This window comes from Arachis hypogaea, chromosome 19 (assembly GCF_003086295.3).
Source record: "Arachis hypogaea cultivar Tifrunner chromosome 19, arahy.Tifrunner.gnm2.J5K5, whole genome shotgun sequence".
In the NCBI taxonomy this organism is placed as follows: Eukaryota; Viridiplantae; Streptophyta; class Magnoliopsida; order Fabales; family Fabaceae; genus Arachis; species Arachis hypogaea.
In genome coordinates, this window is record NC_092054.1 from 105,857,932 (window position 1) to 105,930,020 (window position 72,089).

At 38.5% G+C, this 72,089-nt stretch overlaps 3 non-coding genes across 3 annotated transcripts; 2 read left to right on the forward strand and 1 right to left on the reverse strand.

The window, feature by feature from the left end:
- Positions 1–10,975: 10,975 nt before the first annotated feature.
- On the reverse strand, positions 10,976–11,083 carry LOC112781355 (small nucleolar RNA R71). Its single transcript, XR_003192136.1, has one exon. It is a non-coding gene; the product is annotated as a small nucleolar RNA R71 (small nucleolar RNA).
- A 22,809-nt stretch (positions 11,084–33,892) lies between these two features.
- LOC112780736 (small nucleolar RNA R71) lies at positions 33,893–34,000 on the forward strand. The gene has a single exon (XR_003191552.1). It is a non-coding gene; the product is annotated as a small nucleolar RNA R71 (small nucleolar RNA).
- Positions 34,001–40,222: 6,222 nt separating this feature from the next.
- On the forward strand, positions 40,223–40,330 carry LOC112780562 (small nucleolar RNA R71). The gene has a single exon (XR_003191389.1). It is a non-coding gene; the product is annotated as a small nucleolar RNA R71 (small nucleolar RNA).
- The last annotated feature ends 31,759 nt before the right edge of the window (positions 40,331–72,089 follow it).

Below are 72,089 nucleotides of genomic sequence, written 5' to 3' on the forward strand. Positions count from 1 at the left end.
CACAGGGAGCAATATTTGAAGGATAGAGAGCAAAATAAATCTTGACAGCACCGAATGGAGGAAACACAACCAAGCTGGCATCAACAAATGATGGCTCAACAACAAGAGTTTCAAGCAAGGATTCTTGGAGGACAAAAGGAACGATCGACAGAATTCCAAGAATCATATGATAAATTGTACCTAAGCCAGGCCAAATATGGGGAATATACTCACAACTTGTATCAGTGGAAGAATGTTCATCATACCATTGGAGAGACTAGACAAGTACAGTGAATAGAGCATTATGAAAATACACAAGCAAAATTGGATTATTTGACCCACTGTATGCCAGGACTAAATTCACAAATCAAACCATTTGAGTTGTGCCAAGACTTAAGAGACCGAAAGAAAGAAAAGACCCAGCATTATACAAAAATGATGTATCAAATATTGGAGGCAGCTAGGCTTTCAGGTCTCATAGATCCTATCTGGGATAGAAGGTGCCCTAGTGAAGAAGTTTGAGACTATTCCAAGCTCGGGAAAAGAAAGAAGAAGAAGGGAGAATCAAGTAAAAGCCAGGAGCACAACAACTAAAAGGTGATGAAGTTCTTTCATAATTTCAAATTAAATAAGGAAGATGTATATCTGAAACATGATATGCCTCCAAGTGCTTTTTGTTCTGCATAATTTTTGCTAGAATAAGCTGTCTGCATAATCTTGTCATCCTTCATTATCTTGAATTTTGCTTTGTTTCCTTGATGACTGAATAAAAGAAAAAAATGTTTGATTTAGAAAAGTAATTGTTCAATGTTGCAAAAGTTAGAATGAAAGTTTGTGGTGGTATATGTTTGATTCAATTGTTAGCTCACAAAATAAATGCTGCATAATGACATGTTCTTTGAAGCCTAAGCTAGTTTGCTGCTATGAAGCCTTGTATTATTGAAAATCCTTTGAAAATGAATCAAAGTATAAAGAAAAAGAAAGAGAAAAGCCAAAAAGTGGCAAAGAAATAAACAATAAGGCTAGACACCAATAGCTTGGATCCTAGGACACATGCCTGTGGTATTTTTGTAACAACCCTGATTTTCGAGTACGCGAGATCTTTTCTAAAGGCACGGATTCCTCTGAAAGATCAGTAAAGGGAATACCTCTTCTATATCAACAAGTATCTCGATCCTCATTGTCATTATGTCATCCTTAAGCTAGATCCTCTTCTGAGGCAAGCTCGATAACGCAATCACGAAGAACCTAGTTTTTGAACCATACCGGTTAGCAGTTTTAATTCTGATTTTCGTAAGTAGTCTCAGTTTAACGAACCGGACTTGATTCATGAGAGAATAGATATAATAGTATAATATTAGTATTATATTAGTATTAGAAGATGCTTGAATGATATTATAAGGTTACCTGGTCTGTTTTAGTTAAAAACAGGAAATCGGTTTAACCGGGTTCACAGTTTACTCGTGCAGCGTAGCACCAACACTCTCTGATGACTTTAGCAATGCTAACGCCTAATTATTCATGTTTTATTCTCATAATAAATATGTTACTAGTGTCATTTATGCTAGTAGCTCAGAAAATAATTTTTAGAGATGTTTTTGCAAGTGTTCCAATACATTTAGTTTTAGTAGTTATACCCCTGAGATATTTTAATATTATTTTAATCCACCTCCAAGCCAACCAATCACAACTCATCCTACACCCCCAAAACCCTCAGGGCTGGCTCATTTTCACTTTGTGGCCGAAAATAGGTAGAGAGAAAAAGAGAGAAAAGTTCTTAGTTCCAAATCTTCAAAGCTTGATTTTTGCTGAACTAAAACTCAAATCAAAATTCCAATCCGACCAAAATGATCCTCTCTTCTTTCTCTACATGATCATATGACTTATCAAGGCTGGAATCAAGGTGAGTTGGTTGCACCATCTCTCTTTTGATTCGGTTTCAAGGAAACATGGTTAAATATGTGTTTTCTTGATGTGATTTAGGAGGAAAAAGTGCTTAAGGACCACCTGAAAGTTTAATTGAATTAGGAGCAGCAAAACCAGGTAGGGTGTCACGAAATTAATCTTGATTATTTGTGTTTGAGTTGTGTGAATGTTGTATAAATTGGCTGTGCTAAAAATTGGTTGCATATATGATTGATTCTTGGTGAAAATTTGGTGAAATTTTGATGAAATTTGATGAAATTCAAGCTTTAAAGTTCATGTTCTTGGGCAGCTGGAAAAACGAAACCCTAAGCTTAAATTGAGGTTCAATTTTTATCATGTAGAAAAGATGGGGTTTTAGTGGCTGCTAATTTATTATCAATTATAGTAAAAATCGGTTGCTGAAAAGACTGAAAAACGAGTAAAAACAGAGAAGGAATCTGAAGAATTTATGAAGAACATGAAGAACACTTTGAGTGTGATGAAGAACAATGAAGAACACCTTTTTGATCCATAAAAGGGCAAGGAAGTAAATATTTTGGTGTTTGGGGGGTTATTTTGTAATTTCTGAAAGTTAGGGTGGTAAAAGTAGAAATATTAAAAGTTACGGGTGGTAAAAAGTGAATTTAAAGGTTAAAAGTAAAAGTAAGTTAATTTTCGAAAATTTAATAATAAAATAATAAAAATAATAAAATATTAAATAATAATATTTAATTAAAAATAATATTTTAATAAAAATAATAAAATAATGCAGAAAAGGCAGTTTTCTGTAAAAGCTTTAGAAAGACAACTTTAAGCACAGAATCTCATAATTACTTTCATAAAACACTTAGGGAGTGGTAAAAACATATTAGTGAGGCAAAGATAAATAAAAGATAAAAAATTGAAGAAAAGATAAAAATCGAAGAAAAATTCTGTAAAGTTTTAATGACAAAAAAACAGACAGAGACTAGTGAACGAACTAGGGCAACATAGTTAGTCCTGGAATTGCGAATAGGATTAGGTATAATATGAAAAGTTAAACTGTTTCAGTATAGACTTAATGAACCTATACTTGGGACATACTAACTATTCATACCGAAATTTACATAAGCTTTAAATACATACGTTAAACAGAGAAATCAAAGCAGAGTAAGGAAACACAGAGAACAGAGTAACCAGAGCAGAATAAAGGGATACAGAGAAAAGAGTAATCAGAGCAAAGTAAAAAGACAAAGAGAAAAGAGTAATGTGATAAAGAGAAATGGTTTGAATTAAGATGTTGTAAAAGTAAAAGCTGTAGAGTTTGTATAGCATGATTTAACAGAGAAAGAAAGAAGTACTGCATAAGAATATGAAAGTGATGATGAATAATGAGAATGTTAATGAATGATGATAATGAGAATGATTATGTAAGAATCTGCTACAGAGAGGCAGTCAGATAGATGGTGGTACGACCATTGAGAACGCTTTCCTGGGATACCTTGCTATAATGCTTTGTTGTAAGACAGAGGTTGCTTACAGAGGTATCGAGATGAGTGTGCTCCTGTAAGACAGAGGTTGCTTACAGTGAGTGTGTTGTTGCTCCTGTAAGATAGAGGTTGCTTACAGTGAGTATGTTGTTGCTCCTATAAGACAGAGGTTGCTTATAGTGAGTCTGTTGGGCGTATATCGGCTAATAAGTGCCGCCCTGCAAGACAAAGGTTGCTTGCAGTGGATATTGCCAACAGGAAAGCCTTATCCAGACAGAGGTTGCTGGGTAACGTCGGGAGTGGGTTTGTAACCGACAAATGAGCTCATTACCTGCACTAGGGCTAGATATGCATCATACTTGGTTGTGCATTTTCCTCTGTTATGATTGTTGTATGAATGTATGCTTTCCTTGTTTGTATTATATTCTCTGTGTCTGTGTTGTATTTTTTTGTATTTTTCTGTTTGTGTTCTGTTTTCTATTTTCTCTATTTCCTCTATTTATATGTATCTTCTATTTACTGCTTCTTGTATTCTGCTATTTGTCTGCTAAACTACACGGAATTAATGAACTTAACTAATAACCCCGACCTACTAAGAACTCCCAAGTTCTTACCCCTTCTCTCTCCCTTCCCCCTTCAGATAGAAGTATGAGTACCCTTCCGTAGTTCGTTGATGATGGTTCTGCAAAGAGGATTCCGCTCTAGATAGTCTTCTGAGTCTAGGGTGAATCTCGTTCTCTGTTTACGTGTATATACTGTGAGACCAGCTAATGTCTACACCCCATTTGTACGTGAACTTTAACTTAAATCATGTGTACAAGACTCCTGTTGTGTGGCTACTTGATGAGGTACCAGAGAGACGTCCTATGGCAATGTCTGATCGTGTAGAGGAGTAGCAGATGATGTTCTACCTTTTGATGACGTTCCACCTGACTTGAGTTTTGAAGACCTAGAACGTACTTTCCCTCGCTTTAGTAGTTTAGAGGGACTAGGTGAGTATAGAGTCTAGGTTAGCCTGGGTGCCAGCTTAGGGACTTCTTGAACAGGTCAGGACCTGGGATGTTGTATGTATGTATGTATATATATATATATATATATATGTCTATATTATTTAGCTATATCTAGGGGTGTTCTAACTAAAAGGCTATACTCTAATAAAGCTGGATCACGGAATGTTTCAACTGCTTGAGATGTATTTATGTGTGGTTGTTTATAACCGTTTTATCTATTATTATTTGTGAATTGCTTATGAATGATTCTATTTATTAATCCAAACATTTTAAAAAAAAAGTACCTCGCAAATTAACTACGTTTTTAACAACGAATCAGGCTCATATGATAAATAATAGATAATAATTAGGAAGACAAATTGGTAGCTCTCAGTTTCTAGTAAGATCATGACGTACCAGAAATTGGGTCGTTACAATTTTTGTACTAGGATATGCTTGGACAAGTATGTTCTAAGGAGTATTTCAAAACATGGTCACTTAAATCAACTGATTTGGGATTGCTAACTGAAAGTCCACAATAAAGAGCAACCTAGCTACAAAACATTTAGTAGTCCAAAGAGATGCAAGGCATCAATGATCCTAGGAAGAAAATGTGAGCCATGTGTCTGTGGTGAAGGAATGTTGAGCAAAACTAAGCCAAAGGCTACTGCAACATTTACCACCAAGCCTTCAATGAACAATAAGCTCTAAGCAAAAATAAAGAAGGAAAAGCTAGCAAGGGATTAAGCAAAAAGTAAAGCATTATAGCAGCAACCTTAGTGAATCTTTGAGGAAACATATCTTATGTAACAGCAAATAATAAATGAGCTACCATTGTCTGCATAAAACCCCATGAACCAAGTTTAACTATCTCCTAAATAAGAACACGCATACTTCTCTGTTTCATTTCATTTTACCTTATGATTAGTGCTTACTTGGGGACAAGCAAGTTTTAAGTTTGGTGTTGTGATGACAAGTCATCTTATGCTAGCTTTTCAAGAAATTTCCATTTGTTTCATAAGGTTTTATGCACTTTCTTGCATTATAAGTGAGTAATTTGGAGTGGAATTGCATGCTTTGTTGAATCAATCAATCACCCTTTAATTAACACAAAATCATGAGGTTTAAGCTAAAATTAATTGAATTATGAATGAACTTTAAACCTTGTGAATTTGGTGATACTTTGATTGGTTGTTTTGATTACTTGTAGGTGAAGAAAAGAAAAAAATAAGAAAAGCGTGGCCTAAGGAGCGTGCCCAAAGAAAACAAGAAGCGTAGCCAAAGGAGAAGAAAAAGCGTGGCATCATTGAGGAAGAAGGAAAGCTAGGTTAGGAGAGTGAACCGAGCTTCACAAGGAATAAAAGGAGGAAGCAAGGCACAAAGCTCAGTTCACTTAGTTAACTGAGCATCAAAGAAAGTAAGGCAAGGACATAAAGCTCAGTTCACTAAGTGAGCTTTATCGGGCTTATTCCAAAATAAATTCAAAGCAAAATTCCAAGGAATGAAGCCACCAAGTTTCGAACTCATGACCCAAGGGAAGCAAGGAACGCTCCTTGCAAGGAAAACAAGCAAAATTGGCCAAAAAGCCTTCCCCAAGGTTCGAACAAGGGACCTCAAGCTACCAAGCTTGCAAGGAAAATAAGCCAAAATGATTTGGCAAGGATTCGAACCTGGGAGCTCCATGGAGAACAAGGGAGGAGCACTACTCTTTGTGCAAAGAAAATGAGCCAAAATGGCTCCCCCAAGGTTCCAACTAGGGAGCCTCATGAAAGGCTAGGAAGGAGCACTCCACTCTTCCAAGGAAATCAACACCAATTTGCTTCCACCAAGGATCGAACTTGGAAGCATGAAGCCCACAACTGAGCGCTACTCCCCCTCACTCCCCACACATTGGCACGCTAGGAAGCATACCAAGGAGGAAATCAACAGCACAAGATGACACGGCCAGGGAGTTAGAACGCGTGCTGGACACACCCAAGGCAAGACATAGAGCTCAGTTCATTTTTACAACTGAGCTCTATTGAAGTGCAACATTAACAAGGCTGGGACGCGCACCAAAATGGGCAAGGAAAAGCAAGTTTGGGCACTCAGTTTGGTTTTTCAACTGAGTCGTGCCCTGGGAGTGCACCATGACTAAATTTTAAGTCTAAAAATAAAATAAAATCTAATTCTCACAAAATTAAAAGACCACTCTAAATTCTAAAATCTGAAAATAGGAAGTGTATAAATAGAAGCTAGTTTGAGTTAGAGAGGACCTTCTTTTTTATTTTTAGAACTTTTTGCTTACTTTTGAATTCTCAATTTTATTTTCTAGCTTTGGGAGTTTGGGAATTGGGAAGGAGAATTGATCTCTCTTCTTCTTTGTTCTTGCTTCTGCATTTTCTATTCTTTGTTTGGAGTCTTGGGTGAAGAATTGATGAAATTCTGTTTCATTCTCACCTTGAGATCTCTTTCTGTTTATTTCACTCCATAATTGAAGGAATTGTGATTTAGATCTAAATTTCTCTACTGTTTTCATCTCTACTTCTTCTGCAATTGTTGAGCGGATAATTTAGTAGGATCTAGTTAGGGATCTAGTTACTTTTAGGGATGTTTTTATTAGTTTTTATGTTAAATTCACATTTCTGGACTTTACTATGAGTTTGTGTGTTTTTCTGTGATTTCAGGTATTTTCTGGCTGAAATTGAGGGACTTGAGCAAAAATCAGATTCAGAGGTCGAAGAAGGACTGCTGATGCTGTTGGATTCTGTCCTCCCTGCACTCAAAGTTGATTTTCTAGAGCTACAGAACTTTAAATGGCGCACTCTCAACGGCGTTGGAAAGTATACATCCAGGGCTTTCCAGCAATATATAATAGTCCATACTTTGCCCGAGTTTAGATGACGCAAAAGGGCGTTGAACGCTAGTTCTACGCTGCAGTCTGGAGTTAAACGCCAGAAACACGTCACGAACAAGAGTTGAACGCCAGAAACACGTTACAAACTGGCGTTCAACTCCAAGAATGACTTCTCCACGTGTAAACTTCAAGCTCAGCCCAAGCATACACCAAGTGGGCCCCGGAAGTGGATTTCTACATCATTTACTTACTTCTGTAAACCCTAGTAACTAGTTTAGTATAAATAGGACTTTTCACTATTGTATTTACATAATCTTTAGTTTCATCTTTAGATCACGTTTGGGGGGCTAGCCATTTGGCCATGCCTGAACTTTATCACTTATGTATTTTCAACGGTAGAGTTTCTACACACCATAGATTAAGGTGTGGAGCTCTGCTGTTCCTCATGAATTAATACAAAGTACTACTATTTTTCTATTCAATTCAACTTCTTCCGCTTCTAAGATATCCATTCGCACTTCAACATGAATATGATGATCGTGACAGTCATCATCATCCCCTATGAACACGTGCCTGACAACCACTTCCGTTCTACCTTAGATTGAATGAGTATCTCTTGGATTCCTTAATCAGAATCTTCGTGGTATAAGTTAGAACCCATGGATGGCCATTCCTGAGATCCAGAAAGTCTAAACCTTGTCTGTGGTATTCCGAGTAGGATCTGGGAAGGGATGGCTGTGATGAGCTTCAAACTCGCGAGTGCTGGGCGTAGTGACAGACGCAAAAGGATCAATGGATCCTATTCCAGTATGATCGAGAACCGACAGATGATTAGCCATGCAATGACAGCGCATTGGACCATTTTCATTGAGAGGACAGGATGTAGCCATTGACAATGGTGATGCCTAACATACAGCTTGCCATGGAAAGGAGTAGGATTGGTTGGATGAAGACAGCAGGAAAGCAGAGGTTCAGAGGAACGAAAGCATCTCTATACGTTTATCTGAAATTCTCACCAATGAATTACATAAGTATCTCTATCCTATTTTATGTTTTATTTACTATTATTATTCAAAAACTCCATAACCATTTAATATCCGCCTGACTGAGATTTACAAGATGACCATAGCTTGCTTCATACCAACAATCTCCGTGGGATCGACCCTTACTCACGTAAGGTTTTATTACTTGGACGACCCAGTGCACTTGCTGGTTAGTTGTATCGAAGTTGTGGCAAATTATGAATTAAGATTAGAGCACCAAGTTTTTGGAGCCATTATCAGGGATCACAATTTTGTGCACCAAGTTTTTGGCGCCGTTGCTGGGGATTGTTCGAGTTTTTGGCAAGTTTTGGTCCGGTAACATCAGTGCCAAGTTGGTCCGACAACAACACCAAGTTTTTGGCGCCGTTGCCGGGGATTGTTCGAGTTTGGACAATTGACAATTCATCTTGTTGCTCAGATCAGGTAATTTTCTTTTTCGTTTTATTTTCAAAAAAAAATTTCCAAAAATCTTTCAAAAAAAATTTTCCTTTTGTTTTCGAAAATTATTTCGGAATTTTTAAGAATGAATTCTAGAGTTTTATGAAGCATGTAGAAGCATGGCTGGCTGTAGAGCCATGTCTAAATTCATTTGGACTGAGGCTTCCAAGTCATCATTACAAGAGCAAGCTAGTTGTTGCTAATCAAATTTGTTATTGTATGACTTACTTGTATCTTCTAAAGCTTGGCTGGCTATTAAGCCATGTCTAACCCTTGTATCTTATAAAAAATTTTTGAATTTCTTATTTCTTTTTCCTATATGTTTTTCAAAAAAAATATACAAAAATCAAAAAAAAAAATTAATAAAATCATAAAAATCAAAAATATTTTATGTTGTTTGTTTGAGTCTTGAGTCAATTTTTAAGTTTGGTGTCAATTACATTTTTTCTAAAAATTTATGCATTTTTCGAAAATTCATGCATTCATAGTGTTCTTCATGATCTTCAAGTTGTTCTTGATAAGTCTTTTTGTTTGATCTTGATGTTTTCTTATTTTGTGTCTTTTGTTGTTTTTCATGTGCATCTTTGCATTCATAGTGTCTAAGCATTAAAGATTTCTAAGTTTAGTATCTTGCATGTTTTCTTTGCATCAAAAATTTTTCAAAAATATGTTCTTGGTGTTCATCTTGACATTCAAAGTGTTCTTGGTGTTCATCTTGACATTCATAGTGTTCTTGGATGCATTCATTGTTTTGATCTAAAAATTCTCATGCATTGAGTCTTTTTCATGTTTTTCTCTCTCATAATTAAAAATTCAAAAATAAAAAAAAATATCTTTCCCTTTTTTCACTCATAAATTTTCGAAAATTTGAGTTGACTTTTTCAAAACTTTTTAAAATTTAGTTGTTTCTTATGAGTCAAATCAAATTTTCAATTTAAAAATCTTATCTTTTTCAAAATCTTTTTCAAAAATCATATCTTTTTCATTTTTCATATTTATTTTTGAAAATTTTAAAAATATTTTTTAAAAAAATCTTTTTCTTAACTTTACATCATATTTTCGAAAATATCATCAACAATTAATGTTTTGATTCAAAAATTTCAAGTTTGTTACTTACTTGTTAAGAAAGATTCAAACTTTAAGTTCTAAAATCATATCTTGTGATTTCTTGTGAATCAAGCCATTAATTGTGATTTTAAAAAAATCAAATCTTTTTCAAAACTAATTTCAATCATATCTTTTCAAAAATATCTTTTTATCTTATCTTTTTCAAAATCATATCTTTTTAATCATACCTTTTCATATCATATTTTTTTCAAATATCTTTTCTAACTTCTTATCTTCTTATCTTTTAAAAATTGATTTTCAAAATTTGTTTCAACTAACTAATTAACTTTTTGTTTGTTTCTTATCTCTTTCAAAACTACCTAACTAACTATCCCTCTCTAATTTTAGAAAATACCTCCCTCTTTTTCAAAAATTCTTTTTAATTAATTAATTGTTTTAAATTTTAATTTTAATTTTATTTCCCCTTTAATTTTCGAAAATCATCAACTCCTTTTCAAAAATTATTTTCGAAAATTCTCTTCTCTCTCATCCTCTTCTATTTATTTAATTATCTACTAACACTTCTCTTCACCCAAAATTCGAACTCCCTCCTCTCCTCTGAGTTTGAATTCTTCTCTTCTACATTCTTATTCTTCTTTTCTTCTACTCACACAAGAGAACCTCTATACTGTGGTAAAGAGGATCCCCGGTATCTTTAGTCCTCTTCTTTTTCACATGAGCAGGAGCAAGGACAAGAACATTCTTGTTGAAGCAGACCCTGAACCTGAAAGGACTCTGAAAAGGAAACTAAGAGAAGCTAAAATACAACAATCCAGAGACAACCTTATAGGAATTTTCGAACAGAAAGAGGATATGGCAGCCGAAAATAATAACAATGCAAGGAAGATGCTTGGTGACTTTACTGCACTAAATTCCAATTTACATGGAAGAAGCATCTCCATCCCTACCATTGGAGCAAACAATTTTGAGCTGAAACCTCAATTAGTTTTTCTGATGCAACAGAACTGCAAGTTTCATGGACTTCCATCTGAAGATCCTTTTCAGTTCTTAACTGAATTCTTGCAGATATGTGATACTGTTAAGACTAATGGAGTAGATCCTGAAGTCTACAGGCTCATGCTTTTCCCTTTTGCTGTAAGAGACAGAGCTAGAATATGGTTGGACTCTCAACCCAAAGATAGCCTGAACTCCTGGGATAAGCTGGTCACGGCTTTCTTAGCCAAGTTTTTTCCTCCTCAAAAGCTGAGTAAGCTTAGAGTGGATGTTCAAACCTTCAGACAAAAAGAAGGTGAATCCCTCTATGAAGCTTGGGAGAGATATAAGCAACTGACCAAAAAGTGTCCTTCTGACATGCTTTCAGAATGGACCATCCTGGATATATTCTATGATGGTCTGTCTGAATTAGCTAAGATGTCATTGGATACTTCTGCAGGTGGATCGATTCACCTAAAGAAAACGCCTGCAGAAGCTCAAGAACTCATTGACATGGTTGCTAATAACCAGTTCATGTACACTTCTGAGAGGAATCCTGTGAGTAATGGGACGCCTCAGAAGAAGGGAGTTCTTAAAATTGATACTCTGAATGCCATATTGGCTCAGAATAAAATATTGACTCAGCAAGTCAATATGATTTCTCAGAGTCTGAATGGAATGCAAGCTGCATCCAACAATACTCAAGAGGCATCTTCTGAAGAAGAAGCTTATGATCCTGAGAACCCTGCAATAGTAGAGGTGAATTACATGGGTGAACCCTATGGAAACACCTATAATCCCTCATGGAGAAATCATCCAAATCTCTCAAGGAAGGATCAAAAGCCTCAACAAGGCTTTAATAATGGTGGAAGAAACAGGTTTAACAGTAGTAAACCTTTTTCATCATCTACTCAGCAACAGACAGAGAATTCTGAGCAGAATCCATCTAGCTTAGCAAATTTAGTCTCTGATCTATCTAAGGCCACTCTGAGTTTCATGAATAAAACAAGGTCATCCATTAGAAATTTGGAGGCACAAGTGGGTCAGCTGAGTAAGAAGATCACTAAAACTCCTCTTAGTACTCTCCCAAGCAATACAGAAGAGAATCCAAAGAGAGAGTGCAAGGCCATTGATATAACAATCATGGCCGAATCCAAGGAGGAAGGGGAGGTCATGAATCCCAAGGAGGAAGACCTCCTAGGACGTCCAGAGATCAATAAGGAGTTTCCCTCTGAGGAACCAAAGGACTCTGAGGCTTATCTAGAGAACATAGAGATTCCATTAAACCTCCTTACGCCCTTCATGAGCTCTGATGAGTATTCCTCTTCAGAAGAGAATGAGGATGTTACTGAAGAGAAAGTTGCCAAGTTCCTTGGTGCAATCATGAAGCTGAATGCCAATTTATTTGGTAATGAGACATGGGGAGATGAACCTCCCCTATTCACCAATGAACTAAATGCATTGGATCAACTGAGATTGCCTCAGAAGAAACAGGATCCTGGAAAGTTCCTAATACCTTGTACCATAGGCACCATGACCTTTGAGAAGGCTCTATGTGACCTTGGGTCAGGAATAAACCTCATGCCACTCTTTGTAATGGAGAAACTTGGAATCTTTGAGGTGCAATCTGCTAGAATCTCATTAGAGATGGCAGACAATTCAAGAGAAGAGGCTTATGAACAAGTAGAGGACATGTTAGTAAAGGTTGAAGGCCTTTACATCCCTGCTGATTTCATAATCCTAGATACTGGAAAGGATGAGGATGAATACATCATCCTTGGAAGACCTTTCCTAGTCACAGTAGGAGCTGTGATAGATGTTAACAGAGGTGAATTAGTCCTTCAATTGAATGGGGACTCCCTTGTGTTTAAAGCATAAGGTTATCATCCTGTAAACATGGAAAAGAGGCACGATAAGCTTCTCTCAGTACAGTGTCAAATAAAGCCCTCACAATCAAACTTTAAGTTTCGTGTTGGGAGGCCTCAGCCAAACTCTAAGTTTGGTGTTGAATCCCCACATCCAAACTCTAAGTTTGGTGTTGGGAGTCTATAAAATTGACCTGATCACCTGTGTGGCTCCATGAGAGCCCACTGTCAAGCTATTGACATTAAAGAAGCACTTGTTGGGAGGCAACCCAATTTTTATTTATCTAATTTTATTTTTATTTTATTGTTCTTTCATGTTTTATTAGGTTCATGATCATGTGGAGTCTCAAAATAAATACAAAAATTAAAAACAGAATAAAAAACAACAGAAGAAAAATCACACCCTGGAGGAAGGACTTACTGGCATTTAAACACCAGTAAAGAGCATCTGGCTGGCGTTCAACGCCAGAACAGAGCATGGATCTGGCGTTCAGACGCTAGAAATACACACTGAGGAAAGCTGGCGCTGAACGCCAGAAACAAGCATAGAACTGGTGTTCAACGCCAGAAACATACTACATCTGGGCGTTAAACGCCTAGAACAAGCATCAACTCGGCGTTTAAACGCCAGAATTGCATGCAAAGGCATTTTACATGCCTAATTGGTGTAGGGATGTAAATCCTTGACACCTCAGGATCTGTGGACCCCACAGGATCATCTCAGCATCTGTGGACCCCACAGGATCCCCACCTACCTCCACTCATACTCTTCCCTCTTCTCATTCATCCTCTCTTCCCAATAAACACCCTTCCCCAAAACCCTTCACCAATCACCTCAAGCTCTCTTCCCTATTACCTATTCACCACCCACATCCATCCATTCTTCCCCATAAACCTACCTCATAAACCCCACCTACCTTCAAAATTCAAAATCACTTTCCCACCCAAACCCACCCCATATGGCCGAACCTTAACCCCTCTCCCTCCACTATATAAACCTCTCCATTCTTCTTCATTTTCACACAACACATCCCTCTCTTCCCCTTCTTGGCCGAAACACAACTCTCTCTCCCTCTCCTCCATTTCTTCTTCTTCATCTATTCTTTCTTCTCTTGCTCGAGGGTGAGCAATATTCTAAGTTTGGTGTGGTAAAAGCATAAGCTTTTTGTTTTTCCATTACCATTGATGGCACCTAAGACCGGAGAATCTTCTAGAAAAGGGAAAGGGAAGACAAAAGCTTCCACCTCCGAGTCATGGGAGATGGAAAGATTTATCTCCAAAGCCCACCAAGACCACTTCTACGATGTTGTGGCCAAGAAGAAGGTGATCCCCGAGGTCCCTTTCAAACTCAAGAAAAATGAGTATCCGGAGATCCAACATGAGATCCATAGAAGAGGTTGGGAAGTTCTAACAAACCCCATCCAACAAGTCAGAATTCTAATGGTTCAAGAGTTCTATGCTAATGCATGGATCACTAGGAACCATGATCAAAGTAAGAACCCGAACCCAAAGAATTATCTTACCATGGTTCAGAGGAATTACTTAGATTTTAGTCCGGAAAATATGAGGTTGACGTTCAACTTACCAATTATGGAAGAAAATGCGTGCCCCTACACAAGAAGAGTAAACTTTGATCAAAGGTTGGACCAAGTTCTTATGGACATATGTGTAGAAGGAGCTCAATGGAAGATTGACTCAAAAGGCAAACCGGTTCAACTGAGAAGAGTGGACCTTAAGCCTGTAGCTAGAGGATGGTTGGAGTTCATTCAATGCTCAATCATTCCCACTAGCAACCGGTCTGAAGTTACTATAGACCGGGCCATCATGATCCATAGCATCATGATTGGGGAGGAAGTGGAGGTTCATGAGATTATACCTCAAGAACTCTACAAGGTGGCTGACAAGTCCTCCACTATGGCAAGGTTAGCTTTCCCTCACCTCATTTGCCATCTATGCAATTCGGCTGGGATTGACATAGAGGGAGATATCCTCATTGATGAGGACAAGCCCATCACTAAGAAAAGGATGGAGAAAACAAGAGAGCCTATTCATGGATCTCAAGAGACGCATGAAGAAGCTCATCACCAAGAAATCCCTAAGATGCCTCAAGGGATGTACTTTCCTCCATAGAACTTTTGGGAGCAAATCAACACCTCCCTAGGAGAACTGAGTTCCAACATGGGACAACTAAGGGTAGAACATCAAGAGCACTCAATCATCCTCCATGAAATTAGAGAAGATCAAAGAGCTATGAGGGAGGAGCAACAAAGACAAGGAAGAGACATAGAAGAGCTCAAGGACATCATTGGTTCCTCAAGAAGAAAACGCCACCATCACTAAAGTTAGTGTCTTATCTATGTTAGTGTCTTATTACATGATGATTAGTGTTTAGTAACTTTGTCTTAAAGTTATGAATGTCCTATGAATCCATCACCTCTCTTAAATGAAAAATGTTTTTAATTCAAAAGAACAAGAAGTACATGAGTTTTGAATTTATCCTTGAACTTAGTTTAATTATTTTGATGTGGTGACAATGCTTTTTATTTTCTGAATGAATGCTTGAACAGTGCATATGTCTTTTGAAGTTGTTGTTTAAGAATGTTAAATATGTTGCCTCTTGAAAGAATGATGATAAGGAGAAATGTTATTTGATAATCTAAAAAATCATAAAATTGATTCTTGAAGCAAGAAAAAGCAGTGAATACAAAAGCTTGCAGAAAAAAAAGAGAGAAAAGAAAAAAAATGGCGAAAAAAATAGAAAAAGAAAAAGCAAGCAGAAAAAGCCAAAAGCTCTTAAAACCAAAAGGCAAGAGCAAAAAACCAATAACCCTAAAAACCAAAAGGCAAGGGTAAATAAAAAGGATCCCAAGGCTTTGAGCATCAGTGGATAGGAGGGTCTAAAGGAATAAAATCCTGGCCTAAGCGGCTAAACCAAGCTGTCCCTAACCATGTGCTTGTGGCGTGAAGGTGTTAAGTGAAAACTTGAGACTGAGCGGTTAAAGTCAAGGTCCAAAGCAAAAGAAGAGTGTGCTTAAGAACCCTGGACACCTCTAATTGGGGACTTTAGCAAAGCTAAGTCACAATCTGAAAAGGTTCACCCAATTATGTGTCTGTGGCATTTATGTATCCGGTGGTAATACTGGAAAACAAAGTGCTTAGGGCCACGACCAAGACTCATAAAGTAGCTGTGTACAAGAATCAACATACTGAACTAGGAAAATCAATAACACTATCTGAACTCTGAGTTCCTATAGATGCCAATCATTCTGAACCTTAATGGATAAAGTGAGATGCCAAAACTATTCAAGAGGCAAAAAGCTACAAGTCCCGCTCATCTGATTGGAGCTATGTTTCATTGATAGTTTGGAATTTATAGTATATTCTCTTCTTTTTATCCTATTTGATTTTTAGTTGCTTGGGGACAAGCAACAATTTAAGTTTGGTGTTGTGATGAGCGGATAATTTATACGCTTTTTGGCATTGTTTTTAGTATGTTTTTAGTAGGATCTAGTTACTTTTAGGGATGTTTTTATTATTTTTTATGTTAAATTCACATTTCTGGACTTTACTATGAGTTTTTGTGTTTTTCTATGATTTCAGGTATTTTCTGGCTGAAATTGAGGGACTTGAGCAAAAATCAGATTCAGAGGTTGAAGAAGGACTGCTGATGCTGTTGGATTCTGACCTCCCTGCACTCAAAGTGGATTTTCTGGAGCTATAGAACTCCAAATATCGCGCTCTCAATGGCGTTGGAAAGTACACATCCAGGGCTTTCCAGCAATATATAATAGTCCATACTTTTACCGGGTTTAGACGATGCAAAAGGGCGTTGAACTCCAGTTCTACGCTGCAGTCTAGAGTTAAACGCCAGAAACACATCACGAACCAGAGTTGAACGCCAGAAACACGTTACAAACTGGCGTTCAACTCCAAGAATGACCTCTCCACGTGTAAACTTCAAGCTCAGCCCAAGCATACACCAAGTGGGCCCCGGAAGTGGATTTCTACATCATTTACTTACTTCTGTAAACCCTAGTAACTAGTTTAGTATAAATAGGACTTTTCACTATTGTATTTACATAATCTTTAGTTTCATCTTTAGATCACGTTTGGGGGGCTGGCCATTCGGCCATGCCTGAACTTTATCACTTATGTATTTTCAACGGTAGAGTTTCTACACACCATAGATTAAGGTGTGGAGCTCTGCTGTTCCTCATGAATTAATACAAAGTACTACTGTTTTTCTATTCAATTCAACTTCTTCCGCTTCTAAGATATCCATTCGCACTTCAACATGAATGTGATGATCGTGACAGTCATTATCATCCCCTATGAACACGTGCCTGACAACCACTTCCGTTCTACCTTAGATTGAATGAGTATCTCTTGGATTCCTTAATCAGAATCTTCGTGGTATAAGTTAGAACCCATGGATGGCCATTCCTGAGATCCGGAAAGTCTAAACCTTGTCTGTGGTATTCCAAGTAGGATCTAGGAAGGGATGGCTGTAACGAGCTTCAAACTCGCGAGTGCTGGGCGTAGTGACAGACGCAAAAGGATCAATGGATCCTATTCCAGTATGATCGAGAACCGACAGATGATTAGCCATGCAGTGACAGTGCATTGGACCATTTTCACTGAGAGGACAGGATGTAGCCATTGACAATGGTGATGCCTAACATACAGCTCGCCATGGAAAGGAGTAGGATTGGTTGGATGAAGACAGCAGGAAAGCAGAGGTTCAGAGGAACGAAAGCATCCCTATACGCTTATATGAAATTCTCACCAATGAATTACATAAGTATCTCTATCCTATTTTATGTTTTATTTACTATTATTATTCGAAAACTCCATAACCATTTAATATCCGCCTGACTGAGATTTACAAGATGACCATAGTCTGCTTCATACCAACAATCTCCGTGGGATCGACCCTTACTCACATAAGGTTTTATTACTTGGGCGACCCAGTGCACTTGCTGGTTAGTTGTATCGAAGTTGTGACAAATTATGAATTAAGATTAGAGCACCAAGTTTTTGGAGCCAGTATCAGGAATCACAATTTCGTGCACCAGCAATCTGTCTTTTACTTTTCTGCAATTATTCTCTTGTTGGATCAAGGAAGGATTTGAGATCTAGACTTTTTTTCTAGTCTTCTCCACCCCTGAGATCTTAAATTTTCCTTTTGCTATTGCAATTAAGATGCATTTTGCTTTCTGTTTGGTTGCTCAAAAAATTTTTCCTTTCTTGTTTAGATCTGCTGCATCTAAATTCACCTTCTACTGCTTTATTAATTGTCATTTACTTTTGCTTGTTTAACTTCTGCAATCCCAGTGCCCAAGACCTTTTATGCTTTAAGCCATTTACATTTCTTACATTTTAAGTTTCAGTTATTTACATTTCTTGCAATCTAAGTTTCTGTAATTTACATTACTTGCACCTTAAGATTCAGCTCTTTTAATTCTTCTGCACTTTAAATTCTTGTCAATTATCCCTCTTCCTTTAAATTTCATGCAATTTAGCTTGTGTTGGATACAAATCACTCAAATCAACACTTGTTCGCTTGACTAAATCAACCACCTAACTAAAATTGCTCAATCCTTCAATCCTTGTGGGATCGACCTCACTCATGTGAGTTATTATTACTTGATGCGACCCGGTACACTTGCCGATGAGTTTTGTGTTGGATCGTTTTCCACACATCAATGGCTAATCATCTGTCGGTTCCCGCTAGCATCGAAATAGAATCCATTGATCCTTTTGCACACTGTCACTGCGCCCAACATTTGCAGGTTTGAAGCTCGTCACAGTCATCCCTTTCCGGATCCTGCTCGGAATACCACAGACAAGGTTTAGACTTTCCGGATCACAAAAATGCTGCCAATGATTCTAGCCTATACCATGAAGATACTAATCTCATGCTATCGGTCCGTGTATTAGATATCCAAGAGAATTGATGGGATATTTTCGTGGAAAAATGAATTTCTCCAAAACACCCAAACTTAACCGGCAAGTGCACCGGGTCGCATCAAGTAATAATAACTCACGGGAGTGAGGTCGATCCCACAGGGATTGAAGGATTTGAGCAATTTTAGTTTAGTGGTTGATTTAGTCAAGCGAATCAAGATTTGGTTGAGAGATTTGTGATTTGCAGAATTTAAATTTCATAGAAAGTAAAGGGAATGGGTAATTGGCATGAAATTAAAGAGAACAGGAATTAAAGTGCTGAATCTTAAAGAACAAGAAATTAAATGGCAGAAACTTAGAACGCAAGAAATGTAAATTGCAAAATCTTAAAGTGCAGGAAATGTAAATGGCTTGAATTGTAAAGGGAATGGGGAGTTGGATTTGCAGAAATTAAACAAGGAAATGTAAAATTGCAACAAGCAGAGAGATAGAAGAAGACTTGGATTGAATCGGATCTAAAACAAAAAAGTAAAATGAGCATGAAAACAGTAAACAGGGAATGAGAGATGGAAATTCTGGATCTCAGGACCCAAGAGACTAGAAAACCAAGTCTAGATCTCAATGCCTTCCTAGATCCAACAAGAACAATTGCAAAGGAAATGTAGATTGCAAAGAAAGTAGATGAAAAGCAATTAACCGAAACTGAATTCAATTGTGCAGTAAAATAAAGCAAGATCCTAAGGTGAGATTGAAACAGAATTTCTTCAATTCTCCACCCAAAATCCAAGACAAGAAAAGTAAAGAGTGCTGGGCAAGAACAAGGAAGAAGAGAGATCAATTCTCCTGTCAAATTCTCTTCAATTAAACAACAATGCTAAGAAAAATAAAAGTGAGCTCTAAGCAAAACTCAAAAGAAAGCTATTCTGAAAAACTAAAAGGGAAGCTCCCTGTATGAAAACTAAAAGGAAAAAAAACTCCCCTTAAAAACTTAAATCCTATGCTATTTATACACTTTCTTCAAATGGTCTTCAAGCCTTCAATTGGGCCTTTGCTCTTGATGGAATTGGGTTGAGAGAGGCCTTGGTTGATTGCTCTTGGAGTTTGGGGAAGAACCGAATTGAACCGGGTTGGAATTATGAAAGCTTGAGTAAAAGTTGGAGTAAAAGTTAGGGGCTAACTTTTGCTCCAACTTTTCACATCAGCACCCTTGTTTTGCTGATACCAACGTTGGGGCAAAAGTTAGGGGTCTAACTTTTGCTCCAACATTGGCCTCCCCTTGCTTATTCATGGTGCCAACGTTAGCCAGAAAGTTAGGGGCTAACGTTGGCGCAAACTTTTGCTAGCCCAGGGAGATTTTTTCATGTGCCAACGTTAGCCAAAAAGTTAGGGGCTAACGTTGGTGCAAACTTTTGGTGCATCCAGGGAGTGTTTTTTCATGCCAAAAGTTAGCCAAAAAGTTAGGGGCTAACTTTTGCTCCAGCTTTTGCCCAAAAGTTAGCCAAAAAGTTAGGGGCTAACTTTTGCTCCAGCTTTTTCTTCCTGGTTCATAATTAATCCAAAAGTTTGAGCTAAAGTTTGAGGCAAACTTTTGCTCAAACTTTTTGTTCTCTCTTCCTCCTAACCCTTCCTTCTTGCATCAACCTTTCTCCAAGCTTTCTTCACCTATCATTAATCAACCAAACACATCAAAGCTATGCTCAAAATCATGAGATATTCATTCTTTCATAATATGTGACAATTATAGCATAAAACCTCATGAAATAGCATGAATTCATACATGGTTGATTAAATCAAAGGAAACATGAAAATCTACCCAATTGGCTTGCTTATGGCTCAAGAAAGTGCATAATTCAGTTGAAAACAAAAGAAAAAGGCTAGTGAAACTAGGCTAAGATGACTTGTCATCAAGAATATACTCTGGATGTCGTCCAATGACTACATTGAACATCATGTAGACCGCTTTGTGGTTATCAGGCACGTGATCTTGGCTAAGCGAGTAACAAAGATTGGGTGATTGTCACGGGTCACCCCTTCATTCTGACTTAACTAAATTAAGTACGAGAGCATATCTTGGAGAAGAAGTAGGCGTGAATTGAATAGGAAACCGTAGTAATTGTATTAATTCATGAAGAACAGCAGAGCTCCACACCTTAATCTATGGGGTGTAGAAACTCCACTGTAGAAAATACATAAGTGAAAATAGTCTAGGCATGGCCGAATGGCCAGCCTCTCCAAATGTGAACAATGGTCCAAAGATGATCAAAAGATCAAAAGTGATCAAAAGATATAAAATAAATCTCTAAAAGTAGTCTTTATACTAAACTAGTAACCTAGGTTTACAGAAAATGAGTGACTAAGTGCAGATAGTGCAGAAATCCACTTCCGGGGCCCATTTGGTGTGTGCTTGGGCTGAGCATTGAAGATTTTTTGTGCATAGGGTGTTCTTGGAGTTAAACGCCAGCTTTGGTGCGAGTTTGGGCGTTTAACTCCAATTCTGGTGCCAGTTTGGGCGTTTTATGCCAGAAAGTTTTAGGCTGGCTTTGAGCGCCAATTTGGGCCATCAAATCTCAGGCAAAATATAAACTATTATATATTTCTGGAAAGCCCAGGATGTCTACTTTCCAAAAAAATTGATAGCGCGCCAATTGGGCTTCTGTAGATCCAGAAAATCCACTTCGAGTGCAGGAGGGTCAGAATCCAATAGCATCTGTAGTCCTATTTCAGCCTCTGAATCATATTTTTGATCAGGTTCCTCAATTTCAGCCATAAAATAACTGAAATTACAGGAAAACACACAAACCCATAGTAAAGTCTAGAAATGTGATTTTTAAATAAAAACTAATAAAAATATAATAAAAAGTAATAAAATCATACCAAAAACTATGTAAAAACAATGCCAAAAATGGTATAAATTATCTGCTCATCACAACACCAAGCTTAAATTGTTGCTTGTCCCGAAGCAACTAAAAAAAAATAGGATAAAAAGAAGATAAAATACAATAAATTCCAAACTTATCAATGAACTTAGTTCCAATTAGATGAGCGGGGCTAGTAGTCTTTTTTGCTTCTGAATAGTTTTGGCATCTCACTTTATCCTTTGAAGTTCAGAATAATTGGCATCTATAGGAACTCAGAATTTAGATAGTGTTATTGATTCTCTTAGTTCAGTATGTTGATTCTTGAACACAGCTACTTTATGAGTCTTGGCCGTGACCCTAAGCATTTTGTTTTCCAGTATTACCACCGGATACATAAATGCCACAGATACATAACTGGGTGAACCTTTTCAGATTGTGACTTAGCTTTGCTAGAGTCCCCAGTTAGAGGTTCCCAGAGCTCTTAAGCACACTATTTTTCTTTGGACCACGACTTTAACCGCTCAGTCTCAAGCTTTTAACCTGACACCTTCACGCCACAAGCACATGGTTAGGGACAGCTTGATTTGGCCGCTTAGGCCAGGATTTTATTCCTGTGGGCCCTCCTATCCATTAATGCTCAAAGCCCTGGATCCTTCTTAATCTTGCCTTTTGGTTTAAAGGGCTATTGGCTTTTTCTGCTTGCTTTTTCTTTTTCTTTTTTTTTCGCCTTTTTTTCGCAAGCTTTGATTTTCACTGCTTTTTCTTACTTCAAGAATCAATTTTATGATTTTTCAGATTATCAATAACATTTCTCCTTTTTCATTATTCTTTCAAGAGCCAACAATTTTAACATTCATAAACAATAATATAAAAAATATGCACTGTTCAAGCATTCATTCAGAAAATAAAAAGTATTGCCACCATCAAAATAATTAAACTAATTTCAAGATAAAATTCGAAATTCATGAACTTCTTGTTCTTTTGCAATTAAAAACATTTTTCATTTAAGAAAGGTGAAGGATTCATAGGACATTCATAGCTTTAAGACATAGACACTAGACACTAATGATCATATAATAAAGACACAAACATAGACAAAACATAAAGCATATAATTCAAAAAACAGAAAAATAAGAACAAGGAAATTAAAAAACGGGTCCACCTTAGTGACGGCAGCTAGTTCTTCCTCTTGAAGATCTTATGAAGTGCTTGGGCTCCTCTATGTCTCTTCCTTGCCTTTGTTGCTCCTCTCTCATGGCCTTTTGGTCCTCTCTAATTTCATTTAGGATAATGGAGTGCTCTTGGTGCTCCATCCTTAGTTGCTCAATGTTAGAACTCAGTTCTTCTAAGGAGGTGTTAATTTGCTCCTAATAATTGTGTGGAGGAAAGTACATCCCTTGGGGTATCTCAAGGATTTCTTAATGAAGAATTTCCTCATACTCTTGTTGAGGTCCATGAGTGGGATCTCTTGTTTGATCCATCCTCTTTTTAGTGATGGGTTTTTGACATGAATCTCTCCATCTCCCATGACTCGGAGGAGGAAGCAATTGCCTTCCCTTTCCTCTTTCTAGAGGTTTCTCCGGCCTTAGGTGCCATTGATGGTTATGGAAAAACAAAAAAACTGAGCTTTTCCACCCCAAACTTAAAAGCTTTGCTCGTCCTCGAGCAAAATAAGATAGAAGGGAGTAGAAGAAGAAGAAATTGAGGAGATGGAGGGTAGTAGTGTGTATGATGTGTGAAAATGAAGGTAGTGAGGAGGGGTATTTATAGGGTAGGAGAGAGAAGGAATTCGGTCATGAAGGGGTGGGTTTGTGAGGAAAATGGTTTGAATTTGAATGGTGAGGTAGGTGGGGTTTATGATGGATGGATGTGAGTGGTGAAGAGAATATAGGGAAGAGTGTAGGATTTGATAGGTGAAGGGTATTTGGGGAAGAGTTAGTGATGGAATTGGTCAAGGGTATTTGGAGAAGAGTGTCATGGAAAGGTGTGAAGAGGAGAGAAGAAGAGGTGGGGTAGGTGAGGATCCTGTGGGGTCCACAGACCTTGAGGTGTCAAGAAATTCTGCTCCCTGTACCATTATAGCATTCAAACGCCCGCTGTGTGCCAATTCTGGGATTAAACGCCAGCTCTGCTACCTTTCCTGACGTTAAACGCCAGTCTGCTGCCCCTTTCTGGCGTTTAACACCAGCCAGACACCCTTTTCTGGCGTTAAACGCTAGTCTGTCTGCCATTTCTGGCGTTTAACACCAGCCAGACGCCAGACACCCTTTTCTGGCGTTAAATGCCCAAAGTGCTGCCCATTCTGGCGTTTAACGCCCAGAATGCTGCCAGGCTGGGCGTTAAACGCCCATTCTGCTATCCTTACTAGCGTTTAAACGCGAGTAAGCCTGTCCTCCAGGGTGTGCTATTTTTGATGCTGTTTTTGATTTTGCTTTAATTCTGCATTTGTTTTTATGACTTCACATGATCATCAACCTAAGAAAAACATAAAATGACAATGGAATATAAATAAATATAATTAATTAACATTGGGTTGCCTCCCAAGAAGCGCTTCTTTAATGTCAATAGCTTGACAGTGAGCTCTTAGAGAGTTTCGCAGAGATTCAGAGCTTGATGATGGCCTCCCAGCACCAAACTTAGAAGTTGAGTGCGGGGCCTCTGTTTAACTCTGTATTGAGAGAAGCTTTTCATGCTTCCTCTCCATGGTTACAGAAGAAGATCCTTGAGCCTTAAACACAAGGTAGTTCTCATTCAATTGAAGGACTAACTCTCCTCTGTCCACATCAATCATAGCTCTTGCTGTAGCTAGGAAGGGTCTTCCAAGGATGATGAATTCATCCTTATCCTTCCCAGTGTCTAGGATTATGAAGTCAGCAGGAATGTGAAAGCCTTCAACCTTCACTAAGACATCCTCTACAAGTCCATAAGCCTGTTTCCTTGAATTGTCTGCCATCTCTAGTGAGATTTTTGCAGCTTGTACCTCAAAGATCCCTAGTTTCTCCATTACAGAGAGTGGCATGAGGTTTATACTTGAATCAAGGTCACACAGAGCCTTCTTAAAGTTCATGGTGCCTATGATGCAAGGTATTAAGAACTTTCCAAGATCTGGTTTCCTCTGAGGTAATTTCTGTTGAACCAAGGTATTCACTTCATTGATGAGCAATGGAGGTTCTGATGTGTGGAAAACGATCCAACACAAAACTCACCGGCAAGTGTACCGGGTCGCATCAAGTAATAATAACTCACATGAGTGAGGTCGATCCCACAGGGATTGAAAGATTGAGCAATTTTAGTTAGGTAGTTGATTTAGTCAAGCAAAGAAGTTTTGATTTGAGTGATTTGTATTTAACAGAAACTAAATTGCATGAAATTTAAAGGGAGAGGGAGAATTGGCAGTAAATTAAATGACTGAAACTTAAATTGCAAGAAATGTAAACAGCTGAAGCTTAGAGTGCAAGAAATGTAAATTGCTTGAATAATAAAGGGGTGTGGGATGCTGGGATCTCAAAAATTAAAAAAGAGAATGTAAATAGCAATCAAGAGAAGTAAAAGATGAATTGAAATGCAGCAGATCTCAAACAGAAAAGAAAAATCACTTGAAGAAGCAATACAGAAAGTGAATTCAACTCAATTTTAAAATCTAAAAGAGAAGTTGAAGATCTCAGGGGCTGAATGATACTAGAAAACAAGTCTAGATCTTAATTCCTTCCTTGATCCAACAGAGAATAATTGCAGAAGAAATAGAGATGAAAGCAATAAAGAAAACTTAGATTCAAATCACAATTCCTTGAAATTATGCAGAAAGTAAACAAAGAGAGATCTCAGATCAAGAATGAAATAGAATTCTTTCAATTCTCAATCCCAGATTCAAAACAAAGAGTGAAGAGTGTAGAAGTAAGAACAAAGAGGAAGAGAATTCAATTCTCAGTCCCAATTCCCAAACCCAAAGCTACAATCTAAAATGAGCTCAAAAATGAAAAATGAAAAGTAAAAGTCTCCAAAAAGTAAAGTCCTCTCTAAATCAAACTAACTTCTATTTATACACTTCCTATTTTTGAATTTCAGAATTTGGAGTGGGACTTTCAATTTGGTGAAGAATTGAATCCAATTTGATTTTTAATTGAATTTTGCGTCATGGGTGTTGCTCCCAGTAGTGTGCTCGTTTTAGAAAGAGAGCGCAGCACTCCCTTGGTTCAATTGTTGCGTGACAAGCTCCCTAGTGCCAAGCCTTCATAGCGCTCAGTTATGTGAGAGAGCGCAGCATCCCTTTGCTTTCAAGGTGAGGCTCCAGGTTCGAATCCTTGTTGAGCCAATATTGTGCCCATTTTTATTTCAAGGAGTAGCGCTCCTTCCTTGTAAGTGAGGAGCTCCAAGTTTGACTCTTGGTGGATGCACTTTGGTGTTAATTTCCTTGGCCCAATTCCCTTGCAAAATGGTGGAAGTAGCGCTCAGTGAAAACTCTTCACGCAACGCTACTTGTTGTTTGAGTGAGGCTCCCACTTCGATTTCCAGTGAATGCATTTTGTGTAGCCAATTTTCCTTATGCCTAGCAATATAAGGTAGGGCTTAGTTAAGTAAAGCAACTGAGTGCCCTTGCCCTCCTTGGAGTAGCGCCTTCTTGTTATCCCTCAGGTGCAAGGTTCAAGTCTTGGTGAATGCTTTTTGGCTAATTTCCCTTGCAGTAGCGCTTTCTTGGCTCCCTAGGTGCAAGGTTCGAAACTTGGTGGCTTCACTAGCAAATATTTAGCCTTGCATTTTCTTTCATGAGGAGCACGATAAAGGTAAGTGAGTTAACTGAGCGCTATTGCTTTCTTCAATTCTCTTGGGCGCTCAGTTAACTTCCTCAATGCAGCGCCATAAGCCTTTGCTTCCTTGGATTGGATTAGCGCTCAATAAGAGAGCGCTGAGCTCTTTGAGAGAGCGCTATGGCTTTTCTCCTTTGATGTGCCACGCTTTTGTTTCCTTTGGCTATGCTTCATAGGCCACACTTTCTTGTTTCTTTCTTTTCTTCACCTACAAATAATTAAAACAACCAATCAAAGTATCACCAAATTCACAAGGTTTACAAATCATTCAAAAACCAATTAATTTTAGCTTAAACCTCATGATTTAGTGTCAAATAAAGGGTGGTTGATTGATTTAATAAAACCACGCAAATCCACTCCAAATCACTTACTTACAATGCAAGAAAGTGCATAAAACCTAATGAAACAAGTGAAAAATGCTTGAAAAGCTAGCATAAGATGACTTGTCATCAGGTTCATCCTCCCAAGTCTCATTATCAAATAACTTGGCATTCAGCTTCATGATTGCTCCTAGATACTGAGTAACTTCCTCTTCAGAGGAAGAATATTCATCAGAGCTCATGAATGGCAACAGTAAGTTTAGTGGAATCTCTATGGTCTTTGTATGAGCCTCATATTCCTTTGGTTCCTCAATAGGGAACTCCTTATTAGCTAGTGGACGTCCATTGAGGTCTTCCTCATTGGAAATCACTGCCTTTTGACTCTCTCCAAGTTCGGCCATGGTGGGTATATTGATGGCCTTGCAGTCTCTTTTTGGATTCTCTTCTGTATTGCTTAGGAGAGTACTAGGAGGAGTTTTGGTCACTCTTTTACTCAGTTGACCCACTTGTGCCTCCAAATTTCTGATGGAGGACCTTGTTTCAGTCATGAAACTGAGAGTGGTCTTAGATAGATCAGAGACTATGGTTGCTAAGTCAGAGAGGCTTTGCTTAGAATACCCTGTCTGTTGCTCAGAAGATGATGGAAAAGGCTTGCTATTGTTAAACCTATTTCTCCTACCATTATTATTATTATTATTGAAACCTTGATTAGGCTTCTGTTGATCCTTCCATGAGAGATTAGGATGATTTCTCCATGAAGGATTATAAGTGTTTCCATAGGATTCTCCCATGTAATTCACTTCTTCCATTGCAGGGTTCTCAGGGTCATATGCTTCTTCTTCAGAGGAAGCTTCTTTAGTACTGCCGGATGTAGCTTGCATTCCAGTCAGACTCTGAGAAATCATATTGACTTGCTGAGTCAATATTTTATTCTGAGCCAATATTGCATTCAGAGTATCAATCTCAAGAACTCCTTTTTTCTGAGTTGTCCCATTATTCGCAGGATTTCTTTTAGAAGTGTACATAAACTGGTTATTTGCAACTATTTCAATGAGTTCCTGGGCTTCTGCAGGTGTCTTCTTCAGATAAAGAGATCCACCAGCAGAGTGGTCCGATGACATCTTAGACAATTCAGACAGACCATCATAGAATATACATAAGATGCTCCATTCTGAAAGCATGTCAGAAGGACACCTTCTGATCAATTGCTTGTATCTTTCCCAAGCTTCATAGAGGGATTTACCTTCCTTTTGTTTGAAGGTTTGGACTTCCACTCTAAGCTTGCTCAACTTTTGCGGTGGAAAGAATTTGGCCAAGAAAGCATTGACCAACTTTTTCCAAGAGTTCAGGCTTTCTTTAGGTTGTGAGTCCAACCATATCCTAGCTCTGTTTCTTACAGCAAAGGGGAAAAGCATTAGTCTGTAGACCTCAGGATTAACCCCATTGGTCTTAACTGTGTCACAGATTTGCAAGAATTCATCTAAGAACTGATGAGGATCTTCCATGAAACTTACAATTCTGCTGCATTAAAGAAACTAATTGAGGCTTAATCTCAAAGTTGTTTGCTCCAATTGTAGGAATTGAGATGCTTCTTCCATAGAAGTTAGAAGTTGGTGTAGTAAAGTCACCAAGCATCTTCTTTGCATATCCACCATTGTTATTATTTTCGGCTGCCATAGCTTCTTCTTTTTCGAAAATTTTTGTTAGGTCCTCTCAGAGTGTTGTGCTTTAGCTTCTCTTAGCTTCCTCTTTAGAGTCCTTTCAGGTTCAAGATCAGCTTCAACAAGAATGTCCTTATCTTTGTTCCTGCTCATATGAAAAAGAAGAGAACAGAAAAGAAGTGGAATCCTCTATGTCACAGTATAGAGATTCCTTTATGTGAGTAGAAGAATAGAATGAAGAAGGGAGGAGAAGAAGAATTCGAACATAGAGAGAGGAGGAGGGTTCGAATTATAAGAAGAAGAGAAGTGTTAGTAAATAAATAAAATAAATAGAAGGAGATGAGAAAGAGAGTATATTCGAAAATTATTTAAAAGAGAAGAAAAATATTTTTGTTTTTATTTTAATTGTTGGTTAGTATTCGAAATTTAAGAAAAGAAATAAAATAAAATTAAAATTTAAAACAATTAGTTAATTAAAAAGAATTTTGAAAAAGGGGTTAGTTATTTTCGAAAATTGGAGAGAGAAAAGTAGTTAGGTGATTTTGAAAAAGATAAGAAATAGTAAAACAATAAAAAAGTCAAGTAGTTAATTGAAAAAGATTTGAAAATCAATTTTGAAAAGATAAGAAGTTAGAAAAAGATTTTGAAATTAAATTTTGAAAAAGATATGATTGAAACTTATTTTGAAAAAGGTTTGTAAAGGAAATTAAAAAGATTTGATTTTTGAAATTAAAGTTGATTACTTGACTAACAAGAAACTAAAATACATGATTCTAGAATTTAAGGATTGATCTTTTCTTAATAGGCAAGTAATAACTTGAAAATTTTTTACTCAAAACATTAAATGTTAGCAATAAATTCGAAAATATGAAATAAAAATAAGAAAAATATTTTAAAAATCAATTTTAAAATTTTCGAAAAACATGAAAGAAAATTGAAAAATATTTGATTTTGAAAAATATTTGAAAAGATAGAATATTTGAATTGAAATTTTGACATGACTAATAAGAAACAACAAAATTTTGAAAATTTATGACTAAATCAATCCAAAATTTCGAAAATTATGAGCAAATTAAGGGACAGATATTTTTTTTTATTTTTGAATTTTTAATGAGGAAAGAGAAAAAACAACAAAATGACAAAAAACATAAAAATTTAAGATCAAAACAACTAATGCATGCAATAACACTTTGAATGTCAAGATGAACACCAAGAACACTTTGAAGATCATGATGAACATCAAGAACATATTTTTGAAAATTTTTAAGAAAAGAAAGACATGCAAGACACCAAACTTAAAAATATTTTAACTTTAGACACTAGTAATTCAAAAATGCATATGAAAAACAAGAAAAGACACAAAACAAGAAAGTTTAAAGATCAAACAAGGAAAATCATCAAGAACAACTTGAAGATCAATGAAGAACACAATGCATATATTTTCAAAAATTTTAAGAAAATTAAAAAGATGCAATTGACACCAAACTTAAAATTTGACACTAGACTCTAACAAGAAACACAAAATATTTTTGATTTTATGATTTTATTAAATTTTTTTTTTTGTATTTTTGAAAATTATTTTGGAAAAAGAGAATAAAGGGATACAAAATTTTTAATAAGAATTCCAGGAATCATGCAATGTTAGTCTAAAGCTTCGGTTCAATAGAATCAGACATGGCCAAATGGCCAGCCAAGCTTTAGCAGAGCATTACATACAACATCCAAATTGATGGGAACCAAAAGGCTCTTGCAAAGATAAGTGAAAACCTCGGTCCAAAAGATTAGACATGGCTTAACAGCCAGCCAGGATTCAACATATCTCCTGAAACTCTAGAATTCGTTCTTAAAAACACTGAAGAACAAAATTTTTTTTTTGTATTTTTTTTTGAAAATAAAAATAAAAAGCTTAAACATAAAATAAAATTATCCAATCTAAGCAACAAGATGAGCCGATAGTTGTCCAAACTCGAACAATCTCTGGCAATGGCGCCAAAAATTTGGTGTGGGAAATTGTGATTCACACTTTTCACATCTCCGCACAACTAACCAGCAAGTGCACTGGGTCATCCAAGTAATACCTTACGTGAGTAAGGGTCGATCCCACGGAGATTGTCAGCTTGAAGCAAGCTATGGTCATCCTTGTAAATCTCAGTCAGGTAGATTCAAATGGTTATGAGGTTTTGATAATTAAAAGATAAATAAAACATAAAATAAAATAAGGTTACTTATGTAATTCATTGGTGGGAATCTCAAATAAGCGTCTGGAGATGCTTTGTTGCTTCTGAACCTCTGCTTTCCTATTGCCTTCTTCCAACCATGCGTGCTCCCTTCCATGGCAAGCTGTAAGATCCTCTCAGTGAAAATGGTCCTCTAAGGTTTCTGCATGGCTAATCAACTGTCAGATTTCTCGTCTCGAATGAAAAATACCAGGCACAGCTACCGCATGGCTAATCATCTGTCGGTTTCCGCTAGCGTCGGAATAGAATCCATTGATCCTTTTGCATACTGTCACTGCGCCCAACATTCACAGGTTTGAAGCTCGTCACAGTCATCCCTTCCCGGATCCTACTCGGAATACCACAGATAAGGTTTAGACTTTCCGGATCCCAAGAATGCTGCCAATGATTCTAGCCTATACCACGAAGATACTATTCTCACGGACTCGGTCTGTGTATTAGATATTCAAGAGAATATACTACGGCTGTCATCCAATTACTACGTTGAACATCATATAGACCGCTTTGTGGTTGTCAGGCACGCGATCTTGGCTAAGCGAGTAACGAAGATTGGGTGATTGTCACGGGTCACCCCTTTATTCTGACTTAACTGAATTAAGTACGAGAGTATATCATAGGGAAGAAGTAGGCGTGAATTGAATAGGAAACAGTAGTAATTGCATTAATTCATGAAGAACAACAGAGCTCCACACCTTAATCTATGGGGTGTAGAAACTCTACCGTAGAAAATACATAACTGAAAATAGTCTAGGCATGTGACGATCGGGTTTTTCTATCGGTAAAGAAATATAAAAATATGATCGCGTTGTAGATATAGCTTCTAAACCAACAGAAAATTCTTTCATACAAATGTTTTGGTTGTCACAAGTAACAAACCCCTTTAAAATTGATAACCGAAGTATTTAAACCTCGGGTCATCTTCTCAAGGAACTACAGGGAGGTGTTCTTATTATTGGTTATGAGTTTTGTAAATTGGGGGTTTTGAAAGTAAGGAACGAGTAATTTAAATGACAAGTAAAATAAATAAATAACTATAAAATAAACTCTTGGCAAGGTATGAAAATTCGGAAGTCCTATCCTAGTTATCCTTACCGATGGTGATGAGAATTGAGTTTTAATCCCACTTAGTTAACCTCTACTAAAGCAAAGGAAGGTCAAGTGGACTAATTAGTTTGATCCTCAAGTCCTAGTCAATCCCTGTGGGAAAACTAGATTTAGAGCAATTTAGATCAATTAGTAATCTGCTAATTTCAATCACTGCTGAGTTTGACAACTCAAGTGTTACCAATTACTTAACCAAAGCCAAAAGGAAGAAAATATCTAAATTAAATTAAAAGCATTCATAAATAGAATAAAGCAATCATAAATCTGAAACACATCAAGTTACGTTTAAACATAAATTCAAATCTAACATGGAAAAGTTCATAAAGTAAATTGGAAAAATAAATAAAAGAAACATTGAACCTGTAATGAAGATAAGCAGTCCTAAAATTGAGAGAAATCCTAATCCTAATCCTAAGAGAGAGGAGAGAACCTCTCTCTCTAAAAACTACATCTAAACTATGAAAAGTGAATAATTGAAGGCCTCTTTTTTAATGGATGCATTCCCCGACTTTATAAACTCTAATTTGTGCTTTCTGTACTTGGATCTGGGCCAAGAAGGGTTTCAGAAATTGCTGGGAGTATTTTCTGCAGTTTTTGGTGCGTGGCATCTGTCACGCGTCCGCGTGGGTCACGCGGTCGCGTCATCTGGGAGTTTTCCTTATCACGCGTTCGCTTGGTCACACGTACGCGTCATTTGTGTTCTGCTCAAGGCACGCGTCCGCGTCGGTCAGACGTTCACGTCACTGCTTTTTCGCGCTGGGCATGGGCCGCGTCATCCATGCGTTTGTGTCGCTACCAGTTTCTTCAAAAACTCCATTTTGTGCTTTCCTTCCATTTTTGTATGTTTTCTTTCCATCCTTTAAATCATTCCTGCCTTAGGAGATCTAAAAATACTTAACACACAAATCACGGCATCGAATGTTAATAAAAGGTAATTAAAATAATTATTTTTAAAGCATAGGAAACATGTTTTTCACATATATCACATAATAAGGAAGGGAAAGTAAAACCATGCAATTTCACAAGAATAAGTGGGTGAAGGGTTGAATAAATCACTTAAATTGAGCACAAAATATATCATAAAATATGGGTTTATCAACCTCCCCACACTTAAACAATAGCATGTCCTCATGCTAAATCCAAGATAAAGAGTAAGGTAAAGTGGTGGAATCTCATGCAATGCAATCTATTCTAAATGCAACTACCTAAATGAGTCATGTAATTCTAATTGTTATTCACTTGTATATAAAGCTTACATGTAGTTAAATTAATTCCTATCCTCAAGGAATTATATATGCATAGCTAAACCTCAGATAAATGTTAAAGCACTTTTACAATTGAGATGGGTAAAAATATTTCACAAACTTGCAAGACAATTAACAATTTAAGCAGATATATATCGTGATGAGCTATTGATTACTTGGCATTCAGCTTCATGATTGCACTAAGAAACTTGGCAGTTTACTCTTCAGTAACATCCTCATTCTCTTCAGAAGAGGAATACTCATCAGAGCTCATGAAGGGCATAAGGAGGTTCAATGGAATCTCTATGGTCTCTAGATGAGCCTCAGAGTCCTTTGGTTCCTCAGAGGGAAGCTCCTTATTGATCACTGGACGTCCCAGGAGGTCTTCCTCACTGGGATTCACGTCCTCCTCTCCCCTTGTAGGTTCGGCCATGGTGCTTATGTCAATGGCCTTGCACTCTCCTTTTGGGTTCTCTTCTGTATTGCATGGGAGAGTACTAGGAGGGATTTCAGTGATCCTATTACTCAGCTGGCCCACTTGTGCTTCCAAATTTCTAATGGAAGACCTTGTTTCATTCATGAAACTTACAGTGGCCTTGGATAGATCAGAGACTAAGTTTGCTAAATTAGAAGTATTTTGTTCAGAGTTCTCTGTCTGTTGCTGAGTGGATGATGGAAAAGGTTTATTATTGTTAAACCTGTTTCTTCCACCATTATTAAAGCCTTGTTGAGGCTTTTGATCCTTCCATGAGAAATTTGGATGATTTCTCCATGATGAGTTATAGGTGTTTCCATAAGGTTCACCTAAGTAATTCACCTCTGCTATTGCAGGGTTCTCAGGATCAAAGGCTTCTCCTTCATAAGAAGCCTCTTGAGTACTGTTGGATGCAGCTTGCACTCCATTCAGACTCTGAGAAATCATATTGACTTGCTGAGTCAATATTTTGTTCTAAGCCAATATGGCATTCAGAGTATCAACTTCAAGAACTCCCTTTTTCATAGGCGTCCCATTACTCACAGGATTCCTTTCAGAAGTGTACATGAACTGGTTATTAGCAACCATGTCAATGAGTTCTTGAGCTTCTGCAGGCATTTTCTTTAGGTGAATGGATCCACCTGCAGAAGTATCCAGTGACATCTTTGATAGCTCAGATAAACCATCATAGAATATATCCAGGATGGTCCATTCTGAAAGCATGTCAGAAGGACACTTTTTGGTCAACTGTTTGTATCTTTCCCAAGCTTCATAGAGGGATTCACCTTCTTTCTGTCTGAAGGTTTGAACATCAGCTCTAAGCTTGCTCAGCTTTTGAGGAGGAAAGTACTTGGCTAAGAAAGCCGTGACCAGCTTATCCCAAGAGTTCAGGCTGTCTTTGGGTTGAGAATCCAACCATAATCTAGCTCTGTCTCTTACAGCAAAAGGGAAAAGCATGAGCCTGTAGACTTCAGGATCTACTCCATTAGTCTTAACAGTATCACATATCTGCAAGAATTCAGTTAAAAACTGAAAAGAATCTTCAGATGGAAGTCCATGAAACTTGCAGTTCTGCTGCATCAGAGAAACTAATTGAGGTTTCAGCTCAAAGTTGTTTGCTCCAATGGCAGGAATGGAGATGCTTCTTCCATGTAAATTGGAATTAGGTGCAGTAAAGTCACCAAGCATCTTCCTTACATTATTATTATTTTCGGCTGCCATCTCCTCTTCCTGTTTGAAAATTTCTGAAAGGTTATCTCTGGATTGTTGTATTTTAGCTTCTCTTAATTTTTTCTTCAGAGTCCTTTCAGGTTTTGGATCTGCTTCCACAAGAATGTTCTTATCCTTGCTCCTGCTCATATGACAAAGAAGAGGGCACAGAAAAATAATAATAATAATAGAGATCCTTTATACCACAGTATAGGGATCCCTTTGTGAGTGGAAGAAAAGAGGGAGACAAAGAGTGTGATGTAAAGAAAGAAACACAACTGTGAGGATGGCAGAGATGTGAGATGAGATGTTAGTAGATGAATAAATAAATAGAATAAGATGGGAGAGGGAGAAATTTTGAAAATAATTTTTGAAAAACAGTTAGTGATTTTTGAAAATAGTTTTTGAAAAATGTTAGTAATTTTCGAAAATTAAGATTTAAAAATTAAAAATTAAAATAACTAATAAATTAAAAAGAAATTTTGAAAAAGGGGGAAGATATTTTCGAAAATGAGAGAGAGAGAGTTAGTTAGGTAGTTTTGAAAAAGTTAAGAAATAAACAAAAAGTTAGTTAGTTGGTTGAAACAAATTTTGAAAACCAATTTTGAAAAGATAAGAAGTTATTTTTGAAAAGATATGATTGAAATTGTTTTTGAAAAAGATTTGATTTTTAAAATCACAATTAATGACTTGATTCACAAGAAATCACAAGATATGATTCTAGAACTTAAAGTTTGAATCTTTCTTAACAAGCAAGTAACAAACTTGAAATTTTTGAATCAAAACATTAATTGTTATTGTTATTTTCGAAAATATGATATAAAAAAAAAAGATTTTTGAAAAATATTTTTGGAATTTTCGAAAATAACTAAGAATTTTGAAAAAGATTTGATTTTTGAAAAATATTTTGAAAAAGATAAGAATTTCAAATTGAAAATTTGATTTGACTCATAAGAAACAACTTGATTTTAAAAAATTTTTGAAAAAGTCAATCCAAATTTTTGAATTTGATGAGAGAAAATGGGAAAGATATTTTTTTTTATTTTTGAAATTTTTATGAAAAACATGAAAATTATGCAATGCATGAAATTTTTAGATCAAAACAATGAATGCATGCAAGAATGCCATGAATGTCAAGATGAACACCAAGAACACTTTGAATGTCAAAATGAACATCATAGACACAATTTTGAAAAATTTTTAATGCAAAGAAAACATGCAAGACACCAAACTTAGAATTCTTTGATGCTTAGGCACTAAGAATTCAATAATGCATATGAAAAACACTAAACAACACAAAACAAATAATCATCAAGATCAAACAAGAAGACTTACCAAGAACAACTTGAAGATCATGAAGAACACTATGAATGCATGATATTTTCGAAAAATGCAAGATGCTTATGCAATTGACACCAAACTTATAACATGACTCAAGACTCAAACAAGAAACACAAAAATATTTTTGATTTTTTTTTTTGATTTTTTAATTTTTTTTGTATTTTTTTCAAGAATTAATTGAAAAAGAAAAAAAATAAGGATTCCAAAATTTTTAACATGAATTCTAGGAATCTTGCATTCTTAGTCTAAAGCTTCAGTCTAGGAATTAGACATGGCTCATGAGCCAGCCAAGCTTTCAATGAAAGCTCCGGTCCAAAACACTAGACATAGCCAATGGCCAGCCAAGCTTCAGCATTTAACATCAGAGTATATTGATCTTGATAACAGATTGCAAGCCTCAGTCCAAATAAATTTAGACATGGCTTTAGAGCTAGCCAGGCTTCAACATGCTTCATGAAACACTAGAATTTATTCTTAAAAATTTTGAATAAAATTTTTTAAAACAAATTTTTTTTTTCGAAAACAGATGAGAAAATTTTGAAATATTTTTGAAAAATTTTTGAAAAGAAAACGAAAAGAAAGTTACCTAATCTGAGCAACAAGATGAACCGTTAGTTGTTCAAACACGAACAATCCCCGGCAACGGCGCCAAAAACTTGGTGCGCCAAAAACTTAGTTGTTCAAACAGGAACAATTAAGTCCCCGGCAACGGCGCCAAAAACTTGGTGCACGAAATTGTGATGTCCAGGCTCGAACAATCCCTGGCAACGTGAGCAACTTGGTACGCGTAATCGTGATTACACTTTAATTATGTAAAATTCATGGCTCTTTCTTTCCCTGGCAATGGCGCCAAGAACATGGTGCCAATACCATGGTTCACAACTTCGATACAACTAACCAGCAAGTGCACAGGGTCGTCCAAGTAATACCTTACGTGAGTAAGGGTCGAATCCCACGGAGATTGTTGGTATGAAGCAAGCTATGGTCACCTTGCAAATCTCAGTCAGGCAGATAAAAATTGATAATGGTGTTTTCAAATATTAATTAATAAAATAGGGATAGAGATACTTATGTAAATCATTGGTAGGAATTTCAGATAAGCGAATGGAGATGCTTTTCGTTCCTCTAAACCTCTGCTTTCCTGCTATCTTCATCCAATCAGTCTTACTCCTTTCCATGGCTGGCTTTATGCAAGGGCATCACCGTTGTCAGTGGCTACATCCCCTCCTCTCAGTGAAAAATATGCTCACATGCTCTGTCACAGCACGGCTAATCATCTGTCGGTTCTCGATCATGCTGGAATAGGATTCACCCTCCTTTTGCGTCTGTCACTAACGCCCAGCACTCGCGAGTTTGAAGCTCGTCATAGTCATTCAATCATTGAATCCTACTCGGAATACCACAGACAAGGTTTAGACTTTCCGGATTCTCTTGAATGCCGCCATCATTCTAGCTTACGCCACGAAGATTCTGGTTAGGAGATCTAAGAGATATTCATTCTAGCTTGTTGCATGTAGAACGGAAGTGTTTGTCAGGCACGCGTTCATAAGGGATAATGATGATGAGCATCACATAATCATCACCTTCATCATGTTCTTGGGTACGAATAGATATCTTAGAAGCGAAATAAGATGAATTGAATAGAAAACAGTAGTACTTTGCATTAATCTTTGAGGAACAGCAGAGCTCCACACCTTAATCTATGGAGTGTAGAAACTCTACCGTTGAAAATACATAAGTGAAGGTCCAGGCATGGCCGAGATGGCCAGCCCCCAAAACGTGATCAAAGGATCATAAGGTAATCCCAAAATCCAAAGATACCTAATACAATAGTAAAAGGTCCTATTTATAATAAACTAGCTACTAGGGTTTACATGAGTAAGTAATTGATGCATAAATCCACTTCCGGAGCCCACTTGGTGTGTGTTTGGGCTGAGCTTTTGTGTTGCACGTGTAGAGGTCCTCCTTGGAGTTGAACGCCAGCTTTTGTGCCAGTTTGGGCGTTCAACTCTGGTTTTGGCTCCTTTTCTGGCGCTGGACGCCAGATTTGGGCAGAGAGCTGGCGTTGAACGCCAGTTTACGTTGTCTATTCTTGGCCAAAGTATGGACTATTATATATTGCTGGAAAGCCCTGGATGTCTACTTTCCAACGAAATTGGAAGGGCGCCATTTTGAGTTCTGTAGCTCCAGAAAATCCACTTTGAGTGCAGGGAGGTCAGAATCCAACAGCATCAGCAGTCCTTCTTCAACCTCTGAATCTGATTTCTGCTCAAGTCCCTCAATTTCAGCCAGAAAATACCTGAAATCACAGAAAAACACACAAACTCATAGTAAAGTCCAAAAATGTGAATTTAACATAAAAACTAATGAAAACATCCCTAAAAGTAACTAGATCCTACTAAAAACATACTAAAAACAATGTCAAAAAGCGTATAAATTATCCACTCATCACTGCCCATTTCTGGCGTTTAATGCCAGCTTCTTGCCCATTCCTGGCATTAAACGCCAGTCTGGTGCCCATTTCTGGCGTTAAACGCCCAGAATGGTGCCAGACTGGGTGTTTAACGCCCATTCTGCTACCCTTACTGGCGTTTAAACGCCAGTAAGTTTCTCCTCCAGGGTGTTCTGTTTTTCATTCTGTTTTTCCTTCTGTTTTTGCTTTTTCAATTGTTTTTGTGACTTCACATGATCATCAACCTACCAAAAACATAAAATAACAAAAGAAAATAGAAATTTAACATAGATAAGTAAAGATTGGGTTGCCTCCCAACAAGCGCTTCTTTAATGTCAATAGCTTGACAGTGGACTCTCATGGAGCCTCACAGATGTTCAGAGCAATGTTGGAACCTCCCAACACCAAACTTAGAGTTTGAATGTGGGGGTTTAACACCAAACTTATAGTTTGGTTGTGGCCTCCCAACACCAAACTTATAGTTTGACTGTGGGGGCTCTGTTTGACTCTGTATTGAGAGAAGCTCTTCATGCTTCCTCTCCATGGTGACAGAGGGATATCCTTGAGCTTTAAACACAAGGGAGTCTTTATTCACTTGAATGATCAATCACAGCTTTTGCTGTGGCTAGGAAAGGTCTGCCAAGGATGATGGATTCATCCACACACTTCCCAGTCTCTAGGATTATGAAATCAGCAGGGATGTAATGGCCTTCAACCTTTACCAAGACATCCTCTACAAGTCCATAAGCTTGTTTCTTTGAATTGTCTGCCATCTCCAGTGAGATTCTTGCAGCTTGTGCCTCAATGATCCCTAGCTTCTCCATTACAGAGAGAGGCATGAGGTTTATGCTTGACCCTAGGTCACACAAAGCCTTCTCAAAGGTCATGGTGCCTATGGTACAAGGGATTGAGAATTTTCCAGGGTCTTGTCTCTTCAGAGGTAATTTCTGCATAGTCAAGTCATCCAGTTCTTTGATGAGCAATGGAGGTTCATCCTCCCAAGTCTCATTACCAAACACCCTGGCATTTAGCTTCATGATTGCTCCAAGGTACTTAGCAACTTTCTCTTCAGTAACATCTTCATCCTCTTCAGAGGAAGAATACTCATCAGAGCTCATGAATGGCAGAAGTAAATTCAATGGAATCTCAATGGTCTCTGTGTGAGCCTCAGATTCCCATGGTTCCTCGTCAGGGAACTCCATGGAGGCCAGTAGACGTCCATTGAGGTCTTCCTCAGTGGAGATCACTGCCTCTTCCTCCTCTCCAGGTTCGGCCGTGTGGGTTGTGGTTATGGCCTTGCACTCTCTTTTTGAATTTTCTTCTGTATTGCTTGGGAGAGTACTAGGAGGGAGTTCAGTAATTTTCTTACTCAGCTAACCCACTTGTACCTCCAAATTTCTAATGAAGGACCTTGTTTCAGTCATGAAACTTTGAGTGGTTTTGATTAGATCAGAGACAATGGTTGCTAAGTCAGAGTGGTTTTGCTTAGAATTCTCTGTCCGTTGCTGAGAAGATGATGGAAAAGGCTTGCTATTGCTAAACCTGTTTCTTCCACCATTATTGTTGTTGAAACCTTGTTGAGGTCTCTATTGATCCTTCCATGAGAGATTTGGATGATTTTTCCATGAAGGATTATAGGTGTTTCCATAGTGTTCTCCCATGTAGTTCACCTCTTCCATTGCTGGGTTCTTAGGATCATAAGCTTCTTCTTCAGATGAAGCTTCCTTAGTACTGCCTGTTGCTGCTTGCATTCTAGACAAACTCTGAGAAATCATATTGACTTGTTGGATCAATATTTTATTCTGAGCCAATATGGCATTCAGAGTATCAATCTCAAGAACTCCCTTCTTCTGAGTTGTCCCATTATGCACAGGATTCCTTTCAGAAGTGTACATAAATTGCTTATTTGCAACCATTTTAATGAGTTCCTGAGCTTCTGCAGGCATCTTCTTCAGATGAAGAGATCCTCCAGCAGAGCTATCCAATGACATCTTGGATAGTTCAGACAGACCATCATAGAAAATACCTATGATGCTCCATTCAGAAAGCATGTCAGAAGGACATCTTCTGATCAATTGCTTGTATCTTTCCCAAGCTTCATAGAGGGATTCACCTTCCTTCTGTCTGAAGGTTTGGACTTCCACTCTAAGCTTGCTCAATTTTTGAGGTGGAAAGAACTTTGCCAAGAAGGCCTTAACTAGCTTTTCCCAAGAGTTCAGGCTTTCTTTAGGTTGTGAATCTAACCATGTCCTAGCTCTGTCTCTTACAGCAAAAGGAAAAAGCATAAGTTTGTAAACTTCAGGGTCAACCCCATTGGTCTTAACAGTGTCATAGATTTGTAAGAATTCAGCTAAGAACTGATGAGTATCTTCCAATGGAAGTCCATAAAACTTGCAATTCTGTTGCATTAGAGAAACTAATTGAGGCTTAAGCTCAAAGTTGTTTGCTCCAATGGCAGGGATTGAGATGCTTCTCCCATAGAAGTCGGGAGTAGGTGCAGTAAAGTCACCAAGCACCTTCCTTGCATTGTTGGCATTGTTGTTTTCGGCTGCCATGATTTCTTTTTCCTTGAAAAGCTCTGTTAGGCCCTCTAAAAAGAATTGTGCTTTAGCTTCTCTTAGCTTTCTCTTCAAGGTCCTTTCAGGTTCAAGATCAGCCTGAACAAGTATGCCTTTATCTTTGTTCCTGCTCATATGAAAGAGAAGATAACAAGAAAGTAGGAAATCCTCTATGTCACAGTATAGAGATTCCTTGAGGTGTCAGAGGAAAAGAAGAATAGAAGGAGGAGGTAGATAGAACAGAATTCGAACATATAAAAAAGGAGGGAGTTTGAATTGCACCTTGAGGAAGATTGTTAGTCCTTTAAATAGAAGGATGTGAGAAGAGGGGAAGAATTTTCGAAATTAAAGTAAAAGATTTTGAAATAATTAAAAGAAATTTTGAAAATTTGATTGATGATTTTCGAAAACTAAAATTGGGAAAGAAATTAAGTGATTTTGAAAAAGAATTTGAAATTAGAAATTAAAAAGATATGATTGAAAATTATTTTTGAAAAAGATGTGATTGAAAAGATATGATTGAGAAGATATGATTGAAAATCAGACTAAAAAGAGAAAGTTTTAAAATTAAAGTTGATTACTTGACTAACAAGAAATTAGAAGATATGATTCTAGAATTAAAACTTTTGATCCTTTCTTAATAGGCAAGTAACAACTAGAAAATTTTGAAGTAAATTGATGACAAGTCATCTTAGCCTATTTTAACTAGCCTTTTTCTTTTGTTTTCAATTGAATTATGCACTTTCTTGAGCCATAAGCAAGCCAATTGGGTAGATTTTCATGTTTCCTTTGAGTTAATCAACCATGTATGAATTCATGCTATTTCATGAGGTTTTATGCTAAAATTGTCACATATTATGAAAGAATGAATATCTCATGATTTTGAGCATAGCTTTGATGAGTTTGGTTGATTAATGATAGGTGAAGAAAGCTTGGAGAAAGGTTGAAGCAAAGAGGAATGGCTAGAAGTGAAGAATGGAATAAGTGAAATTGAACCTGGAGGCATGAAGTTAGCCCCAACGTTAGCCCCCTAACTTGGAGGCTAACGTTGGGCATGAAGATTACTCCCTGGGCTCCCCACGTTTGAGCCAACGTTAGCCCCCTAACTTGGAGGCTAACGTTGGCAAGAGAATTCCTCCCTGGGCCACCAACGTTTGCGCCAACGTTAGGGGTCTAACTTTGACCCTAACGTTGGCACATGAAAAAACAAAGGGAGAAGGGCCAACGTTTGCGCCAACGTTAGCCCCCTAACTTGGAGGCTAACGTTGGCGCCACACACCACAAGGCATACAAGGGGTATACTTCCAACAAGAATAACTTGAGCTACAGAGCTCCAAATGAGGTGATTCAAGAAGCATTGGAAAGTAGGAATCAAGAGCTTTCCAAGCATATATGGCACTGCATAATGGACACTAAAATTGAGGGAGAAAACTTCCCCGCAATGTGCATAAACGAACATGGTGGCAACCTGCAGTGAGGCCAACTGACCTCTGCACCTTCAAAGGAGTATAACTCGAGCTGTAGAGCTCCAAATGATGTGCTCCCAACGGCATTGGAAAGTAGACATCCAGGGCTTTCCAACAATGTATAATAGTATGGGGTGGACAATACATTTGAGCCTCCAGAACTGGCGTTTTCGCCAACGTTTGAGGGCTAACGTTACCTCAAACGCTGCACACCAAAGCCAGCGACCATGCCCTCTTCAAATGATCATAACTTGAGTTGTAGATGTCCAATTGAAGTGATTCCAAGTGGGTTAGAAAGCTGACATTCATATCTTTCCAACCATATATGATAGTCTATATTGGGCATAAAATTGGCAACATGACAAGAGGACAAAGTTGGTGCCATAAATGTGCATAAGGGAGGCCAACGTTAGGGTCAAAGTTAGACCCCTAACGTTGGCACCAACGTCCAAACCAGAGAATATTGCTTGCTGCTATGAAAAGTTGGGGTCAAAGTTAGACCCCTAACTTTGGCCCTAACGTTGGGACCAACTATGGCTAACTTCAAAACCGGTTCAATTGGTTCACTTCGGTTCTTCTTCAAACTCCAAGAGCAATCAACCAAGGCCTCTTTCAACCCAATTCCACCAAGAGCAAAGGCCCATGATCATCACTCAAAGGCACAAGAAATAGATAAAATAGGAATTTCATTTAGTTGTAATTTGTTTTTAATTTCATTTTCATTTCCATTTTGTAAAGCCTATATAAGGCATCATTTTCATATTTGTAAGGAGGCTGGCTCCACTAGGGAGCATTAGGATTAGAGAGCTCTCTCTTAGTTTACATTCTTGTCTTGAATCTTGAGTGGAGAATTGAAGAAATTCTGTTTCATTCTCCCTTTGAGATTTCTCTTTGTTTTGCTTGTCTGCATAATTTCAGAAATTGGGATTTGAATCAAAGTTTTCATTTACTGCTTCCATCTTCATTTCTTCTTCAATCTGTCTGCTGTTGAATCAAGGAAGGGCTTGAGATCTAGACTCGTTTTCTAGTCTCTTTGATTCCCTGAGATCTTCAATTTTATTTTGCAATTAAGCTGAGAATCTGAGCGTTCCTTACTTCACTGCACTTCACAATTTAAATTCTGTTTTAATTCCTAGCATCCACTTTCCTTTATTCTTCCTGCAATTTACATTTCCAGTTGCTTGATCTATTGCTCTCTTTAATTTCCCTGCACCCACTCCCCTTTACATTTAATGAAATTTATCTTTCTTGCAATTTAAGATTCTTGCAATTTACATTTCTTGCTCTTTAAGTTACTTGCCAATTTACATTCTGCAACTTTAAATTCATTGTCATTTACTTTCTGTTGGCTACAATTTCACACAATTCACATCAATGTTAGCTTGACTAAACTAATCACCCACTAAAGTTGCTTGATCCATCAATCCCTGTGGGATCGACCTCACTCCCGTGAGTTATTATTACTTGATGCGACCCGGTGCACTTGCCGGTTAGATTTGTGTGTTTTGGGAGAAATTTATTTTTCACCAAAATATCTCATCAAGTTTTTGGCGCCGTTGCCGGGGATTGATTAGATCAACAATGATTAAGTGGGTGAGAAGTCTAGATCAAGCATTTTCTTTATTTTTGTTTTCTGTTTCAAAGTGAAACCAAGGTGTTTGAGTTTTTGCCTCACTAAGAAATTCTCATCTCTGATATGAGTAATTTCAATTTTCATTGATGTTTGCAAAATACAAATGGAGTTCAACTCATCATGTGGTCAAACAAAATTTTATGGGATATCACCCACCATCACCAATCTCTAATGATGGCTGGGGATATCACCAAGAAACTTCAAATTCTGGGCACTCCAATTCATGGAGCTATGCTTCAGAACCACAAGATGAGAAAGAAAATCATATGGGATATTTCTTTCCACCACAAAATAATGCAAGTCATGATTCTAATGGTGGCTGGGAAGGGAATTCTAGTGCTCCATATGATAATCATCCAAAGATATCATCACTTGACCATACTTCAACCGAAAGCCCCTTTCAAAACTCACCACCCACACAAACTTCCATGAACCACTCAAGGCTTTCAGAGCTTGAGTCCAAGTTCGAAAAATATGCGAAAGAAGCACAAATATTCGAGAAAAGGCAAGAAGCTTTCTTCAAACATATGAATGAAGAAGTAGAGAAAATAAGGAGGAGCTTAGAACCACTGAGCAAGAAAAATGAAGGCCAATTGATGGATATAAAAGAGGAAGTGGAGGAGCAAGAAAATGAAGAAGTCATTCCAAACTCAAGTGAGGCAGAGAAGTACATAAAGGAGGAGTTCATGGAACCACCAATACAAAAGGCTCTGGATGAATACAAAACTCCAATAATCACACAGCAACCATGTCTTGACATCCAAGAAGTGAAGGCAATTAACAAAAGCACCAAGAAGAGGATTGTGACCAAGACACCAAGGACAACATTCATGAGAAGGTCAACTGCAAACAATCCTCCCCCTGATCCAGCAAGCAAGATCAATCAAGCCAATTTCACAAGGAAGCTTGCTGAGGAGAGACCAAGACAGGGGGCACTAGCTGAAACTTCTCCTCCTTTGAAGTCATTTCTCTTAACAAATTGGAAGAAAAGGAAGAAAGTAAAGAACAGGTAGACAGTAGGTACAATTCTTCTCCTTGCTTTGTTTAAATTTTAATAAATTGGCATATGATTACATTCTAAGTTTGGTGTTGCCCTGCAACAAACTGTTTTCCATTTTCATGGATGATTGCATCAATTTTACATGAAAGTGACACACCAAGATTCTAAGTTTGGTGTGCCACCTATTTTTCTATGCAATTCAATCCAGCAACATCACTTGTCTGCATAATCATATTGCCTTTTACAGTGTTATTTTTCTTCTTAGTTGGATAATTTTTGTTTTCCCTTTGTTTCATTTATTTACTTATTTTTAATGCTTTCCTTCATTAACTGTTTTTGTTAATACATCACCAAGACATCCTTATTCATAACAGACTCTTCATTTGGTGATTGTATTAAACATATAACAGTTTCTTTTGTTTAGTTTTAGTTTAAATAAATTGACATAGGATTGCATTCTAAGTTTGGTGTTGCTATGCAACACAGTTTGCTTCAAATCTTTACTGGATACTTGCATTAATTCCAAGTGAAAGTGTCACACTAAGTTTGGTGTGCCACTTATCTTTTATGCAAAGTATTATGCTCACCTTCTTAAGCTTGCAATCACAATGTCTCTGTCTCTTGTGCCTTGATTATTATCTTTAATTTTGCTTGCTTGAAACACATGTACTACTAACATTCCTTGTGTAAGACATTCATGGTCCATCTTAGCCCCATAGCCACGGTTCTAATAGTTGCTTGAGGATGAGCAAGCATTCTGAGTTTGGTATGGGAAGGAAGAGAATGGGAGGAAAATGACAACAATAGAGAAGATGAACTACAAGGTTGTAAAGTTCTTTTTCCTCTCATTTGTTTCAAGCACTATAAACTGCATGACTGTCTTTACCTTCTCTGTATGCATGTGTGTATGAAAAGGCATAGTTGATTTTTAATTTGCAACATGGTGCTATGTCATTATGATTACCAACTTGAGTTTTGTGAATTCAAAAGCAGTAAAGCATCATGATCATAAACAAACAAGGAACTAAAGAAGAGTTTAGCATGTGCATACAAGTATTGGAAAGCTAGTATGATTAATTGTTGCTCAATTGCATTGGATTTTATTTAATTGAAGTTTTCATCTAGTACATCTTGTGAAATCTTTTGAAAATCATGAAAACCTTGAAGAAGCAAATGCAAAATAAAGCAAGAAAAGAAAAAGGGAAAGAATGAGAAAGCTGAAGGCTCTGAGTACCAATGGCAATTTATTTGCTAAGTACTTGTGGTGTTTATGTATCAAGCCAAATGCTTGAAAACAAAACACTTAGAAGTCAAGGTTAGGCTCAAAGTGCAAAAGCACTCCCTCAAAGCTCAAGGCTCTGAGCATCAATGATTAGAGAGTCAAGAAAAGAAAAGAAAAATGAGCTTAATGAAGTCCTCTAATCAAATGCTTGTGGTGCTTATGTATCAAGTGGTAATACTTGAAAACAAAGCATTTAGAAGTCGTAGCTTTGTTATCAACTCATGGGGCAAAGCACCCAAAAAGGAGAAGCTAATAAGAAAATCAAAAGCTTGTTTCAAGGAAGAAATATAAGAAAAAGATTTCATAAATTGAGCTAGATGGAAGCATCAATCATTTACATTTCTTTTGTGATTGTAGTATGCTTAGAAAACTAGCTTACCATGAACATTGAGTTGCTATTCTTCTTACCTTGGATTGTCAATCTTTATTGCATGATTCTTTTCTTGCTTGGGGACAAGCAAGCTTTAAGTTTGGTGTTGTGATGACAAGTCATCTTAGCCTATTTTAACTAGCCTTTTTCTTTTGTTTTCAATTGAATTATGCACTTTCTTGAGCCATAAGCAAGCCAATTGGGTAGATTTTCATGTTTCCTTTGAGTTAATCAACCATGTATGAATTCATGCTATTTCATGAGGTTTTATGCTAAAATTGTCACATATTATGAAAGAATGAATATCTCATGATTTTGAGCATAGCTTTGATGAGTTTGGTTGATTAATGATAGGTGAAGAAAGCTTGGAGAAAGGTTGAAGCAAAGAGGAATGGCTAGAAGTGAAGAATGGAATAAGTGAAATTGAACCTGGAGGCATGAAGTTAGCCCCAACGTTAGCCCCCTAACTTGGAGGCTAACGTTGGGCATGAAGATTACTCCCTGGGCTCCCCACGTTTGAGCCAACGTTAGCCCCCTAACTTGGAGGCTAACGTTGGCAAGAGAATTCCTCCCTGGGCCACCAACGTTTGCGCCAACGTTAGGGGTCTAACTTTGACCCTAACGTTGGCACATGAAAAAACAAAGGGAGAAGGGCCAACGTTTGCGCCAACGTTAGCCCCCTAACTTGGAGGCTAACGTTGGCGCCACACACCACAAGGCATACAAGGGGTATACTTCCAACAAGAATAACTTGAGCTACAGAGCTCCAAATGAGGTGATTCAAGAAGCATTGGAAAGTAGGAATCAAGAGCTTTCCAAGCATATATGGCACTGCATAGTGGACACTAAAATTGAGGGAGAAAACTGCCCCGCAATGTGCATAAACGAACATGGTGGCAACCTGCAGTGAGGCCAACTGACCTCTGCACCTTCAAAGGAGTATAACTCGAGCTGTAGAGCTCCAAATGATGTGCTCCCAACGGCATTGGAAAGTAGACATCCAGGGCTTTCCAACAATGTATAATAGTATGGGGTGGACAATACATTTGAGCCTCCAGAACTGGCGTTTTCGCCAACGTTTGAGGGCTAACGTTACCTCAAACGCTGCACACCAAAGCCAGCGACCATGCCCTCTTCAAATGATCATAACTTGAGTTGTAGATGTCCAATTGAAGTGATTCCAAGTGGGTTAGAAAGCTGACATTCATAGCTTTCCAACCATATATGATAGTCTATATTGGGCATAAAATTGGCAACATGACAAGAGGACAAAGTTGGTGCCATAAATGTGCATAAGGGAGGCCAACGTTAGGGTCAAAGTTAGACCCCTAACGTTGGCACCAACGTCCAAACCAGAGAATATTGCTTGCTGCTATGAAAAGTTGGGGTCAAAGTTAGACCCCTAACTTTGGCCCTAACGTTGGGACCAACTATGGCTAACTTCAAAACCGGTTCAATTGGTTCACTTCGGTTCTTCTTCAAACTCCAAGAGCAATCAACCAAGGCCTCTTTCAACCCAATTCCACCAAGAGCAAAGGCCCATGATCATCACTCAAAGGCACAAGAAATAGATAAAATAGGAATTTCATTTAGTTGTAATTTGTTTTTAATTTCATTTTCATTTCCATTTTGTAAAGCCTATATAAGGCATCATTTTCATATTTGTAAGGAGGCTGGCTCCACTAGGGAGCATTAGGATTAGAGAGCTCTCTCTTAGTTTACATTCTTGTCTTGAATCTTGAGTGGAGAATTGAAGAAATTCTGTTTCATTCTCCCTTTGAGATTTCTCTTTGTTTTGCTTGTCTGCATAATTTCAGAAATTGGGATTTGAATCAAAGTTTTCATTTACTGCTTCCATCTTCATTTCTTCTTCAATCTGTCTGCTGTTGAATCAAGGAAGGGCTTGAGATCTAGACTCGTTTTCTAGTCTCTTTGATTCCCTGAGATCTTCAATTTTATTTTGCAATTAAGCTGAGAATCTGAGCGTTCCTTACTTCACTGCACTTCACAATTTAAATTCTGTTTTAATTCCTAGCATCCACTTTCCTTTATTCTTCCTGCAATTTACATTTCCAGTTGCTTGATCTATTGCTCTCTTTAATTTCCCTGCACCCACTCCCCTTTACATTTAATGAAATTTATCTTTCTTGCAATTTAAGATTCTTGCAATTTACATTTCTTGCTCTTTAAGTTACTTGCCAATTTACATTCTGCAACTTTAAATTCATTGTCATTTACTTTCTGTTGGCTACAATTTCACACAATTCACATCAATGTTAGCTTGACTAAACTAATCACCCACTAAAGTTGCTTGATCCATCAATCCCTGTGGGATCGACCTCACTCCCGTGAGTTATTATTACTTGATGCGACCCGGTGCACTTGCCGGTTAGATTTGTGTGTTTTGGGAGAAATTTATTTTTCACCAAAATATCTCATCATAAATCATTAATTATAACAAAGATTTTCGAAAATTATAAAAAAAATGGAAAGAAATTGATTTTGAAGAGATATGATTGAAAAGATATGATTCGAAAAAGATTTTATTTTGAAAAATTATGAAAATTTGAAAAAGATTTGAATTAAAAACAAAATCTTCCCTCTAGTGTCCTTCTGGCGTTAAATGCCCAGAATGGCATCCATTCTGGCGTTTAACGCCCAAAATGCTATCTTTTTGGGCATTAAACGCCCAGCCAGGTACCCTGGCTGGCGTTTAAATGCCAGTTTTCCTTCTTCACTGGGCATTTTGAACGCCCAGCTTTTTCTGTTTGATTTCTCTGCTGAATGTTCTGAATCTTCAATTCTCTGTATTATTGACTTGAAAAGACATAGTTTTGAGAATTTTTTTGAATTTTTCAATGATGAGAAACAATCAAAATATAATTAACCTTAGGAAACTCAAATCAAACAAACAATGCATGCAGGACACCAAACATAAAAAATTTCATATAAGAGACACTAACAAATTGAGAATGCATATGAGAAACAACAAAACACACAAAACAAGAGAATTTAAAGATCAGAGCAATGAAATCATCAAGAACAACTTGAAGATTAATGAAGAACATATTGCATATTTTCGAAAAATGCAAGAAGAATGCAATTGACACCAAACTTAAAAATTGACACTAGACTCAAACAAGAAACATAAAATATTTTTTATTTTTATAATTTTATAAATTTTTTTGTGATTTTTGAAGCTTATATGGAAAAGAAAATAAAAGGATTCAAAACTTTTAATAAGAATTCTAGGAATCATGCAATGTTAGTCTAAAGCTTCAATCTAAAAAGATTAGACATGGTTGGCCTAGCTTCAGCAGGACATTACATTCAGCAGCTAAATTGATGAGAATCAATCAGCTTTTGCGATGATAAGAACATCACCTTGAAACTCTAGAATTCATTCTTGAAAATTCAGAAAAATAAAAAGAAAATTACATAATCTAAGCAACAAGATGAACCGTCAGTTGTCCAAACTAGAACAATCCCCGGAAACGGCACCCAAAATTTGGTGCACAAAATTGTGATCATCAACAATGGCGCCAAAGGACTTGGAGCTCTTAAACATGAATCACACTTTGTCACAATTCCGCACAACTAACCAGCAAGTGCATTGGGTCGTCCAAGTAATAAACCTTACGTGAGTAAGGGTCGATCCCACGGAGACTGTCGGCTTGAAGCAAGCTATGGTCACCTTGTAAATCTCAGTCAGGCGAATTCAGACGGTGATGGAGAATTGATAATTAAAAGATAAATAAAACATAAAATAAAGATAGAGATACTTATGTAATTCTTCGGTTGGAATTTCAGATAAGCATATGAAGATGCTTTGTTCCTCCTGAACCTCTGCTTTCCTATTGCCTTCTTCCAATCATTCATACTCCTTTCCATGGCAAGCTTTATGTTGGGCATCACCGTTGTCAATGGCTACTTCCCGTCCTCTCAGTGAAAACGTTCCAAATGCGCTGTCACCGCACGGCTAATCATCTGTCGGTTCTTGATCAAGCTGGAATAGGATCCATTGATCCTTTTGCGTCTGTCACACACCCAACAATCGCGAGTTTGAAGCTCGTCACAGTCATCCCTTCCCAGATCCTACTCAGAATACCACAGACAAGGTTTAGACATTCCGGATCTCAGGAATGACTGCCAATAATTCTAGCCTATACCACGAAGGTTCCAATCTTAGATTAGAAACCTAAGAGATACACATTCAAGCTTGTTTGCATGTAGAACGAAAGTGGTTGTCAGTCACGCGTTCATAGGTGAGAATGGTGATGAGTGTCACATAATCATCACATTCATCATGTTCTTGGGTGCGAATGAATATCTTGGAGAAGAAATAGACTTGAGTTGAATAGAAGAACAATAGTAATTGTATTAATTCATGAAGAACAGCAGAGCTGCACACCTTAATCTATGTTGTGTAGAAACTCCACCGTTGAAAATACAAAAGTGATAATGGTGTAAGCATGGCCGAATGGCCAGCCCACAAGGTCTAGGGACTAAACGTCCAAAAGATCTCTCTAAATACAATAGCAAAAGGTCCTATTTATAGAGGACTAGTAGCCTAGGGTTACAGAAATATGTAATTAATGCAGAAATCTTCTTCCGGGCCCACTTGGTGTGTGCTTGGGCTGAGCATTGAAGCTTCCATGTGTAGAGACTTTTCTTGGAGTTAAACGCCAGCTTTTATGCCAGTTTGGGCGTTTAACTCCAGCTTTTGTGCCAGTTCTGGTGTTAAACGCCATAATTCTTGAGCTGACTTGGAACGCCTGTTTGGGCCATCAAATCGCGGGCAAAGTATGAACTATTATATATTGCTGGAAATCCCAGAATGTCTACTTTCCAACGAAATTGTGAGTGCGCCAACTGGGTATCTGTAGCTCCAGAAAATCCACTTTGAATGCAGGGAGGTCAGAATCCAACAGCATCTGCATTCCTTTTTCAGCCTCTGAATCAGATTTTTGCTCAGGTCCCTCAATTTCAACCAGAAAATACCTGAAATCATAGAAGAACACACAAACTCATAATAAAGTCCAGAAGAGTGATTTTTATTTAAAAACTAATAAAAATATAATAAAAACTAATTAAAATATACTAAAAACATACTAAAAACAATGTCAAAAAGCGTATAAATTATCCGCTCATCATGTACCGGCGGTGGTTGCGCCGCTCGTATCTATCAAACTTCCGGTGAAGATCTTCTATCCTTTGATGTGTGGATCTCAGTGGTGGTGATGATGAGCTAGAAGGAAAAAGAAGTGGCGGGGCCATGTCGAGGCTTGGTTTGCTCATGGGAAGGTGTAGGTATTTCCTGCTTGGGACCGCATCGCCGTTAGCCAGAACTATGATCTTTTTGCCCTTGGCTTCCCGAGAAACACCCGCAGCAACAACTAAGTCATACACCAATGCTGGAAATGGCAAATTACCCCAGTCGTGAACTTGACTCATCGCTTGACTGACAAGAAGCGGAATATTCACCGGCTTCTCCGTGAGAACACACCAAACAAGCAAGGCGAGGTCTGCCGTGAGGAACGACTTGTGGGTGCTAGGTAGCATATAGTGGGATAGGATCTGGGCCCAAGCTCTAGCTTCCACAGTGAGGAAGCGAGCGTCAATGCTCTTGGGCCTCATCCGGAGTCGACCTTGGGTCCAAAATGTCCCTAGCTCAGCAATGACTCGGAGAATCGAGTCCCAATTGAATCCATACTTCTCTCACTGACGTAAGACTTCTTGCTAGCCATCCATGTCACCTGCCACTGGTAGGACATTAAGCACTTGCTGAATAGCCATTTCTAAAACTGAGACTTGCTTTCGGCGCATGTATACCGATTGAAGAGAGGGAAGATGGTAGTTAGTGTAGAATTCTTCCACCCAAGAGAGGTTGATTTCCCTTGGTTTCCTCAAAAGAAACTCCCATCCTCGCTGTTCAATGCGGGGCAAAATATAAGGAGCGACCTTGTCCGGCGGAGCAAGTAGATGCTCAGGATGATAGTTCCTTACAGCTATGGAGGGGAACATAAGTTCACAAAAGCGGTTGGGGAACCTTGAGGAATCTTTTGTCGGTTTGCCCTTGTCATTCTCATCAAAAGGAGCAGGTGTCTTCCCTTTCTTAGATAGGGGTTTGGCTCCTAATGAAGAGCGCGCCTTAGAATTTGACTTTTGGGGTGCCCTTTTTGCGGCCGGTTTCCTTGAAGCTATCTCCTTGCCTTTTTTGGTGGCCATCCACGGTGGGGTGCCTCCCACCAAGCACTTTTCTTTAACATCCTTAAGTTGGACGGTCCTTTTCTTAAGCTTCCTCTCTCCTTGGTGCATCCTCCAATATGTACACCTCTAGCTCTCTTGAGGGGCTTGCAACCATGATACTTCTTCACTCTATGTCCATTCACTTTGAAAGTTGCTTCACTCTTGGGATCAAACAATTCCACCACTCCATAGGGCTTCATCTCCTTCACCTTGAAAGGTCCTTCCCATCTAGAACGGAGCTTGCCAGGCATAAATCGGAGCCTTGAGTTGTAGAGGAGGACCTCATCACTTTCTTGAAAGTCCTTCTTCCGAATGTGATGGTCACAAAATGCCTTAGTCTTTTCCTTGTAAATTCGGGCATTCTCATATGACTCGTTCCTCAAACACTCAAGCTCTTCTAGTTGTAACTTCCTAGCTTCACCCGCCTTGGCTAAATCCATGTTGCACTGCTTTACCGCCCAATAGGCTCGATGCTCAATCTCCACCGGAAGGTGGCATGCCTTACCATAGACGATCCGGAAAGGACTCATCCCTATCGGAGTCTTGTAGGCCGTTCTATACGCCCATAGTGCATCTCCTAACCGGAGGCTCCAATCCTTTCTTTGTGGATTGAGCACTTTCTCCAAGATTTTCTTGATTTCCCGGTTGGACACTTCCGCTTGTCCATTTGTTTGAGGATGATAAGCAGTAGCAACCTTATGCGACACTCCATGGTGCTTCAGCAATGCTTCTACCTTCCTGTTACAAAAGTGGGATTCTTGGTCGCTCACGATTGCTCGTGGCGACCCATAACGGCATACAATGTGATTCCTAATGAAAGAAACAACGGCATTGGCGTCGTCAAGGCGGGTAGGTACAGCCTCTACCCACTTTGACACGTAATCAACCGCTAATAGAATATACAGATACCCACTAGAGTTGGGAAACGGTTTCATAAAGTCAATGCCCCATACATCAAATATCTCACAGAACAACATAGGTTGCTGAGGAATTTCATCCCTTTGGGATGCGTTTTCTGACTTCTGACACTGATGGCAAGACACACATAACCGGTTAGCATCCTTGAATAAGGTTGGCCACCAGAATCCACAATCCAACACTTTTTTAGCAGTCCTTTGTGGGCCAAAGTGACCACCACATTCGGACGAATGACAAGCTTCAAGAATTGGTTGGAATTCAGACTCTGGGACACATCTTGAAATTACTTGGTCTACGCCCCTCTTCCACAAGTGAGGGTCATCCCAAATATAGTTTTTGGAATCACTCCTCAACTTGTCCCTTTGGTTTTTCGAAAAGTTTGGAGGGAAGATTCTTGCAACCAAGTAGTTCACCATTGGGGCAAACCAAGGAAAGCTATCCAACACAGCATGCAAACTATCCAATGGGAATGAGTCATTGATTGAAAATGGATCAATTTTTAAATTCTCAATGCGGCTTAAATGATCCGCAACCAGGTTTTGAGATCCACTCCGGTCCCTAATCTCAATGTCGAATTCTTGCAAAAGCAAGATCCAACATATGAGTCTAGGCTTTGACTTATTCTTTGTCAATAAGTACTTTAAAGCTGCATCATCCGTGTATACCACTATCTTTGAACCTAGCAAATAAGATCTGAATTTATCTAAAGCATGAACAATAGCTAGGAGTTCCTTTTCAGTAGTGGTGTAGTTGGATTGTGCCGCATCTAGTGTCTTAGAAGAGTAAGCAATGACATAAGGGAGTTTACCATCACTCTGTGCAAGCGCAGCACCTACAGCATGGTTTGATGTATCGCACATTATCTCAAATGGCAACGTCCAGTTGGGGCCTCGCACAATTGGTGCCGTGGTAAGAACTCTCCTTAGCTCTTCAAAAGCTTTTGCACATTCACCATCAAACTCAAAATCCACATCTTTTTGGAGTAGGCGCGACAATGGCAAAGCAATCTTGCTGAAGTCCTTGATAAAGCACCTATAAAATCCTGCATGTCCCAAAAACGAGCGGACCTCCCTCACGGATGAGGGGTGAGGCAAAGTGGTGATAACATCGACCTTGGCCGGGTCTACAGAAATGCCTTCATGAGATATTTCATGTCCTAATACTATAACTTATTGTACCATAAAGTGACATTTTTCAAAATTTAATACAAGGTTAGTGTCAACACATCTAGCTAGGACCTTGGCCAAGCTCTCTAAACAAAAATCGAATGAAGTACCATAAATGCTGAAGTCATCCATAAAGACTTCCAGGCAATTCTCCATTAGATCGGAGAAGACACTCGTCATGCACCGCTGAAAAGTAGCGGGTGCGTTACATAGTCCAAATGGCATCCTTTTATAGGCAAAGGTGCCAAATGGACAAGTAAACGTGGTCTTCTCCTGATCTTCAGGAGCAATATGTATCTGGAAGTAGCTAGTAAATCCATCAAGAAAGCAGTAGTAAGATTTACCTGCCAAGCGGTCTAGCATCTAATCGATGAAGGTTTAGGGGTAATGGTCCTTCCGTGTGGCGGCGTTCAATCTTCTGTAGTCAATACATACTCGCCACGCATTTTGTACTCTTTTAGTGACCATTTCACCGTCGTCCTTCTCGACCGTTGTGATGCCCGACTTCTTGGGGACAACTTGAACTGGGCTCACCCACTCATTGTCGGAAATTGGGTATATGATATCTGCATCCAGTAATCGGGTGACCTCTTTCTTCACTATATCGAGGATGGTTGGGTTGAGCCTCCTTTGCGGTTGCCTAACCGGCTTAGCTCCATCTTGGAGAAATATCCTATGCATGCACTTGCGGGGGTCAATTCCCACAATATCCGCTAGGCTCCATCCTATTGCTTTCTTGTACTTTCTGAGAACATCTAGGAGCTTTCCCTCTTCTTCACTTGAGAGCTCACTAGCAATAATGACCGGAAACCTTTGGTTATCCTCTAAGAAAGCATACTTCAAATGAGATTGAAGGGGCTTCAATTCACTTTTTATCTCAAGTTGAGGTTCCTTTTCATCAATCTCATGGGATTCATTCTCGATAACTTCTTCATGTTCATCTTCTTGGTCATCCGTCTCCTCAACAATGTGGTAGCACAACTTCTCATGGTTTTCTTCTTGCACTTCCGCTACCACTTCATCAATCACATCACATCGGAGCACGGAATATTCTTCGGGAGGATGTTTCATGGCTTCCTCTAAATTGAACTTGATAGTCTTGTCTCCAACCCCAAAGGAATATATACCGGTGAAGGCATCTAACTTGAATTTGGAGGTTTTGAGGAAGGGTCTACTAAGTAGAACGGAGGAGGAGCTTCTATTTTCTGTTGGAGGCATTTCAAGGATGTAAAAGTCAACCGGAAAAACCAAATCCTTAATTACCACGAGTACATCTTCCGCTATCCCCATCACTGTGATCACACTCTTATCGGCTAAGGCAAACCTCGCCGCCGACTTCTTTAATGGAGCTAAATTCAACTGCACATAGATAGAAAGTGGCATGATGCTTACACAAGCTCCCAAGTTACACATACAATCATGAAAAGTGTATCCACCAATACAACAAGACACTAAGCATAGTCCAGGGTCACCACATTTTCTTGGAATAGGTTTCATCAAGGAAGAAATTGAACTACCCAAGCATAATGTCTCCAATTCTCCTATCCTATCCTTGTGTGTACACAAGTCTTTCAAAAATTTTGCATACTTTGGAATTTGTTGAATAGCATCAAGGAGTGGTATGGTTACCTCAACCTTTTTGAACACTTGAAGCATGTTCAAATCAAACTCCGGTGTCTTCTTCGCCTTCTTCACCATGGAAGGAAATGGAATAGGAATTTACTCATCCACTATAGCTTTCCTCTTGGGTTCCTTGAGGTTTACTCCTTCTTCCTCATGCCTTTTGTCTACCACCTCTTCTTCATGTAGAGCTTCAACAACTACCTCTTCCTCATGAATTTCTCCCATGACCCTTGGAGGTATCTTTTCTAATGTAGTCCTCGACCGTAGAGTGATGGCGTTGAGACCACCTCTTGGGTTTGGTTGGGGTTGGGATGGAAGGTTAGAGGAACTTGAGGGTTGATTGGTGTTATTATTGGGGGTTGGTGATCGGCTTCACATGTTCATCTTTGAAAGCATGTTGGTGAGGTTGGCCAATTGAGTATTCAAGGCCTCGAATTGAGCCTTGTTGCTCTCATCTCGTTTTTCCATAGCGGCTCTAAACTCATCAACTCGATTGTTGGAAGATGGAGGAGTTTGGTTTTGATTTTGTTGTCTATGGTATGGTGCTTGGTACTTGGTGTAGTTATTTTGGTTTTGGTTGGAGTGGCCTTGGTTGGCTTGGTAGTTGGTGTTGTTATGGTGGTATTGGGATGAAGATTGGTTGTTGTTGTGATGAGAAGAAGAGTTGTTCCACCTTTGGTTTTGATTGCTTCCTTGTGTATTATCTCTCCACCCTTGATGTTGATTACCACCTTGATGGTAGTTGTTTTGACCTTGAGAAGGGTAAGGTGGACGGTTGTTGTAATTCACATTGGCTACCACAAGGGCATGTTCCTCTTGAATTTGATGGCATTGGTCAGTGTAATGTGCGGTGCTAGAGCACAAACCACAAATTCTAAAAGGGCCTTCAAGTTGAGCAACCGGAGGTGGGGCTTGGACGGCTTGGATGGAGTAGTATTCCTTTTGATGCCTTTGGATTTGTGTAAGGATGGTGGTGATATCCCCAAGTGCCTTGGTTAGACTTGCTTCGGAGGGGGATGGTTCTACCACACCCTTGAGAGGATTACTTCTCACCCTTGTGTGTTGTGTAGCTTCGGCAACATCCTTTATCAAATTCCAAGCTTCTCCCTCCGTCTTATTTTTCAAAAGGGAACCGCCACTAGAAGCGGTGAGCAATCTTTTATCTTCCGCATAAAGACCTCAGGTAAAGTAGCTAATGAGCAACTAAGTGGTCATTCCGTGGTGTGGACATGACTCCAATAACCTCTTGAACCGAGACCAATACTCGTACAAACTCTCTTGGTCTCTTTGCATTATACCCGAAATCTCTTTCCGGATGTAGTTGGTCTTCTCTGGTGGGAAGAACTTATCAAGAAACTTTCTTCTCAAGAAATCCCAATTAGTCAGAATCTCATCCGGTAGCGAGTAGAACCATGTTTTTTGCTTGTGCTTCAAGAGAGAAAGGGAAGGCAAAAACCATGATAGCTACCTCATCGGCTCCATGCCTTCGAGCCGTAGAACAAGCAACTTGAAAATCCTTCAAATGTCGGATGGGATCTTGACCCGGCAACCCATGATACTTAGGAAGTAGATTTATCAAGCTACTCTTCAACTCAAACCTTGGATCAAGGTTAGGATACCTTGCTTGCAACGGTTGAACTATTGAAGTATGATATCCGGAGCTCCTTGCTCATGCAAAGTGATCCGGCGTGGCTCCACCATTTGTGGCTCACCTGTAGGATGCAAAGATGTATTAGTAGTGTCAACAGAAGAATAGGAAGTAGCGGACTCCAAGTCACTCTCGGTGACCTCAAGTGATTCGGTATTTTCTTCAAGAGAGGCGTATAGTCCAACCGTCGTCTAGCTTTCCGAGTGTGTAACAAAGTTCTTTCGATCTCGGGATCAAAATTGGCTAAGCTAGAATTCGCTTGAGACTGAGTCATCAAACTTGAAAGTCATAGCACAAATGTAAAAGAAATCTAAACTATAGCTAAGTATTGAGAGAAGTAAAATATCTACAATATTCACATATTCACATAACCAATATCAAGGCATATGTTGCAACCATTCCCCGGCAATGGTGCCAAAAATTTGATAGGCTCCCAAGGGTGTATTGGTAAAGATTTTCTCCAATAAAACCACGTTGCAAGTATAGCTCTACCAACAACAATCCTCGGGGGTCAAATTTAGAGAGGGATTTGGTTGTCACAAGTTCAACCCCAATAGAAATAACTGAAGTATTCAAACCTCGGGTCGTCTCACAAGGAATGGGCAAACATATGCTTCAACATTGGTTAGAAATCCAGGGTTGTGAGTTATGAGCATGAAAATAAATGGGAATCTTAACAAGCAAGTAATCTTAAATTGCAACAAACTAATTCAACTATCTAAGCAAAACATGAGCAATTCCAATGAACAAGCAACATTCTACTTAATTCTATTATAAACCAAGCAAGTAACTGTAACTAAAGCAAATAATTTGGGAAAATTGGTTTTCAAATATGAATAATAAAAGCAACTCTTGGCTAGGCATGGGAATTGGGGTCACGATCCTTGTCTAACAACCGTATCTTGACAATTATGAGGAACCAAGCTCATTAAGTCTACCCTCAAAGTCTGAAGTACGTGATATCTACTCCTAGACTTGAAGTACGTCAAATGGCTTTGATCACATCAACCCATAAGTCCCAACCTTCCTACTAATTGGATTAGTAGTGGGTTAGCATCAATGAGTATCAAATTGACCACCAAGGGCTCCCAAATCATCAAATCCATTAGACCCAATGACTAAAGTTTACCCAATTCCCTTGACCTAGGCCAAGAGTAAAGAAGACTACTCCATAATCAAAGTAAACAATTCATCGAACACTTGGTAAGCATTAACAAAAGACATGTTCAAAATAGCAATTAAATTGAAATCTACAAGTACCCACTAACAATTATCAACATACAATCATCCAAACAACAAGATTAAACATAGAAATCATCAATGTAACATCAACACGTCAAGATTCACAACATTCATGAAATGGGTATAAAATGACAATTGACAAGAATTCATAAAACTATCACTAGATATAAGCAAAATTGTAACAAGGAATTCAAATTGAACAATTAAAACTAGTAATTAACAAGATCCAATTCATAAATCAACAAGGGAAGATCAAATTAAAACTAGATCTAGAGAGGAACAAGGGTTTCTCTCTCTAGAATAACCAAAGAACCAAAAACTAGCTAAAATTATGTCTTAGTGTAAAAATGATTGATCCCCCCTTTCCCCCTAGCATTCTTGGGTCTTTTCCATGCAGAAACAGCTTGAAATTGGGCCTGATGAGCCTCAGAAATCGCCAGGCACGATTTCCTTTAATGAGGTCACGTGCAACATCCCACGCGTGCGCACCATGCGTGCGTGCGCGCCAATTGCTTTTGCGATCCACGCGTGCGCGCCAAGTGCACGTACGCGTCGATAGGAATCTTCTGATCTGCGTTGATGCGTCCATCCTTGCGTGCCGCTTCCAGCCAATCCCATCCACGCATCCGCATGGAGTGCGCGGGCACGCCGATGCTGCTTTTCCCAGGATTTCAATTCTTCATGTTCCTCCCTCTTTATACATGCTTTCTCCCTCTCTTCTAAGTCATTCCTACCCTATAATTCCTGAAATTACTCAACAAATATATCACGGCATCGAATGGCAATAGAAGAGGATTAAAATATGGCAATTTTAAGGCAAAATAAGCATGTTTTCCATCATGGAGCAATATTGGGAAGTGAACACAAAACCATGCATTTCTTGCGAATAAGTGTGAGAAATATTGATAAAATCCCCCAAAATAAGCACAAGATAAACCACAAAATCGGGGTTTATCACTATCATGGCTTCCTCCACTTGTTCCAATACAAAGCCATGCTCTTCATTGTCCACTGGGGTTTCTAGTGTTTCCTTCATGCTACGCTCTTCTTTTGATTCTCCACATGTAGCCATGGGAGTGCTTCGAGTGCTCTGATGTCGGGAAGCTATTATATTTACTACCTCAGTTAAGGCAGTAGTGAGTTCCTGTACGCCCTTTTGCATCCTCGCTTGCCCTTGAAGAAGAATACGAAGTTTGTCATTCATTGGAGGTTGGGGTGGGTATGAGGGTTCATTGGTTGGGAAAGAGGGTTCAAAATAAGAATGTGGTGGTTCTTGGGAGTGATTGGATTGAAATTGTGGTGGATAAGGGTTATACGGTGGTGAATAGTGAAAAGGAGCTTGTGAGTGTGGTGGTTCAAAGCTACGTTGAGAGGATGGTCTATAAGCACGGGGTGGGCTTGTTGGTAATTACAAGGGGGTCCACCATGTCTATCAGCTTGGTATGCATTGTAGAGTGGTCCTTGCCCATGATATCTTGGAGGGTGTTGTTGCCTAAAGGGTTGATCAGGGCCTCTTGGCTCCATCCATCTTTAGTTGCTTAGACCTTGATGCATATTCCTGTTGTAGCTTCCACTCCTTTCAACAGATTTAGAACCAAATTCAAAGCGAGAGGGGTGAGAATTCATAGTAGCTAATAGAAATAAAAGGGAAAAACAAAAACAAATAAACAATTAAAATAAAAATATTTACAATAACCAATAATAAGGCACACATTTGCAGTTCCCCAGCAACGGCGCCATTTTTTACGATCGGGTTTTTCTATCGGTAAAGAAATATAAAAATATGATCGCGTTGTAGATATAGCTTCTAATCCAACAGAAAATCCTTTCGTACAAATGTTTTGGTTGTCACAAGTAACAAACCCCTTTAAAATTGATAACCGAAGTATTTAAACCTCGGGTCGTCTTCTCAAGGAACTGCAGGGAGGTGTTCTTATTATTGGTTATGAGTTTTGTAAATTGGGGGTTTTGAAAGTAAGGAACAAGTAATTTAAATGACAAGTAAAATAAATAAATAACTATAAAATAAACTCTTGGCAAGGTATAAAAATTCGAAAGTCCTATCCTAGTTATCCTTATCGATGGTGATGAGAATTGAGTTTTAATCCCACTTAGTTAACCTTTACTAAAGCAAAGGAAGGTCAAGTGGACTAATTAGTTTGATCCTCAAGTCCTAGTCAATCCCTGTGGGAAAACTAGATTTAGAGCGATTTAGATCAATTAGTAATCTGCCAATTTCAATCACTGCTGAGTTTGACAACTCAAGTGTTACCAATTACTTAACCAAAGCCAAAAGGAAGAAAATATCTAAATTAAATTAAAAGCATTCATAAATAGAATAAAGCAATCATAAATCTGAAACACATCAAGTTACGTTTAAACATAAATTAAAATCTAACATAGAAAAGTTCATAAAGTAAATTGGAAAAATAAATAAAAGGAACATTGAACCTGTAATGAAGATAAGCAGTCCTAAAATTGAGAGAAATCCTAATCCTAATCCTAAGAGAGAGGAGAGAACCTCTCTCTCTAAAAACTACATCTAAACTATGAAAAGTGCATAATTGAAGGCCTCTTTTTTAATGGATGCATTCCACCACTTTATAACCTCTAATATGTGCTTTCTGTACTTGGTTCTAGGCCAAGAAGGGTTTTAGAAATCGCTGGGAGTATTTTCTGCAGTTTCTGGTGCGTGGCGTCTATCACGCGTCCGCGTGGGTCACGCGGTCGCGTCATCTGGGAGTTTTCCTTATCACGCGTTCGCTTCGGTCACGCGTACGCGTCATCTGTGTTCTGCTCAAGAAACGCGTCCGCATCGGTCACGCATTCGCGTCGCTACCTTTTCGTGCTGGGCATGCGGCCGCGTCGTCCATGCGTTCGCGTCGCTGCCAGTTTCTTGAAAAACTCCATTTTGTGCTTTCCTTCCATTTTTTGTATGTTTCCTTTCCATCCTTTAAATCATTCCTGCCTTAGGAGATCTGAAAATACTTAACACACAAATCATAGCATCGAATGGTAATAAAAGGTAATTAAAATAATTATTTTTAAAGCATAGGAAACATGTTTTTCACATATATCACATAATAAGGAAGGAAAAGTAAAACCATGCAATTTCACAAGAATAAGTGGGTGAAGGGTTGAATAAATCACTTAAATTGAGCACAAAATATATCATAAAATGTGGGTTTATCAGCATGGCCAAATGGCCAGCCTCTCCAAATGTGAACAATGGTCCAAAGATGATCAAAAGATCAAAAGTGATCAAAAGATATAAAATAAATCTCTAAAAGTAGTTTTTATACTAAACTAGTAACCTATGTTTATAGAAAATGAGTAACTAAGTGCAGATAGTGCAAAAATCCACTTTCGGGGCCCACTTGGTGTGTGCTTAGGCTGAGCATTGAAGCTTTTTTGTGCATAGGCTGTTCTTGGAGTTAAACGCCAGCTTTGGTGCCAGTTTGGGCGTTTAACTCCAATTCTGGTGCCAGTTTGGGCGTTTTACGCCATAAAGTTTTAGGCTGGCTTTAACCGCCATTTTGGGCCATCAAATATCAGACAAAGTATGAACTATTATATATTGCTGGAAAGCCCAGGATGTCTACTTTCCAACGAAATTGAGAGCGTGCCAATTGGGCTTCTGTAGCTCCAGAAAATCCACTCCGAGTGCAGGAGGGTCAGAATCCAACAGCATCTGCAATCCTTTTTCAACCTCTGAATCAGATTTTTGCTCAGGTTCCTCAATTTCAGCCAGAAAATACCTGAAATTACAGAAAAACACACAAACTCATAGTAAAGTCCAGAAATGTGATTTTTAAATAAAAACTAATAAAAATATAATAAAAAGTAATAAAATCATACTAAAAACTATGTAAAAACAATGCCAAAAATGATATAAATTATCCGCTCATCACACCTACTAGTGAACAGGTATGATTATTGCCCTCTTCAAATTTAATACTTTAATTTTTTTTTTTGGTTTTCTTTCATAATTTTACAATGAGAGTTTCTGTTTCATAACCCTCTTCTACTATTTCAGACCCCTTTTGTAGTATATTTTTTTATTTTAATTTTTTTCTGAGGCTTCTGGTGGTGGTGGCTTACATGCTTAGTCACTGTTGGTTTAAGAGGTTTTGGTTTACTCATTGTTGAAAAAGTTTACTTCTTTTTCTTCTTGAGAGTTCAGCTAATGATGCGGGTGCATCATTGCCTATTTTTGATAGTTATTTCAGTAGGTTTTAGTTAGTTTTCATACAAATTTGGCCAATAAATGAGTAATAGCATGAAAAATCTCTGCATGAAACAAAATCTCAAGCATAGGTGAATTTTAGTTAATATACATGGTAAATATGATGAAATAGATCACACTAAGTGAAAGTATGATTTTGAGCATTATTAGCACACTTAGTATAGTAAAGTTTATCTTGTATGTTACTTTGATACACTTTGTTTGTTTGATTTCAGACCAAAAGAAGCAGAGAAGAGCCACATTAGTGGCTACGTTAGCGCCACTAACGTGGCCATTAAAGTGGAAGGAAGGAAAGCTTGGAAAGTTAGTGAGAACGTTAACGCCACTAACGTTAGCGAAGGGCAAGAAGACCCACGTTAGTGACCCCGTTAGCTCCACATAACATGGGCACTAACGTGGAAGAAAAGAGAAGCCCCAACATTAGTGAGAAAGTTAATGGCATTAACATTGAAGAAGGAGCAGCGTTATTGGAAAAAGTAAGTGCCAATAACGCTAGCGAAGCAAGAAGACCCACGTTAGCTTCCACGTTAGTTACATTAACGTGGGAACTAACGTGGAAGGAAAGGAAAATGCCAACGTTAGTGGAAAAAGTGAGTGCCACTAACATTTGTGAAGCAAAGGAAGACCCACGTTAGTGGCCACGTTAGTTACACTAACGTGGACAAAAGTCTCACCTGGCAGCCTGACCATGCCTTCTTCAAACAAGAATAACTTGAGCCACAAAGCTCCAAATGAGGTAATTCTAATGGCATTGAAAAGTAGGATTCCAGATCTTTCCAAGCATATATGGCACTATATGGTGGATACTGAATTTGAGGGAGAAAACCTGCCCCGAAAGTGCAAAGATGAACATAGTATCAACCTGTAGTAAGGCCGGCTGACCTCTTCACCTTCCAAGAAGTGTAACTCGAGCTGTAGAGCTCCAAATGATGCGCTTTCAAAGGCGTTGGAAAGTAGACATCCAGAGCTTTCCAACAATATATAATAGTATGGGGTGGCATTAAGTTTGAGCTCTAGAACCTGGCAATATTAAGCCCCTGATCGCTAAACATATTGTGACTCGCTTTTTCCAGTAACGCTAGCGACTATGCCAGCGACCTTGTCCACTTCAAAGGAACATAACTTGAGTTACAGAGTTTCAATTATGATGATTCCAGTTGCATTAGAAAGCTGACATGCATAGCTTTCCAACGATATATAATACTCTATAGTGGGCATGAAATTGGAGAACAAACAAGAGGCATCTTTCAAGCCCCAAAAACACCAACTGGGTAGCAACTGTGACGTTAGCCACACTAACTTCAGCACTAACGCCACACTTGTAGCGTTAGTGTGGCTAACGGAAGCAATAAAGCCAAGTCACCCTAGACCTCAATTTGATTTACTTCTCTCTCAAGTCCACTTCAAAGCTCAAGCAAGCAAGCCCACAATTGTCAACCAATCAAGGCCACAAGAAGCATCTAGAATAGTTAATTTTCATTTCATTGTAATTTACTTTTAATTTCATTTCATTTTGTAATTTAGGAGAGCCTATAAAAAGGCCTTAGTTTCTACATTGAATTCATTCTGGAATGGAGAATTGAAGGAAGGGGGAGAGAGTGAAGACCAATTCGAACTTCTGTGAATTGGCACACTCCAAGGGGAGTGGGTCTTCGGACCACTCCCCTCCTACACTCTTCTTCTTTTTCTCTTCTTTTCTTCCTGGTGCACGAATTGTAAATCACACTTTTCACAACTCGTACCACTAACCAGCAAGTGCACTGGGTCGTCCAAGTAATACCTTACGTGAGTAAGGGTCGAATCCCACGAAGATTGTTGGTTTAAAGCAATCTATAGTTATCTTGCAATTCTTAGTCAGGATATAATATCAATAATAATTCTTAGTTTAAATTGTAACAAGTGAAAGGGCATAAAATAAATACTTATTGTGCAATAATGGAGAATATGTTGCAGTTTTGGAGATGCTTTGTCTTCTAAATCTCTGCTTTCTCCTTGTCTTCTTCTTCACGCACGCAAGGTTCCTTCCATGGTAAGCTGTATGTAAGGTGTCACCATTGTCAATGGCTACTTCCCATCCTCTCAGTGAAAATGGTCCAAATGCTCTGTCACAGCACGGCTAATCATCTGTTGGTTCTCGATCATGTCGGAATAGAATCTCTTGATTCTTTTGCGTCTGTCACTACGCCCAACAATCGCGAGTTTGAAGCTTGTCACAGCCATTCAATCCCTGAATCCTACTCGGAATACCACAGACAAGGTTTAGACTTTCCGGATTCTCAAGAATGCTGCCAATGGATTCTAGCTTATACCACGAATATTCTGATTAAGGAATCTAAGAGATACTCATTCAATCGAAGGTAGAACGGAGGTGGTTGTCAAGCACGCGTTCATAGGTTGAGAATGGTGATGAGTGTCACGGATCATCACATCCATCATATTGAAGTGCGAATGAACATCTTAGATAGAAACAAGCGTGTTTGAATAGAAAACAGAAATAATTGCATTAATTCATCGAGACACAGCAGAGCTCCTCACCCCAAAAAATGGAGTTTAGAGACTCATGCCGTCAAAGAGTACAAAGTTCAGATCTAAAAATGTCATGAGTTGCAAAATAAATCTCTAAAAGTTGTTTAAATACCAACCTAGTAACCTAGGTTTACAGAAAATGAGTAAACTATGATAGATAGTGCAGAAATCCACTTCTGGGGCCCACTTGGTGTGTGCTGGGGCTGAGACTTAAGCTTCTCACGTGCCTGGGCTATTTTGGGCATTCAACGCCAGGTTGTAACCTGTTTCTGGCATTGAACTCCAACTTGTAACTTGTTTCTGGCGCTGGACGCCAGACTGCAACATGAAACTGGAATTGAACACCCGTTTACGTCGTTTATCCTTGAGAAAAGAATGGACTATTATATATTGCTGGAAAGCCCTGGATGTCTACTTTCCAAAGAAATTGAGAGCGCGCCATTTGAAGTTCTGTAGCTCCAGAAAATCCACTTTGAGTGCAGGGAGGTCAGAATCCAACAGCATCAGCAGTCCTTTTTCAGCCTGAATCAGATTTTTGCTCAGCTCCCTCAATTTCAGCCAGAAAATACCTGAAATCACAGAAAAACACACAAACTCATAGTAAAGTCCAGAAATGTGATTTTTAATTAAAAACTAATAAAAATATACTAAAAACCAACGAAATCATACTAAAAACTAAGTAAAAACAATGCCAAAAAGCGTATAAATTATCCGCTCATCACAACACCAAACTTAAATTGTTGCTTGTCCCCAAGCAACTAAAAAAAGTAGGATAAAAAGAAGAGAATATACAATGAATTCCAAAAACATCTATGAAGATCAGTGTTAATTAGATGAGCGGGGCTATTAGCTTTTTGCTTCTGAACAGTTTTGGCATCTCACTTTATCCTTTGAAGTTCAGAATGATTGGCATCTATAGGAACTCAGAATTTAGATAGTGTTATTGATTCTCCTAGTTCAGTATGTTGATTCTTGAACATAGCTACTTTATGAGTCTTGGCCGTGGCCCTAAGCACTCTGTTTTCTAGTATTACTATCGGATACATACATGCCACAGACACATAACTGGGTGAACCTTTTCAGATTGTGACTCAGCTTTGCTAAAGTCCCCAATTAGAGGTGTCCAGGGTTCTTAAGCACACTCTGTTTTTTTGCTTTGGACCTCGACTTTAACCGCTCAGTCTCAAGTTTTCACTTGACAACTTCACGCCACAAGCACATGGTTAGGGACAGCTTGGTTTAGCCGCTAAGGCTAGGATTTTATTCCTTTAGGCCCTCCTATCCACTGATGCTCAAAGCCTTGGATCCTTTTTATTACCCTTGCCTTTTGGTTTTAAGGGCTATTGGCTTTTTGCCCTTGTCTTTTGGTTTAAAGAGCTTTTGGCTTTTTCTGCTTGCTTTTTCTTTTTCTTGCTCTCTTTTTTTTTCGCATTTTTTTTCTGCAAGCTTTGTTCTTCACTGCTTTTTCTTGCTTCAAGAATCATTTTTATGATTTTTCAAATTATCAAATAACATTTCTCCTTTTTCATCATTCTTTCAAGAGCCAACAATTTTAACATTCATAAACAACAAATTCAAAAGACATATGCACTGTTCAAGCATTCATTCAGAAAACAAAAAGTATTGCCACCACATCAAAATAATTAAACTATTTTAAAATTCGAAATTCATGTACTTCTTTTTCTTTTTCAGAAAACAATTTTCATTTAAGAAAGATGATGGATTCATAGGACATTCATATCTTTAAGACATAGACACTTAGATACTAGTGATCATATAGTAAAGACACAAACATAATTAAACATGAAGCATAGTAAACGAAAAACAGGAAAATAAGAACAAGGAGATTAAGGAATGGGTTCACCTTAATGAGGGTGGCGTCTTCCTCTTCTTGAAGAACCAATGGTGCTCTTGAGCTCCTCTATGTCTCTTCCTTGCCTTTGTTGCTCTTTCCTCACAGCTCTTTGATCTGCAGTCAATTGCTCTACTACTGAATTATGGAAAAACAAAAGCAATGCTTTTACCACACCAAACTTAAAAGGTTTGCTCATCCTCGAGCAAAAGAAGAAAGAAGTGGAGAAGATAGAGGAGATGGAAGTGTGTGAATGGGTGGGTTTGGGAGGGAAATGGTTTGAATTTGAATGGTGAGGTAGGTGGGGATCGTGTGGGGTCCACAGATCCAGTGGGGTCAAGAATTTAGCATCCCTGCTCCAATTAGGCGTACAAAATGCCCTTACTGTGCAATCCTGGCGTTTAACGCCAGACTGCTGCCTGTTTCTGGCGTTAAACGCCCAAATGTAGCCTATTTCTGGCGTTTAACGCCAGACTGATGCTTGTTTCTGGCGTTAAACGCCAGCTTGGTGCCTATTTCTGGCGTTAAACGCCAGACAGATGCTTGTTTCTAGCGTTTAAATGCCAGAATGATCTTCCTCCAGGGTGTGCTATTTTTCATGCTGTTTTTCATTCTGTTTTTGATTTTCCATTTGTTTTTGTGACTTCACATGATCATCAACCTAAAAAAACATAAAATAGCAGTGGAAAATAAATAGATATAATTAAATAACATTGGGTTGCCTCCCAACAAGCGCTTCTTTAATGTCAATAGCTTGACAGTGAGCTCTCATGGATCCTCACAGATAATCAGAGCAAGGTTGGGACCTCCCAACACCAAATTTAGAGTTTGAATATGGGGGTTCAACACCAAACTTAGAGTTTGGTTGTGGCCTCCCAACACCAAACTTAGAGTTTGACTGTGGGGGCTTTGGTTGACTCTACAGTGAGAGAAGCTTTTCATGCTTCCTCTTTTTGGTTACAGAAGGAGAACCTTGTGTCTTATAGTTTACAATGTTTGCAAACCACAGAGCTTCCTGAATAGCAAATAATTGCTCATCCGGAAAGGTTTCAGAGATCTCAGTAGGAGGGAGGGATGCTCCTGCTACTGGTTCTATCCAGGACAGGTGATCAGCTACTTGATTCTCTGTCCCTTTTCTGTCTCTTATTTCTATATCAAACTCTTGCAGAAGCAACACCCATCTTATGAGCCTGGGCTTTGAATCTTGCTTTGTGAGTAGATATTTAAGAGCAGCATGGTTAGTGTACACAATCACTTTTGATCCTACTAAGTAGGATCTAAACTTGTCAATGGCATAAACCACTGCAAGTAATTCTTTTTCTGTGGTTGTGTAATTTTTCTGGGCATCATTTAAAACACTGTTAGCATAATAAATGACATGCAGAAGCTTATTATGCCTCTGTCCCAATACTGCACCAATGGTATGGTCACTGGCATCACACATTAGTTCGAATGGTAATGTCCAGTCTGGTGCAGAAATAACTGGTGCTGTGACCAGCTTAGCTTTTAGGGTCTCAAACGCTTGCAGACACTTTGTGTCAAACACAAATGGCGTGTCAGCAGCTAGCAGATTGCTCAGAGGTTTTGCAATTTTTGAAAAATCCTTTATAAACCTCCTATAGAATCCTGCATGCCCTAGAAAGCTTCTGATTGCCTTAACATTGGCAGGTGGTGGTAATTTTTCAATTACTTCAACTTTAGCTTGATCCACCTCTATTCCCTTGTTTGAAATTTTATGCCCAAGGACAATCCCTTCAGTCACCATAAAGTGACATTTTTCCCAGTTTAAAACTAGGTTGGTCTCTTGGCATCTTTTTAGAACAAGTGCTAAATGATTAAGGCAGGAGCTGAATGAGTCTCCAAATACTGAAAAGTCATCCATGAAGACTTCCAGAAACTTCTCTACCATATCAGAAAAGATAGAGAGCATGCACCTCTGAAAGGTTGCAGGTGCATTACACAGACCAAAAGGCATCCTTCTGTAGGCAAACACTCCAGAAGGACATGTGAATGCTGTTTTCTCTTGGTCCTGAGGATCTACTGCAATTTGGTTGTAACCTGAATAGCCATCCAAAAAGCAGTAATATTCATGACCTGCTAGTCTCTCTAGCATCTGGTCTATGAATGGTAAAGGAAAATGATCCTTCCTGGTGGCTGTATTGAGCCTTCTGTAGTCAATACACATACGCCACCCTGTAACTGTTCTTGTAGGAACCAGTTCATTCTTTTCATTATGAACCACTGTCATTCTTCCCTTTTTAGGGACAACATGGACAGGGCTCACCCAGGGGCTATCAGAAATAGGATAGATAATCCCAGCCTCTAGTAACTTAGTGACCTCTTTCTGCACCACCTCCTTCATGGCGGGATTTAGCCGCCTCTGTCGTTGAACCATTGGCTTAGCATCATCCTCCAATAGGATCTTGTGCATACATCTGGCTGGGCTAATGCCCTTAAGATCACTTATGGACCACCCAAGAGCTGTCTTGTGTGTCCTTAGCACCTGAATTAGTGTTTTCTCTTCCTGTGGCCCTAAAGCAGAGCTTATGATTACAGGAAAAGTGTCACCTTCTCCCAGAAATGCATATTTCAGGGATGGTGGTAGTGGTTTGAGCTCGGGTTTAGGAGGTTTCTCCTTTTCCTGAGGAGTTTTCAGAGGTTCTTTTATTTCCTCTGGTTCCTCCAGATCAGGCTGAACATATTTAAAAATGTCCTCTAGCTCTTATTCGAGACTCTCAGTCATATTGACCTCTTCCACCAGGGAGTCAATAATATCAATGCCCAGGCAGTCGTCTGATGTGTCTGAATGTTACATAACTTTGACAACATTCAACTTAAAATCATCCTCATTGACTCTCAGGGTTATCTCTCCTTTTTGGACGTCAATGAGGGTTCGTCCAGTTGCTAGGAATGGTCTTCCTAGAATGAGAGTTGCACTCTTGTGCTCCTCCATTTCCAGTAGTACAAAGTCAGTAAGGAAGGCAAATGGCCCAACCTTGACAATCATATCCTCAATTATGCCTGGTGGGTATTTAATGGAGCCATCAGCAAGTTGAATATAGATCCGGGTTGGTTTGACCTCTTCAGTCAAGCCAAGCTTTCTGATAGTGGATGCAGGGATTAGGTTGATGCTTGCCCTAATATCACATAGAGCTGTCTTGGTGAAGTTACCCTCTAATATGCATGGTATCATAAAGCTCTCGGGATCTTTAAGCTTTTCTGGGAAGCTTTTCAGAATGACTGCACTGCATTCTTCAGTGAGGAGAACTCTTTCAGTTTCTCTCCAATCCTTCTTATGACTCAAGATATCTTTCATTAACTTGGCATAAGAGGGTATTTTCTCAAGTGCCTCTGCAAACGGAATCTTTATTTCAAGAGTCCCGAGATAGTCTGCAAAGTGGGCAAATTGCTTATCCTGCTCCTCTTTGCGGAGTTTTTGAGGATAAGGTATCTTGGCTTTATATTCCTCAACTTTGGTTGCTGCAGGTTTATTTCCTACAGAAGTGGTTGAAGAAGCCCTTTTAGAGGGGTTGTCATCAGCACTTGTGTGTGTCTGATCCCTCACTGGCAATTGAGTGCCAGGGTTGGAAGCTGGATTGACGTTAGACACTAACTCCTCATCTGTTCCTGGCATCTGAATGCTAGAACTGTGCTTCTTTTAGGCGTTTAACGCCAGTTCCTTGCTTGTTTCTGGCGTTGAACGCCAGTCCTGAGCATGGTTTGGGCGTTCAGCGCCAGCCTTCCACCCAATTTCTGGCGTTTTAGCACCAGAATTATTTTTCCCTGGGCTCTTACTGTCCTCAGTTGGAATTTGGGTAGTTAGCTCATTTCTTGGCTTCCTGCTGCCTTGAGGTGGGGTATTTAATATTTTCCCACTTCTTAATTGAACTGATTGGCATTCTTCTGTTATTTGTTTTGATAACAGAAGAATGCCAATCAACTTCTGTTATTTGAACTGATTGGCATTCTTCTGTTATTTGAACTGATTGGCATTCTTCCATATTTATATTAGCCATCCTTGTCTCTTGTAGTCTCTCCTTAAATTCGGCTAACTGTTTTGTTAGAAAATCCAATTGCTGATTGAATTCAGTAGCTTGTTCAGTAGGACTGAGTTCAGTAGTCACTGTTTTAGC